The sequence below is a fragment of the Ursus maritimus genome, unplaced genomic scaffold (genome assembly GCF_017311325.1).
Source record: "Ursus maritimus isolate PB19 unplaced genomic scaffold, ASM1731132v1 scaffold_13, whole genome shotgun sequence".
Lineage (NCBI taxonomy): Eukaryota > Metazoa > Chordata > Mammalia > Carnivora > Ursidae > Ursus > Ursus maritimus.
The window spans coordinates 62383737-62444684 of NW_024423675.1; the positions used below are offsets into that span (position 1 = coordinate 62383737).

The 60948-nt window shown below is 44.3% G+C and overlaps 1 protein-coding gene and 1 long non-coding RNA gene across 3 annotated transcripts; both read right to left on the reverse strand.

Moving 5' to 3' along the window:
- Nucleotides 1–4498: 4498 nt before the first annotated feature.
- LOC121102296 lies at nucleotides 4499–5337 on the reverse strand. Its single transcript, XR_005834424.1, has 2 exons — nucleotides 5276–5337; nucleotides 4499–5031 (listed from the first exon to the last, which is right to left on the reverse strand). It is a non-coding gene; the product is annotated as an uncharacterized LOC121102296 (long non-coding RNA).
- Nucleotides 5338–31342: 26005 nt separating this feature from the next.
- SOD2 (superoxide dismutase 2) lies at nucleotides 31343–51885 on the reverse strand. 2 transcript variants are annotated; one of them, XM_040628018.1, is made up of 5 exons: nucleotides 51723–51885; nucleotides 51194–51396; nucleotides 47248–47364; nucleotides 45565–45744; nucleotides 31343–31714 (listed from the first exon to the last, which is right to left on the reverse strand). In XM_040628018.1, exons 1-5 carry the CDS (start codon nucleotides 51854–51856, stop codon nucleotides 31707–31709), a joined length of 642 nt encoding a protein of 213 aa, XP_040483952.1. In that variant the 5' UTR covers nucleotides 51857–51885; the 3' UTR covers nucleotides 31343–31706. The 2 variants fall into 2 exon arrangements, with proteins under 2 accessions (XP_040483952.1, XP_040483951.1); XM_040628017.1 differs by lacking the exon at nucleotides 31343–31714 and adding an exon at nucleotides 43162–43964 and having other exon boundaries at nucleotides 51723–51884.
- Nucleotides 51886–60948: the final 9063 nt, after the last annotated feature.

The following is a 60948-nucleotide window of genomic DNA, read 5'->3' on the forward strand; positions in this document are numbered from 1 at the left end:
AATCATCCCAACACCCACCACTGGGACTGCAGGGTAGACGTCTGCATTTAACTAGAGCGTAGTCATGCAGCGTGACTTTCTGAAGTCATTACACAGAATTATCAAAACTTTGGCACTAAGGAAACTAAGATTGGGGAAAGTCCAAAGGAGAAAAAGTATCAAAACGCAAAAATTCCATTTCTTCCTTTATTCTCCCATTTTATGAAATGACTTATTTCTTTCTTCTTGTCTTTCACTTAGTGATCATTTATTTAACCACCATGTCCCCCCGTGGGGAGGCCAGAAAACTTTAGACTCTAGCATGAGGGTGGGAGTTGACATATAATTTCCAGACGTCCATGCTAGACCCAAAAGAGCTGCCAAGCTGTCTAATTGCCCCATAAGTCACATTTATGAAGCCCTGAATCCTTATTTCCCATATCCAGAAAATGAGTTTTGTCAAGAAAGTCTTTCCAATACCATCATTAAGTTCCTTCTCCAGTTTAGCCAAACGCTAGCCTCACAACAGGAAGGGCTGAGTCTCGGGGTTGGCGGTGACTGAAGAAATGAAGCCGAAAATTGGTCGAGAGCAAGCGGGTCCCCTTCTTATCGGCCCCAGGCTCTCAGGCACGCAGCCATTGGGTCACAAAGGGACACAGCTGAGTGTTATTTACGGTCAAAGGGAAAACAGAGCTGAGGACATGAAATTAAAGAAACCAAAGTATTATTGCTTTATTTTATCACATCAGACTTAGGGAAGTACGCTCTCTTTCCTGATTTTGTTAAATGAAGTGTTTCTGTAGCTAATGGTGCACTTGCTTTCTTCATTTCCTTTTTCCTATCGGTATTCTCTGGATTAATGTAGTGTAGACCTGTGCCGTGGAGCCAAGTAAGGGTGTATACTGGATGCCAGAAAACGTTAAATATTAGTCCATGTCCTCATAAATATTAGCACCCTAATTTTTTAAATATGAAAGGTAGAGAAAGAGAAAAGCACATCAGAGGTTTCCCCTAGTTCCAGAAGAAAAATCGGGGAAATAAGGATGAGGAAGAGGATGTGGACAGCTGGGGACAGGGACAAGCTCTGGGGTGTGTTGTTCTCTGTCCATCACCCACCCGGCGACCAGCAGCCAACTCCTCCCTCAGTGGGAGCCTCGAGCTGCCCAGGCAGGGCCAGTGCGTTTCATCCAGAATAGCTCTTCCTGCAGGAAGTGCAAACGAACGAACAATGACTGCTCCTCCTTGGAGAAGCATGGAGTGCGGACGAAGAAAGTGGACAAAGTACGGACGAAGAAAAATACACAGCAGAGATGGAGACTTTGCAAATGAAAGCCAGATTTCTGCATCTTCTGCTGAAACTTTTTGAAAGATGATATGATCTCCGTGTTATACATTAATGAGCACTTGGCGCTCAGTGTTATTTACATTCTTATCATCTAACACGAGCTCCAGGCCTGTGAGCCTCCGATCGCGGTGGGCTGTGGGGTTATTACCTTCAGGCAGGAAACCCGCTCACCTATAGACTAAATAATAAATAAATAGCTGATGTATGCACCACTTCTTCAAGTGTGGGTAAATGCTTTATAAATAATAAAATGCAAGTTTATGGAAGCATTACTAAACTCAGGTCGCCTTTTATATTTATATATTTGTCGATGGTTTGACATAAAAAACATAACTATCAGATAGCAGGTTCACTAGGAGTCTTGTCATTACTTTCTTTCAACTTCATTCCGATTCTGAGTTTCTATCCCTCTGGATAAGCCAGAAATTCAAGCTGGTTTTCTCCAGGTTCCCTCACCCACATGTGAACCTAGTGTTATAGTATCAATTCTCATTCATTCTGCCCAGTCATTTTTGTCAAGTATGGAAGTCTTCAGTGAGTCTGGGTGTCACCAACTTGGGACCCAGTTCCACTGAATGCAACTCTCAGCTTCCAAGGGTTGGCACCTGTCAAGACTCTAGGCTTCAAATGAGAAGGAGGTGATATATATAAGGGAACAAACCCAGTATTTCTAGCAATTATCCTGCTATCATCCTGTATCAATCAGGGTCTAGTTAAGAGAGAGAAACCACACAACAATTTTAACAGGGAGACCTTAATATAATTATTAACCATAACAGGGGGTTGACTATCAAGGGATAAAGAGAACTCTAAAGAATACCCAAGAAATGAGGGAGAATGTCCAATGAAAGAACAAGCTTGAAATGGAGAATACTCCCCCTTCCAAGGCTGGGATTCAGCTCTCACTGAAAAAGTGTGATTGACGCCCACCTGGTGGTGGGGAAATTCTCTGAGCTGACCTGAGCCAGAGCTGGTCCACAGTGGCTGGGCAAATGTTGGAAGGCAGGGTAACGGGCTGGGACTGGCCAGCAGGAAACACCCCACCGGGTAGTGTGGGAAGCTCAAGGTGTAGGAAGCTCAAGGCTAGAAGCCAAGCTCTGGGGTGCGTATGAGACTCAGAATCTACCAGCACAGATGCCACTGAAACTCAGTACCACTAGATGCCCACCACTTGTGCCACTGACTACCACAGTAGGACTTAAAAAAAGAACAAAACAAAAACCAGAATCACGCCAGTATAGGAAGCGATGACCATCCTGCTTTACTTGCTGCAGTGCCCCGCCCCAGACACATGTGGGCTCTCACGGTGCCCAAATTGTCGAGGCAAAATGAAGCAGGATGCCTCATCACCCGCTGGAGTTCACGTGGGCAAGATTACTTGAGAGATTCCATGGTTCTCCATTCCTTAAGAGATTGCTAGTAGAACAGCTTCTAGGACCCAGACATTTAAGGAGAGAAATCACAGCACGCATGACGAAACTTGGAAATGCTTCTCCCTCCCGTGATGCAAAAAGTCCCCAGGCGTGCCTGCTCCTTCTGCAGACTCAGGCAAATGCACTTACCCCAGCCTCTCTCATCGTCAGTTTGCCAACATGCCAACCTCCAGCAGGTCATAGCTCTATCCCAGGAGGCTCCTCATCAGTAGGGACTCCATGAAGGGGCTGAAAGGAGTGGCCTTCCTTCCCCCACCCCACTGTTGTCACCAGGAGTCCTCTTCCACACTCTTTGATGAATAAAGGAAAGATCATCTCCATCTCGTATAAAGTATTGTGCCAATGCCGCTCAGTCACATCCCCAGCCCTCTCCCCTTCTGGCTTGATAGGCAACCTATAGACGAGTTCTATAGGCTCGTCCTATAGAAAATTCTGGCATCTCTGCCTCCAAGAATTCCCACCATCACCACCCCCCAGAGACGCTTCAGTGGGGGTCCATCCAACCTGGGTGATAGTTTCAACTTCATTCTGATTTGGATGGATACATGTCGGTCCTTACAGATTCGAACTAGAACCCTCCAGCACCCACAACCAGATGTCCTGCTGTGCCGGTACTGGCCACTTTCTGAGCAGGAAAGCTGCAGCCTCCCAAACTCACTCCTCCCCTCGCTCTTTCCAAGCTGAGCTTTCTAATAAGAAGAATTTTATGATAATAAAGAATTGGAAAACAGTAAATATTTAAAGGACTTAAGAATTTTGAAAGAGCTGCTCATATCCGAATTTCCGTTTAACATGTTCAGAGATGTACCTTCTCCATAGAGCAAGAGGAATTTGGGGAGGGGGGAGTTGTCTGGCTTTGATCCCAAATGAGGACCTGATTTTTTTGGAGAGGTTTTTGGTTCAATCTGAATGGTTTTTGGTTGGTTTGTTCATTTTTTTAGGGAGTGGATTTTTTGGTTCATTGGTTGGTTGGCATTTTAAATCATGGACACTAGTTTAGTTTTGAAAGACAACTTCACCACAGGTGCTAACTTAAAAATACAAACTCAATGACTCAGAATTCAGAGACCAGAAAGGAATAGGAAACATCCAGCCATCTCTCAGTGTTCTTGCATACATGTTAAGGGATTATTTTCCCTTGAAGTGGTCTAAGAAAGAAAGAAAGAGAAAGAAGAAAGAAAGAAAGAAAGAAAGAAAGAAAGAAAGAAAGAAAGAAAGAAAGAAAGAAAGAAAGAAAGAAAGAGAGGGAGGGAGGGAGGGAGGGAGGGAGGAAGGAAGGAAGGAAGGAAGGAAGGAAGGAAGGAAGGAAGGAAGGAAGGAAGAAGGAAGGAAATAAAGAAAAAAATTGGTTCTTGGAATTTCTTTTTGAACAAGGATAGAAAGACTTCCTAAAACACTACTAAAATATATATATTTTATATATATTGGAATATATATATTGGAATATATATATTCCAAAAGCATAAACAGATGTTAAAGGAAGATTAAGAGCTTAGCAATTTGCTCTTTTAAAATTTTAGCCCTATAGAGATCACTCCTTAAGAAGAAAGAAATATATAAAGAAGGAAATAGGGAAATGGGTGTACATTTGGAATACACAGTTGGGTGGTATGGCCAGAACATTAAGAGGAAGGTAGAGCTTTTTCTAAACACAGAGAAAAAAGCTTAGCATTGTAGAATTATAGTCAGCAAAGAAATAAGAGCACAGCTGTTAACATTCAGATTTGAAATATATGAGTACTTTGGGATTTATTTTTTATTGGACTTTGCAAATTGCTAAAACCAGAACCAATAACCATTCTCCTTGGCAGTGATTTTCTTCTGTTCTTAGAATGACCCCCTGTGAGAATGGTGCTGAACAGCCACTTCTGACCCTAGAGAAGCCTCAACAAAGCAGTCAACTTCTGGAAGTGGGAAACAGCTTCACTGGCCCCAAGGACAATACAGTGGATCAAGCATCTAACTAGAAAATCAAGTTTCTTTGTCCAAATTCTTCTACGGATGCTGAGTTAAACAGGGGGAAATAACGGTACCTACCTCCTAGGGTCGTCATGAGAATTAAATGGGTTGGCAGTCGTATAGCACACAGCTCTGTGCCTGGCACACACTAGGCGCTTACTCAGTGTTCGCTCTGCCCTTACTTCATGTGCCTGGGCACGCTACTTTAAAACTCTGCAAAATCATTCTCAGCATCTTCCAGTGCTTCTGCAAATGTGTACAATTCCAGCAACCGGAGGCTATAAAATCCCATCATTCTGCAATGTTACATATCCCCTGTGAAAGTGAGACATGTCATAAGCACCTGTAAGCAGCTTAGATGTACACATATCTCTAAACAAATCACCCCGGAAAAACATAAGCAACTGTCAAATAAGTTTTTCTTAATCTTCATCACATCAATCTCAAGCATGCAGAGGGGAAGCCCTTTTTTTCTTAAAGAAAATAGCTTTTTTAAAACAAGACCTCATCAAAAGTCTCCTATTTTAATTCCTAATAATGAAGAGAAAGACAGGGGCACCTGGGTGGCTCAGTCGTTAAGCGTCTGCCTTCAGCTCACGGTGTGATCCCGGGGTTCTGGGATCAAGCCCCGCATTGGGCTCCTCCACTGGGAGCCTGCTTCTTCCTTTCCCACTCCCCCTGCTTGTGTTCCCTCTCTCGCTGGCTGTCTCTCTGTCAAATAAATAAATAAAATCTTAAAAAAAAAAAAAAAGACAGTAAACTCTTCTTTAAGGCCATTCAATAAAACAAGGGAAAGCATCTGAAAGACCCACAGGGACGTGTTCTTTGCCCCTTGTGCCAATGTCTTCCACCTCTTTGCCCAGGGAAATCATTTCTCCCGTGGGCCGTTAACCTGCCTTGAGGGAAAGCAAAGGAAAGAAAACAATCCACGTATAGGTTGAAACAAGAAGCGTAACATAGGGATGTACGTATTTTTCACGTTGTTGCACAAAAAGCAACGTTGTGTGTGGATGGGAGGTTTTTCCTCCCTTCGCTTCCTCCCCAAACAGATTAGGGGGACAGTGTTTCCGTTCAAGGTCCACAAAGTCATTGATCATCAAATTGTCAAGTCCTTCACCAGCCTGCTGTGGGAGTTACTACTACACACTGGGGACGTCCTGTAGACAGACGACAGAGGGCCACGAGGAGGCTCGTACGGACAAGGAAATGCCTTCGCCAAGTCACTGCTCCTCAGACCCTGTGCCTGCTGCTGCTGTTCGAACAGGCCTCAGTCTTTCTCCCCTTTGTGAATCCTCATCTTAATTAACTAACCTAAAATATGGGGAAATGCGCATGCCTACTTTCAGCTTTCACAGTATTTTACGATAGAAAAAAAGAAACAACCTAAATACACAAAAGTTGAAGAATGTTTGTTATGGTAGCCAACCCAATAGACTACTATGAAAACATTTTAAATGGTGGTGGTAAAGACTATGGGCGGTCTGGATACACAGGCAAATTCACATAGGAAATAATTTATTGATATTGCATTACAATACACCACATGTGAAATGACATCACATATTATATGCAACGTTGCTTCTCTTAAAGTAACGCACAGGTAAATTGCAATGGCCACAGTGCATTAGGGCGGCATTTCCTCCTGCCCCTGTGCCTACATCACTGATGTATTGCCCCAGATGATCTGTGTCTCTGATTTTCCCTGATTTTCACGGACTAAACCTGTAATTCAGATCTAGCAAGCATGTGGCCCTCTCCTGTTGGTCACATCATCCACTCTGGTTTGGGAAATTTATCGTCTAACCACTTTGGTATAATGGGGTGACATGTTCTTCTGCTGGAACCACTCAGTGACCTTCCCCAACCTTCAAGTGCATGCATTCATTATGGGCCACTGAAAAGTGAACAAATGTGTCAGACAGTTGCTGTGTCAGCAGACTTTATGGGTCCCCTGTCTATGGATCCAAGTATTCTGACATATCTGGGCATGGCCTGAGCACCCTTTTAGCTGTCTCTTTGCTTTAAGGATCAAAAGCCTTCTGCAAAAAGACTCATCTTCAAGAAGAAAGAAATAGGTGTTTGGAAGCTTGAACCAAGAAAAAGTCTTTTAGGTTAAATTGAGGCATAATTATGAGTATGTATCTCTCTGTTCCCCAAAGAGCTCCCCAAGAGCAGCCTTTGCTGAGCCCTAGAGAGACCAGATCTAGGAATAAAATTGACCAAGTTTTTCTCCTGGGAAGACACTGCGACCCAGCCATGCTGTCTTAAGATCATGTAGCAAGATCCATCGCCCTCCTAGCTATGGCCCCAAATATTCTGAAGTCATGAAAACTTAAAAACTCAAAGACCATTTGACTGACAGAAACTTAGGAGAATCATATTAGGAGTGTCGAGAAATATTTGAGATTCTCCTGCACAATCTATGAACTTCAAAATTACAACTTCCTATCCTTTCCTACTTTTCCATCCTCAGCTCCTTGTACACCGTGGCCCCGGGTGCTGAAAGGGAGTGGAGTGAATCTTACAGACCACATGACCATATAATTGATCACTAAAGTCAGGAACTTCTGAGGCTGCAAAGGAGAATTATCAGAACTATGCCAGGACAGCAGGTGTCAGCCAGGACTGTCCCAGGCAAACCAGCCTTGATCACCCTATGAGTCTGCGAGTTGTAGGGGAGAACATGTGTGTCTCTAATGTTACCCTTTTGTTCTGATCAACTTGTCATCCCATTAGATGTTCTTCATCTTTAAAGATAAATCTTTGGCCACTCAAAGCAAAAATCCAGGCTTTTCCAGACATTTTGATGAACGCTGCCAAAACTAGAAAATTCTAAATAATAATCTATATACGTTTATCCTCGACCTTTTCTACCTGCACCTTTATTTCACAGAGATTCAGAGAGACATGTTTCTTAACAAAAAAGATACAAAATAATTCTACCTTAGAGAGCTGCCTCTTGTTCATCCAAACACAAACACACACACACACACACACACACACGCGCACGCACACACACGCACACGCACACACACACTTCTAGGTATTGGGTGACACAGCTTGTAAAAAGACAACACCCAGCTGAAGAGATCTTACATGCAGGGAGGGAAGCAGCCGATGAATAAGTAAGCAAATAGATCATTGTGGGATTACCTGACGGTGTCACCCCGGGGGTGGGTGGAGGGAGAGTCTGCTGCAGTAAGAGAGGTCCAGGAAGACATCTCTGAGAAGTAACATTTGATCTGACTTCAGGAGAGACGCTGGCCAGTGTGACAAAACCCTTTTACAGATCACATCAATTTCATTTCCAGCCCTACACCGACTTTTCCTGTTTCCTCCCGGTTTGTGAAGATCGGGGACCCCTCTACGGTTTTCTCACAAAATGGAATGAATACAGATGAAAAGCAAAAGGGGTTTCCACGGCACACTCGAGAAATCATGGGAAATGGAATTATCACCACTAGTCAGCATCAGGCGGCCATGGGTGCCTGAATGACCCGCTCCTGAGTGTGGTTTTACTCATCGACAAGGTTCTGTGCTCCTCTGGCAGTCCTGGATATGGGGATCAGAGAAGCCTGCACCCAGAGGCCTGAGGACAGGCAGCTCTCACTGGGCTTCGCTGACCACAGTATTTTCTCAGGGAAACTTTGAGCTCATGTTTATGCCAAAGTCAGCCTGAAAGGCAGTTGTCTGAACCCCTCATGTTCCCGGCATCATTCCTAGCCCCTGGTGGCCACTGGTCCCACTGACCGATCCATTCTCGTGGTTAGATTACTCCTGTGTTCAGTGTCTATTCCCCCTGCTGGCATGTCACACTGGGATTTCTGATCCCGCTGTCCTTGACTGATCAGAATAATCGAAGCCTCTCTCTTCCAAACATGAGCCACAGGTCACTGTCAGCATCAAGCTAGTCTGGGTGCTTCCTGTATCCCTCTTGCTTTCCAAACTCCGGGTCAGGATCCCTGCACTCTTCTCCACGTTCTGCAACATGTGATTTTTGGAAGTGTAACCCCAAAAAAGCCTGAACAGAGCCCAGCAAGAGCCAAAGGAAATGGAATAATGAAGTATGTGCCGCTGTTCAGCCTGGGTCTGTTACCATGCCCAAATGTGGTTTCGCCTTCTACGGTATTTAGATCATACTGTTGACTCATGTTCCATGAGAACAGACTCGATTTATCCCTGTAGCCTCTTCTACTGCCCACTGAACTTCATACTCACCCTTCCTCCCTTTCCCTCCGGGAACCTTCAGCCCAAAGCCAGTTTTTATAATGGCACATATGATTGGACTGTTGTTCACAGTTAATTCACCCAATTGTTCTTTATTAACTCTCCTTTGATTGCTTTCAGATGTTTTCTTCTACTTGTCAAGATAGGTAATACGGTTTTTGTTCCTCTGTTATATGTTAAAATGTTATTCACCATATCATTTGAATTCTCAATAGATCTTTTTTCAGGTGTTCTTACCACCGGACATCCAGGGAATGTCAGTAATGCTAACAAACTTGTAAATAGCACTTACTATATTCCAGACCCCGTTCTAAGAACTTTACATTCATTAACTCATCAAATCCCCTAAACTCTAACAAGTAGGTATTATTATACACTTTACAGGGCCGCCTGGGTGGCTCAGTCAGTTAAGTGTCTGCATTCGGCTCACATCACAATCTTGGGGTCCTGCGATCGAGCCCCGCATCAGGCTCCCTGCTCAGTAGGGAGTCTGCTTCTCCTTCTGGCTCTGGCTCTCTCTCAAGTAAATAAATAAAATCTTTTTTAAAATAAAATAAAATAACACTTTGCAGATGAAGAAACTGAATCAGAGAAGTTAAGGAACTCAAGGTCACACAACTAATAATGCTGAGCCCATAGCATTTGTACCTTGGCACTCAAACTTAATAGTAAATTTTCACATTGTTTTTGTTCATATTTAATTATCATCAAATTCCTATCTATCTCTTTTCTAAAACGGGAGGAAAAGATCAGACCAAAATAATCATGAACATCAACAAACTGGGACCGTCATCCCCTTTGGATTGAGTGATTAAATTGAATCATTTGTACCTCTCGCCTCCCAAGAGAACAAGTAGTTCCCTCCTAGAGAAATGACTCAGATACATTATCTTTTCCAGGCCACTGGGCTATGATTGAACTCATCAACATTTAGGAGATTTTTTTTTTGGTCCAAGTTCTATAGTTTGGCACACCCAACTTTCCACAATCTGTCTCCAGCTTCTCTCTTCCTGTTCTCATCTCTTTCTCCTCCCCCACAATCACCCCCTCTGGTGGGCTCCTGCTCACACCTGTGTCCATGCCATTAGCCCAGAATGCGCTACCCATTCCCCCACCAATTTTTCTCTCACTTTTGGTTAATTTGTATTTTTCTCAAAATTATAGCTGTATTTTTTAAAAAACAGTTCCACAAATCTTATAATAAAAAAGACAGTCGTCCCCTGCCCCATTTTTCTCCACCCCCAAGTCTTAACTACTTTCAACTCTTTTTTTTCCTCATTTTTTAAAAATTTATTCATTTGTCAGAGAGAGAGAGCACAAACAGGGGGAAAAGCAGGCAGAAGAAGAAGCAGGGTCCCCACCGAGCAAGGAGCCCGATGCAGGACTCCATCCCAGGACCCTGGGATCATGACCTGAGCCGAAGGCAGATGCTTAACCCAGGCGTCCCTACTTTCAACTCTTTTAACTGTGTCTTCTCTATATTTCTAACAACGTTGGTTAAATGGATTAGGATTATGTTCATTTGTAACAGAAAACCTTTCTAGAGTGATTTAAACAAAGCAAGGAGTTTATTTAATTCACATGAAAAGAAGCCCACACATCGACACTCCAAGGCAGGCGTGAGTCCTAACAGGCTCTTCAGAAACCGGGCTCTTTCCACCTTTCTCCTCCACCGTCCTTGGCTTGTGACATCCATCCACATCGTCCCAAGATGGCGGCTCTTACCGCCTGGCATTGCGTCTACATTCCCGGAAAAAAAGAATAGGGAAGGACAAAAGATGTCTTTCCTAGTATGACTTTGCCTTTTATTTGAAAAAGAACACCCTTTGCAAGAACTTCTGCCTGTTTTCTCTCTTCTTTTCAAAATTACCTGTTGGGGACAGGGTGGGGGGAGGGGGCAGGTTTTACTGCTTCTTGAAGTGTTTATTTCCTCCAAATTCCTTTTTTTATTTGTTTGTCGTTAATGTTGAAAACTTTCCCCTAAGTCTCATGATCTTTGTCTGCTCATTCGTATCTAAGAGTAAATCTCAGATACAGAGGTTGGAATTTCTGTGAGCACGGCAGGGCTTGTGCACAAGGGGCTTCGAGGCAAGGAAACTGGGATGTAGTTTTCACTGGACGCACACAGTTGTTAGTATCTGAAGGCCTTTTTCTTGGGCTGCTCAGTTTCCCCAGAAGAGAACTCCAATATTCAGCCTGGGGTATGTGAGCATGGCTGCCAGCACCCTGAACGGGATGGGGGAAGGTTCTAGGGTGTCTCGCTATCCAGCATGTAGCCTTCAGCCTTAACTGTGCCTGGCGCGCCTGAGTCCAGAGCGCGGGTAGTCAGGATATCTTCGCGGAGTAACCATCCAGCCTTCTGCCAGGGCAGAGGAGGGGTAGCTGCTTCATGGTATGGGCCGGGGAGGAACCCTAACCACTTCTCCCGCAGACTTTCAACCTGTCCTCCCGTCCCAGCTGCACCTGCATCTTCAGAGATTCCTGCAGCTCCAGATCCTGAGCCGTTCTGGGGGCTTCTGCACAGAGCAGCGGCGCCCTGGCCCTTCCTTCTCCACCTGCGTGTGTTCCCCGTGACCTGCTCTGCTTGGTCAGCTCTCACTCATTTCAATGTTGTTTGGCCCCCAGAATAGATCCCATTCATCTCTACTCCTGATTTCTCATTCATAATTTAAAAACAAATTTTAAATCACTATATGGTTGTTTGAATGGGGATTCCGGAGGAAGCAGAGGTCAATCCACCAAATCTATCCGGAAGTCAGTTATTGGGTATCAGAATTCAGAGTCATGGGATAGGCTGGTGATGGGTAGTAAGGAGGGCACGTATTGCATGGTGCACTGGGTGTTATAGGCAAGTAATGAATCATCGAACTTTACATCAAAAACTAGGGATGTACTGTATGGTGACTAACACAATATAATAAAAAAAATTATTATTAAAAAAAAAGAATTCAGAGTCATCCCTCATGGCCAAGTACGAATGTCTGCTCCTCTGCAAAGCTGTCCCCACTTCCTCTCCACTTTCTCTACCCTATAAATTAATGTCTTCCTTCCACAGCGCTCAGTACACACTTCCATCACCACTCGTATCACGCCACGGCATGATGAGGGCTGCCCACGGCTTTCCTCCGGCTAGACAGTGAGCCCTCCAAAGGCAGTAATGGTTTAATGTTCATCTTCGTAGTCCTACTTCCTGGCTCTCTGCTCACCCAAGTATTTACATTTTTTGATGGATTTAATGAAGCCTGATATTAAAAATAATGGACTAAGAGACAGGCCTTCAGTGTTCCAATCTGAGCTATCGTGCTGAAATAGTTATCACCTTAAATGTCTTAGCTGGGGCTGCTACAACAAAATACCGTGGACTGGGTAGACATAAACATTCATTTCTCACAGTTCTTGAAGCCTGAGATCAAAGGGCCAGCAGACTCAGCTTCTGGCAAGAGCCCTCTTCCTGGTTTGCAGACAGCCACCTTCCCACCGTGTGCTCACATGGGGTGGGGAACTAGAGCAAGCTCTGGTCTCATGGTCTCATGGTCTCATCTCCGTATAAGGGCCCTAATCCCATCACTGGGGACCCCACTCTCATGACCTCATCTAAACCTAACTACCCCCCTAAGTCTTCACCTCCAAATACCACTACATTGCAGGTTAGGGCTTCAACATATGAATTTGGAGGGGGGCAAGCACGTGGAAGAGGGTGCAAACATTCAGTGCATAATAGTGTATTTTGCTGATTGAAAAACAGTGCTCAATAATTGGTGGTTATTTTTATTGTCAGTATCTCTAAATCTTGAGAATATTCACATCTCTCTTTAGAAGGCAAACAATATGCTTACCAGGAAAGGGAAGTCCAAGATTAGGAGGACTTGGTAGACAGCTGTGAGCCAGACTGCCTCACGTACAGGGAAATATTCTGGCATTAAAGGCAGTGCAGCCACTGAGATGGCCAGTTGTTTTTATTTTTCAATAGCTTTCTGTGCCGCAAAGCAAAAACAGTGTTCACTCTTAATCAGTAAGTTTGCATTTTGCCTAAAGTACACTCTTCATTAAAAATGTTAGCAAGCCTTCCTTAAAATGCTTACCAGTTAGTGACTTTGATCATGAGAAATCTTTACATAACTATGCTGTGGGTGTTTACAGAAGAAGAAATAAATGTAAAGGCAAAAATGATATGTAGGTGGTTAAGATGGACATAAATACACACAGCTTGTCTCTCAATTCAAATTCCTGCCTCTTACTGGGTGCTGGGATATAAGTGTACTCCAGGATCTACAGCTCCTGTATTTAATAATAGTATTCAGAAGTACTGTTAAAGACAACAGGTCCAAAATGGAGTCACATATGCTAACACCCACATCACCAACATGGGACTTAATGACAGTTTCTGTTCTTATAGAAATGGACCTTAGACCAGTCATCAGAAATCGCTGGATCAGCATTCGTTGGGCAACCTGCCTGATTACACTTCTATCCCCTAAAAGAAAGTAACGTCACAACCACCAATCTGCTTTTCTGCCTAGTTGGTACACCTCCTTACTCCTACTCCCTTCTGCCCATAAAATCTCTTGCCTTGTACAGCTTTTCAGAGTTCCTATCTGCTACATTAGATGCTCCCTGATTCATGAATTGCTGAAAACTCCAATAAGATCTTTAAGTTTTACTCAGTTGAATTTTGTTTTCTGACAGCACTTACTAATAAACTGAATTACATTTCATCTGTGGGTGTTGAGGACCAGAACTAATATCCTCTGCTTAAATATTGTGCTTAACCAATCCAGAAAAATGGTATGAATTGATGTGAGAACCACTGATTCCAGTCTTAAATCCCACAATACTCTCACTTGTTTCCATTATAATTGAGCTCACATATTCAAATAAGGAAGGAACAACTAAGTCACAAAGACTGCAGCCCTTCCACGGAACTTTCCCTGCACACAACAAAGCCAGCCATGTCTGATTGCTTCCCCATTCCATGGAACTTTCCCTGCACACAACAAAGCCAGCCATATCTGATTGCTTAGCCAAAGTTCTCTCTGAGAATAATGGTTGGGTTTCTGCTGGAGATCCCTCCCCTTCACCCTTCCTGCTTTGAACACACAGAAACCTAGACACTAGAAGAAAGACAAGGAAGGAACCTGCACAGAAAGACAGAGCTCAGGTTGTAAATGGGGAAATAGAGGTACAGGTCGATGCCCTTCCACGAGCACCTGTGATCACAATGCAATACAATTGGAAATAATAAATGCTTTTAGTTGAAAAATAAAAATATCCTTGGAAATTAGAAAGGTTTCTTTAAAAATTCTTGATAAAGGAAAAATTCACATGAAGTTTCCCAAGCACTTAGAATGAACAACAAAAGAACTACCTATCAACATTTATTGGATGCAGCTAAAACAGGAAGCATATTTTAAAAAAAACCCAAAATGCACAAATTAATGAGATAAATATTCGGGTCAAGAAGATAGAATCTATTAATACAGAGAACAAACCAGTGATCGCCAGAGGAGAGGACAGTGAGGGGATGGTCAAAATGGGTGAAAGGGAGTGGAAGATACCGGCTCCCAGTTATGGAATGAAAAAGCACAGGAATAAAAGGCACAGCGTGTGGGATATAGTTAATGACACAGTAACACCGATGGGTGGTGACTGACAGATGCGACACTTGTGATGAGCACGACATAACGTATAAACTTGTTGAGTCACTGTGTCATACACTTGGAACTAATGTAACATTTCGTGTTCACTATACTCAAATAAAAATAAATAAATAAACAAATAAATACCAAATCAATGCAAAAAAACTGGAATCTATAAATACAGAGAGCTCATGAAATTAAGAACTAAATACATTCAATAAAACTGTTTTATTTTTTTTTAAAGATTTTATTTATTTATTCGACAGAGATAGAGACAGCCAGAAAGAGAGGGAACACAAGCAGGGGGAGCGGGAGAGGAAGAAGCAGGCTCATAGCGGAGGAGCCTGATGTGGGGCTCGATCCCATAACGCCGGGATCACGCCCTGAGCCGAAGGCAGACAGACGCTTAACCGCTGTGCCACCCAGGCGCCCCAATAAAACTGTTTTAAAAAGTTTAGGCAAGAATTGATAAAAAAAAAAAAAATCGATGAATCATAAAGAGAGCCCAGAAATTGACCTGTATATATGTGGTAACTTGGGATATGATAGGATGGCAGTACCAACCAGTGGAGAACTGATGAGCCACCCAATAAATAGTATTAGGTAGTTGACTTTCCCTATTGAAAAGTTTAATTGGTACACTCATCGTGATGAGCACTGAGTCATGCATAGAATTGTTAGATCTCTATACTGTTCACCTGACACTAAGATAAGACTCTATGTTAATTATACGTCAATAAAAAAAAACTTCAATTAGGTGCATACCCCCAAAATAAAAATCAGATTGATCAAAGACCCAAATGGGAAAAAAGAAAAATATCTTAAAATTATTAGGAAAAAGTATAAGAATATATTTGTGACTTCAGGGTAGTAAGACTATCTCAACCGTGACACCAAGAGCATGAATGATAAGGGAGAATGTTTGACTCTGTCAAACGCAAAACTTCCAATTTTTCAAAAGATGCCGCAGACAGAATTAAGAGAGAAGTCACGGACTAGAGAAAGTCTTTGCCCTACATAGAACAAACTAAGGATCTGTATCCAAATATATACTTTTTTTACAACTTACCAATCACCAAGAAAAAGCAAACACCCAATAAAAACATGCAAAGGTGATGAATGTACAGTTCTCAGAGGAAGGAAATCTAACAGCAATTGGAGAAAAGTTCAATGGAAAAAAAAGCTCAACTCCTCCGATAATTAGAAAAGTCCAAATCAGGGCGCCCGGGTGGCTCAGTGGGTCCAGCATCTGCCTCTGGTTCAGGTCATGATCCCCAAGTCCTGGGATGGAGCCCTGGATCAGCTTCCTGCTCAGCGGAGAGCCTGTTTTTCCCTCTGCCTGCCATCCCCCCCGTTGTGCTCTCACTCTCTCAAATAAGTAAATAAAATCTTAAAAAAAAAAAAATCCAAATCAAGACGGAGATAGCACTTTTCACCCATATAAGACTAGCAAAAAATTCAGACGTAAAAGTATCAAGAGTAGGCAAAGACAGCTTTGGAGAGCAAGATGGTACACTCTATCTCATAAAATTGAAAATTTTTTATCTCACGACCCAGCAGTTTTATTGGGGAGGGGGCAGGGATGACAGTCCGGGAAGTCTGCACCATCTGTGTTCCCTGAAAGATCTAGACTGTCTGCACACGCTCCAAATTACAGGCACCTTGTCCTGCTACCGTGCTAAGGAAGATGGGGCCAGCGCGGGCTCAGGCGGGAGAGGATGAAAGCACAAACCCCCTTCGTCATCGTTCCAGCGGCTGCTGCTTGCTCCTCCACATTGCCTCTCTGGGAGCTGGACACCACGTGTTCCTCTCTTCCTGCCGCGCTCTGCCCCTCTGCCTGACCGGGCCTGCTCGCTCGGCCTCCCTCACTGTGGCCACCGCGCTGCCCAGCCCGTCAGACGAGAGGGAGACTGAGCACAAGGTGTTCACAACAGGGGGCACCGGGGTGGCTCAGTCGGTTGACCGTCCAACGCTTGGTTTCGGCTCAGGTCATGATCTCAGGGTCACGGGATCAAGCCCCACATGGGGCTCCACGCTCAGCAGGAGTCTGCCTGAAGATTCTCCCCCACTGCCCTTACCCCCACTCGCGCTCTTTCTCTCTCTCTCTCTTTCTCTCTCTCTCAAATAAATCTTAAAAAAAAAAGGAAAAAAAAAGGATGTCAACAACAGGCCTGGTAGCATGTCTGATCTGGTGAAACTAAGGGAGACAGTCTTCGTCCTCACCCGCGGAACTAAACAGCCTCCCCACAGAAAAATAAACAACCTAACTTTTCCATTTGTAGAAAATAGCAAAGAAGCTCTACCAGTCTGTGGTGTGGAGCTTGCCGGTCTCATGTGAAAATTCCTCACTGACCCACCCGCATCACAGCCGGGGGCTGGAGACCTTCCCGAGTCAGCGAGGTGGGCCGGTGCCAGCCTACCCACACGTGTCACCAGATAGCCGTCGGTGTGGCTTGATGTGGGTGTGGGATGGCGCGGAGCCCTCAGCCCTGACCTCACCCATGCCCTGCCACGGCCCCCGGGGCCCACCAGCCCCAGGCAGCCCCCTGTGTCAAGGACAGGGGTGCCGAAGCTTGCACCATCCCGTAATTCATGACGAAGAATGACAAGCATCCGTGTGCACCCAGCACTGCCTCGCAGATTGTCTTTCAAGCTTTGACTTATTTACTGATATTCTATCAATAAAAGTGTATATACAAACAGACTCAATCCAATGTATTACCACAGGCCAACCCAGAGCCCGGGTTTTGGAAGAAAAATAAACTGGCAATTTTCCCACTCTTCTGACGTTCTTTTCTCGATTTGGTTTTCCTTTGGGACTTTCGGGATGAGAGGATTCCAAAAGGCAAACCAAAGGGTTTTGATTTAGGATAGTATAACCGGTTCCCAGTAGTAGAAGGGTTCACGCACCAGCACTCCCGCTGGCCTTGACTTTCCGGCTAGAGCTGCCCCACATCACAGAAGCCCAGGGATGGCTGGTGTTTCCGGGGGTGTTGCCCCCTCCCACACCCCCACCTTGCTCCAGGGCACTTTCCACCTGGGAGCAGAACCAACGTGTCTCCAGCTATAGAAGGACTCACTGGTCCTTAAAATGACCCGCATTCCTGCTTCACTCAAGCGATGGCGCTGTGCTCTCTGTCAGTCAAATCCCCGCTCGGCTGACCTGCCCCTAATTCAATTCTTATTTTAGTCTGAACCTTCCCGCACCGCCAGCTCAGGCTGAAGCACGAGCAGGCAGCACCGCCAGGTCGAGGGCCTCCAGGAGTATCCAGGTTGCCAGGTGCAAATACAAGAGTCCCTTGTGGGGGGACAAGGCTCAAGGGCCACCCCACAAAGTAGCAGAGCTCGGCCGCGCTCACCCCTCAGCTGGGTGGCTTTGGGCTGTGCAGAAACGTCACCATTGTTCAGGGTATCTCTGGCCAGAATCCCTTCCTTGGCTGGAAGACCGTCTATCAGCCCCTCTTTTCCCAACCTTCTTATCATTACTATGCTTCTCCCCAGAAGCCATATTAGGCATTTCTTTCCTAATCACCCCCTTGCATAAAATTGTAACGCCACAGATATACTGATATACTGTGGATTGAGCTGCTCAGAAGGCCACAGACTACTGCAATATCTAAGATGTTTTTTGCCTCCCGAGAACAGTATTTGTGATATCCTTCCCCCCCCCCCCCCGAGAATGCATGCATCAGCTGTGACTGCAGTAGGGCCTACCCTCTGTCACCAGAGGGATCACCTGCCCAGGGAGGGGAGAACCAACTCGTGACCAGCACTAAAATGGATGGTTCCTCACACTAGTCCCAGGCACCCCTCCTCCAGGCCGCCCTGGATGGGGCACGGATCATCATCCCCTGCCCTGTGTCCCTGTTCCCTGTGCCCTCCCTAACCTCCGCTCTTTACCTGGTTTCCTTTTCTTTCCATGTGCTGCTTCCTGGTGTGTCAGAGAGAGATCGGCCCACAGGGGAACTTCGTAATCCTTGAATACTCGGTAAAGCAAAAACTCCCAAGTCTCTAAGTTGGCAAATTGATAAAGTAGCAAATGTATTTATTTATTTATATATTGGTTCAGTTAATCAAGTAACCAAAGGAGAGGGCTCTGGGAGGTGGATGAACACGGAGCACCGGGAAGCACAGGACGTAAAGGGTAGGGTGAGGGGTGCAGAAGGACTTCCAGAAGAGCTAATGCTCGCCCGGTCCTTGAACAGCAAACACAACCCGGTTTGGAGAGTTGAAGGGACATCTGTGCAAAGACCAGGAGGACAGATGGAGCATGATGGACAGGCCTGGGAAACTGTGCCAGAGTTGAGTGTACTGGAGGGCAAGCAAAGAACATGGAACCCCAGATGAGCGAGCAAGGCAGAGAAGGAGCTGAGAAAGGTGGTGTCAAGTCCGTGTGGGCCAAGTTAGCGTGTGCTCTTGAGTGAATATAGAGAAGACAGGTGTGGCTCCTGGGGAGAAGTGCCGACACGGGGGGCTGTGGGAGTCGAGGAGGTTCTACTCGAGGGTGGAGAGAGGTGGGGGTAGAGAAAGAGAGGAAGGGAGGGAAAGAGATGGCTCCATCAGGTTCTGATGCAGCAGGATGGGCTGGACAGGACAGAACTAGAATCAGAATCCACACAGACCCACGGGAAGGATGAAGGCTGGGGTTCTAGGCATAAGCACAAATTGTAATTACTTCTGGAAGTCACAAAGGCATATGCAGGTTTCAGACTAAAAGATGAAGCCAGCAAGAATTAAGAAGGGAAGACATGACTACTCTAGCCAAAGGTCTAAGTTGAATCTAAAACATCTAGGATCTAAGCAGCAACGATGCAGGAAATTGTCAGAATTCAGGCGGACAATCCAGCCTCAAGACTGGAAGACAACCAGCAGCAAGAATAACTAGATAGTGAGCTCATGGGCTTCTGACCCACAGCTTTCTGCATCTTCCTCATTAGACACGGGACTGTCCCAGAGCCTGTGACAGGGTCAGCCTCCAGCCAGGGGCCAGGTGGATGCAGACTCCCAGGTTAAGAAGGGAGCTGGGCACTTCTAATAGAAACACATCAGCAATTACCTAATTTACACAAGGTGTCACTGAGGCTAATGCTTAGCTGCTTCCTGACGAGTGAGGAGTTGGCGAAAGTCCCCGCATTTTCCTTTATTTGTATCACTTGTTTATAATATTCAATTGCTTGCTTCCTTTGGAATCTAGAAGAGAGAAATTTAATTAAAGTTTTGCATCAAAAAAAAAAAAAAAAAAAAAAAAAAATATCCTTTGGAATCTAGAAGAGAGAAATTTAATTAAAGTTTTGCATCAAAAAAAAAAAAAAAAGAAAAGAAAAATCTATTTTAAACATCTTTCGAATTAACTTGTTTACAAATTAAGATTTCTATTTAATGTGGTTTTTAGAAAGTATCCTTTTTATTTTTTAAAATAGATTCCACACAAATATATACAATAATTTTGGGTTATTAATTTATATGGAAATGATGAATGCAGGCAGTTTGAAAGCATTCTAAAATTAGGGTATCCTCCACATAGGTAATTAAATTGTATAATGATCTACACTTCAGGATAAGTAATATTTAACTGTCACTAAAATGACTAATCTCCAAAATGTAATAGTTCTTATTTAATTTTTATAAAACAGTTTTTATAATAAAAGTATTAAATGTACTTCATGAATGTGTAAATTGTTAATAATTAATCTTTTCTATTGATATTAAAATTATTAATGGCCTAAAAAAAAAAAAAAAGAAGGGAGCTGGGCAGAGCACTGTATCAGGAGCGAAAAGTATCAGTGCAGACAAAATAACTTACTTCTGACCTAAACACGTTAGTTTCATGTTCGTGACCGGAACGTGTCTATTTCAAAGCACATAAACCCTCTGAACAATTCTCTAATTCTAGAGTTATCACTAAAGGAACCCAACTAATGAGATATTGACTAAGGGAATTGATTTTAATTTAAGAAGTGCAACTGTGCTGAGAGAACGTCCACCCCGGGGGAGGGAGTGAGAAAGAACACAGTTTGCAGTAGATCAAAAAGGAAAATGCAAGGGCTTTAGAGTGAACGCTGATAGTAACAAAGCCCACGCCCGTGGTAAACTCTTGAGTGGAGGAAAAGGTCACAGATTAACCCAGTTTAGTCACACTTTAGTACAAATACAGATCAATTTAACAAGGGATTATTTAAAATTAAATTCTTAAAAGAATTAATGTGCTTAATTCTTCACAAACATTAAAATTGGTCCTAGACCTAAATGCAAAGTGCAAAACTACAAAACTTATAAAAGAAAACACAGAATAAAATGTATGCGACCTTTATTTGGCAATGACTCTTCAGATACAATTCCAAAAGCACAATCCATGAAATTAAAATTAGTAAGTTAGACTTCATTGAAATTTTAAAACATTTGCTCCAGGAAAAACACTGCTCAAAGAATGAGAAGACCAGCCACAGGCTGGGAGAAAATATTTGCAAAACACATATCTGATAAAGAACTTGACTTGTACCCCCCCCCCAAAAAAAAAACTTTGAAAACTCAACCATAAGAAAGTGAACAATCCAATTGGGAAACGTGCAAAAGATCTGAACAGACACTTCACTAAAGAAGATGTACAGATGGAACATTCCAGATGAGCATGTTCTAGTCAGAGAAGAAGTTATATATTCAGTCCAGAGGTAATTCATTCTGTCTGCACTAATGTGTTTCATTCCCGATGCGGTGATGGCACAGGAAAAGATGCCAACATCACTGGTGATTAGGGAATTGAAAATTAAAACGATACAATAATGAGATATCACTACACACTTAATAAAATGGCCAAAATCTGGGGCACCTGGGTGGCTTAGTCGGTTAAACATCTGACTCCTGATTTGGGTTCAGGTCATGACCTCAGGGTTGTGAGATCAAGCCCTGTGTCAGGCTCCGCGATGGGCATGGAGCCTGCTTAGGATTCTCTCTCTCCCTCTCTCTCTGCCCCTCACTCTCTGCCCACACTCTCTCACTCTCACTCTAGAAAGAAAAAAGAAAAAATGGTCAAAATCCAATACATGGACAACACTGAGTGCTGGTGAGGATGGGGGACAGCAAGGAATTCTCATTCATTTTTGGGGGGCAGGCAAAATGGAGCAGTGACTTTGAAAGACAATATGACAGTTTCTGACAAAGCTAAACATAGTCTTACCACAGGACCCAGTAATCACATTCCCAACTATTTACCTAATTGATTTGAAAACATGTATCCAGACAAAAGCCTGCAAATGAATGCTTATGGAAGTTTTATGCAACCAAGATGTGCTTCAAAAAGCGAATGGGTAAACAAACTTTGGCACATCCATGTGATAGATTATTATTCAGCAGTGAAAAGAAAGGAGCTATCAAGGCACAAAATGACATAAAGGAAATTTAAATGCATTTGGCAACGTGAAAGAAACCAGGCTGGAAAGGCTACATACTGCACGAGTCCAATTTTATGACATTCTGGAAAAGGCGAATAGGTAGAGACAGTTAGATTAATGGTTACCAAGGGTTCGGGTGAAGATGTGGGGTTGGAAAGGTGGAGTACAGGGGATTTCAGGGTGGGGAGACTACTCTGCATGATGCTACCATGGTCGCTACATGACACCGTGCATCTGTCAAAGTCCAAAACACGTTACAGCACCAACATTGAGGCTGAATGCATGTACATTTTTAAAAATCCCTTTTAGGAAGTCAGAGAATCCCGGAAGGAAGGTAGACGATGACAAGGATCTAGCTGTATGACAAAGGTATGACACAATCTCACCCAAGGGTTGTCGGGGAAAGGTACTGAACCAAGTAACCGTGGAAGTGGATAGAGCCTAGAAGATTAAAGGTAGAAAGGAACTGCACACAAGCGCCATTCTCTAGTTGATGAAATTGCTTCCCGTGGGTGCGCAGCTCAACAGCTGCGATGCTGCTGTCCTGTATACTGGAATTAAACAATTAATACGGCTGGCGGAAGGTCCAGCGGGCACTGACGGAGAGGGAATTAACAGGTAAGCAGGAAGGACAGAATGACCCACAGGGTGATATATTGGAATTGAACACATCAGTCAGGAGTCGCGGTTAGTAATGGAGCTATAGATGGGTACGTGTAGAAATACTCCCCTCGCGGGGCCTGGGTCTGGGCAGAGAAGTCCTGGCTGCACTTTCCAGCCCTTTTTGGTGGCCGCTCCTCAATTTGGAGGTCACGGCTCCAGGACCCACCTGGGGAGGGATTCCTTTCAGAAGACCCCAGGGCAGCTTCCTTTTAACACATCCCACTTCTCGTTCCTACAAACCCACATGTTGGCCCCATGGTTGACTTAGAACCACTGACTCAGCCAGCGCCCTCCTCCCGCTCCCCCACCGGCAGGAGCAACAGCCGCGTCCTCTCATCTCTTCCCACCTCTTATAATTAGACACGTACGCCTGTGCCCCAACTCTCCAGGGGACACATACTGAGTTCTCCAAGGGTCCTCTTGGAGCCCCCTCTTGTGGGTTGTATTGTGTGCCCCAAAAAGTTACATTGAAGCCCCACCCGGATGCCCATGAATGTGACCTTGACCAGAAAGGGCGTCTTAATCGAGTTAACACGCGGTCCTCTTGCAGTGGAGCAGGCTCGGAACCCCACGTGTAGGCAGGCACACAGGGAGAGGATGGCACCGGGCGACACAGGCAGACACTGGCGTGGCGCTGCCCCAAGACGAGGAGGCCATGGAGCGCCAGGCGCCACCAGAAGCGGAAGAGACAGAAAAGGATGTTCCCTGAGAGCCTTCAGAGGGAGCCTGGCCCCTCATATCAGCCTGGGAGCCTCCAGGGCTGGGAGACGACACGTACCTGTTGCTTGACACCACCCACTTCGTGCTACTGTGTTAGGGCTCCCCAGGAAACTAGCACACCCCGTTGGGCACCCGGCTGGAGAGGAGGGGCATCCCCCCCAAATCCCCACCCCTGCCCTTTCTGCCGGAGAAGGAGAAACACCACAGCAGGGCCACAGCTCTCTGCAAGACATCCCTCCTCTTCCCCACCTCTTGCCCCTCGTTGCTCTTCTAGGCTGGAGGTAAGTGGTTCACGAACACAGAACTCGCCTGGGGCCGCTCCCTTTGCAAGTCCTACACAACCGAAGTGCTCCCCGCTTCAAAACATGGGCGCACACAGCACTCGGGCTTTGTTTTTGGCTTTGGGGGCCTCGGCTGAAACTGACGTTTTTAAAGTTCCATTTTAACACCCTGCTGCATATCACAGGTGACTCAACGAGTCCTATTAATTGGATTTCTTCTCTGCCTCTTAATTCAATCAGAATATTTGGGCCAGAACGCACCACATATTTCCTGCTGTGTGTCATGCTGCGGCGGGTTCCCTACCTTCTGCAGCTGAAGCCGTATAAGCCCCATCAGTAGCCACAGCCCCAGCTCCAGACCCCACTCCAGGGAAAGGCAGCAAGATCTAAAGAGCTCTGGTGAGATGGCCCATCCACTCCACATTAAGTTGGCTTTCTCGTTCATTCTTGGTACCCTCAGGGTTCTGAAACTGAGATTTAAGACTTCTATGTTCCACTTCCTTCTTTCCCCAGCACCTCAGAGCCAGATCCGGCCCCTCCCAGCACGCAGGCTCTCCCAGCCGCAATGACTGCCTTCTTGCTCTGAACCCCAGCCCCATGAGATTAGGTTTTAACCATCTCTGCTCAGTCCTTGATTCGCCCTTTGAAGACAAAGCCTGGCTATTGGGACAGGTCTGGACCTTCTGCTAAGAAGTAGCATTCAGGCCTCACCTACCTTTCTCCCTTCCCTCCCCATCCATTGAGGGTGACTCAGAGAAGCCCAGGACACCAGACCTCCCTCCCACTGGATGCGAATAGACAAGCATGAACCTCTAACTGAGCTGCTGACCAAACCACACCCACTGAGGACACAAGCCTTTGCCTGAAGCTGATGTTGCAGATGTCAGAGCAGCCAGACAGAAAATACCAGGATCCTTGAAGACCACATGAGCCACTGGATCAACCAGCCCTGAAGTCCGCCATGGCCTCAGGCTTCTGTGACATGAGCCATCCAGTGTTCTCATTAGTTAAGCCAGTGTGAGCTGGGATTCTTTTTCTTTGCAACCAAAACACCCTCTCTGATCTACCTTCAATTTGGACCAATGATCAGGCTCATGACTCCACACGCTTGTCAGCTGATGTTCAACTGAGTGTGCGAGTTTGTCTACACATCTGTATACACACTTTGAAAACCTAAAATGCAACTTGAAACTTCTCACATGATTTTTTTGTATTTGCATACTCTACAGTGTGTCAGTAAATTAAATAGTGGCAGACACAATAAGTATTGCGTAATTGCAAGCACACGCACGCACACAGAAATATAGCTTACTCGGCATAATCTGAACTAGAGAAGGAAAAATCAGTGTTCTATGTCATGAATAATGACACTTTACCAAAATTGCTTTAATGGCATCCCCCTCTGGCAGTAAAACTTAAATGCTTTGGTGTAAAGTTTTAGGATGGGATTTTGAAAGCTATCCTAATAACCGTTAGGATCCTAATAAAAATAATGAGCAAACCTTGTGGTAGGCAGACACAACGCCCAGGCTGTCACAATGGTCAACATTCCACACGAGTAAATATGTCTATTAGCTATGCTATACTAAGGCCCCCTACGTTACACCCAACATCTGATTGCAAACTAAAAATAATCAATTGACCAGGGGTGTCTCCACAGTCACGGATTTAGACTGTGAACTAGAATTTTACATCTTAACATTTTTATTCCAGGGACTGACTGTAACACAGCTTTGCTCTTTATCAAGGTCAGAATTAAATTTTTTTTTAAAGATTTTTATTTATTTATTCGACAGAGATAGAGACAGCCAGCAAGAGAGGGAACACAAGCAGGGGGAGTGGGAGAGGAAGAAGCAGGCTCATAGTGGAGGAGCCTGACGTGGGGCTCGATCCCTTAACGCTGGGATCATGCCCTGAGCTGAAGGCAGACGCTTAACTGCGGTGCCACCCAGGCACCCCCAGAATTAAATTTTAACACTGAATTTTAACATTTGTATATTTCACTAGTTAAAAGCTCAAGTATTTTATTTGTAAGCCATTAGAATTGCTCCCCACATCAACTAGAAAGTAGACCATGAAATTTAATCTGAAGTCGCTACACTTTTCGTTAATCTGGTCATCTCAATATTGCTCTCATGCATTTTCAAGATGGTGATTCCACACTAACGTCGCAATTTGCTTTTTAAACAAGCGTATTTCAAATGGGCACAGACGTTAGAGTTCAAAAACTCAACATTTAAGGCAAATACATTCTTTGGCAGTAGTAAAGTGTATACTGTACTTTTGAAGAATTCACAGAACACTCCAGAAAAAAAAGTAACTTGACATTTTAACTGAAGTCGGCCTCGTGACAATTACAAAAGACTAAAAACAGTTAATTAAGCCATTTATTATAATCTAAATAAACACCAGTAAGTTTTAGGTAAACTATCTAATGAACAGTCTAAAACATAACACAATGGCGAACACCATCTCTAAACAACATTTTAAAATATTTTACTTAAGTGGAAAATAAAAAGCAATAGTCTTGGCATTTGCCCAAGACATGCATTCTCAAATTCTTGTATTTATTTACTAGAACTATACAGTATCTTTCATCTCAAGAATGCCAACTTAATGTTAAGAATCTTGAAAATAACCAGAGGCAAGCATACTGCTTGATTGTCCTCAAAGATCTCAAGAAATTATGTACCCATCCAAATTTAAGGACTAGCCTAAAATAAACAAGTACATTTCAAGAATAACTTCTTTCTCGCTCCTTCCCTAGCTCTCTGTCTCACACACACACAAATACACACACACAGAGAAAGAAAAAAATACCAAATTGATTATTTGGGTCTGAATGAATAGGCAGTAAGTCACTATTTAGCCTGACGTTTTTAAGCCACAGTCCTCTGATCTAGAGTCGGTCACTCTTAATATTTTTTGACACAAATCAGTAAATCGTTGTTTTTCATTTCAGTTGTAATGCATGAAATTTTAATATAAGCACTTTCTGGGCTCTTGGAACATCTGCTTTATGTCTCGGGACAGCAAGGTGACTTCATCGGCAGTTGGGCTGATTGATCAGATAGTCATCGACCAATACCACTTTCAATTTGGTGAACTAAGCAGAAATGAATTTAGTAGATAAACAAGGCATTTTTAACTCAGTGGAGGTAAAAGGTAAATTGCAATGCAGATGCCAGAAGGAATATGTATTTTGCAATATTTTGAGTAAGAGGAACACCGGGAGAAGCGCATTGCCACGGGGAATGTTGTGCAAGCCCGCCAAGGGGAGCGCAGGCGTGGGGGGCAGGCAGGGCAGGGCTCGCGCAGGGGGCACCATTAGGTTCACTGATGCGGTTCCTCTGAATTAGATCACTTTCATAATTGTGTTCACATTAAGTGACATATGTATTTGGTTTTGTAGTTGAATAAGATCCATAAAAGTAGACATTTTTATATCGGTTGGTATTTTTACATATTCATATTAATTTAAGAATCATTTAAGTTAGGGGCTCCTGGGTGTCTCATTCGGTTGAGTGTCGGACTCCTGGTTTTGTTTTGTTTTTTTTTTTTTAAAAGATTTTATTTATTTATTTGACAGAGATAGAGACAGCCAGTGAGAGAGGTAACACAAGCAGGGGGAGTGGGAGAGGAAAAAGCAGGCTCATAGCAGAGGAGCCTGATGTGGGGCTCCATCCCAGAACTCCGGGATCACGCCCTGAGCCGAAGGCAGATGCTTAACCGCTGTGCCACCCAGGCGCCCCTGGACTCCTGGTTTTGGCTCAGGTCATGATCTCAGGGTCGTGGGATCAGCATGGAGTCTGCTTGCCCCTCTCCCTCCGCCTCTGCTCCTCACACTTTACCGCCCCCCCCCCCCGCTTGCACACACTTACATGTGTGCTCTCTCTCTCCTTCTCTCATAAATAAATAAATAATAACATCTTTTTTAAAAAGAACCATTTAAGTTAAACAAAGAACACCAATCTGAGTCTCCTGCATTCTTTCATTCACACACACACACACACACACACACACACACACACGAATGGGTTTTCTTATCACATCTAACCACTCCTCTGAAATCTTCTTGTCTGACTTCCCAACAAACTGGCAGAGAGGGAACATTTCAGACACTTACCAAATCAGGACAAAAGCTGGGCCCCATGGCCCACATCTTGTTGGCAAAAAGCAAGGTATTCTCAAACAGATAGATTTGATCCAGTAATATAATTGCCTGTGGCTCCATGAACACAGGTTCACGCGTGGTTCTAACATTATGGCCGCAAAGGAAATAGGAGTCATCACACTGATCCAATGTAGCTACTCATTCAACCAATATTTATAAGTGTACAGGGCAGCATCGGATGCTGATTTTTGAACCAGCTCCATGCCCTTTGTCTTCATGGAGCTTATGGTCCTAGTGGAGGAAACTACTACTAACCAAACGATCACGCCGAGACAGTGAACACCAATGACAGTATGTGTTCTGAAACCACCTACTCTTGAGAAAGCTGTGCAGATAACCAGGTCAGGTTTCATCAACCTAGCGTTCTGTTGCCAAAGGGGGCCCTTGCTTTGACCTGAAAGTGGGTGTAGACTAGCTCTCTGGCTCTCAGCAAAAGGACACAGCCTGGGAATTCACGCTAGTCACATTTTTCATAATCTTGTCTGAAAACCATGCAGCTACTCAGGGACAGAGCTGACCTGATACTTCAGTTTGAAGAAAAAATTTCCTGTTGATTTACCTGAAGGAGGAAGAGGGACAGAAGAAGAAAAGGAAGGAGAAGAGGAATGAGAAGAAAGAAAAAAAGATAAAGAAAAGAAGAGAAGGGAAGGGAAGGGAAGGGAAGGGAAGGGAAGGGAAGGGAAGGGAAAAGGAAGGGGAGGGACACCCTCCAGTGGCTCCCATCTCATTCAGGGCAAAAACCAACGTCCCTCTGGAGGCCAACAAGCCTAAGTGAATGATGCCCCCACCCCCACCCCAACCTCTATACTTGCTGCTACTTCCTTGCTCTTCAGCCACATTGTTCTCCTGGCCATTCCTGGAACACACCAGAAACTCACTCCCATGCCAAGGCCTTAGTGGGGTGCCCTTCCCCCAGGCATCTGTGCCCCCACCCCTATTTCCTTCAAGTGTTCACTCAAAGGACATCTTCCGAGTGAGGCCCACCATGACTATGTTCTTAAATGCACCCTCTTCTCCCACTTTCTTGTTCTGTTTCCATAGCACTCTCGCCTTCTAACATATTAAATAATTTACTTATTTTTTATGTTTAATGCCTCCCACCACTGACCAGCAACTAGAATATAAGCTTCTTGATGGCAGGAATTATTTAATGTTTTACTCGTCACTCCCTCACCAGCAATAAGAATCATGCCTGGCAATAATAGTCAGTCAACAAATACTTCATAAATAAATGAATGAATGAACGTCTTGGCAAATCCCTACCGCGACATCACAAGGAAACTCTGTCATAATGTTTCTCCCATGAATGCCAATGGTAGTTCACCGATGCGTAATTAGTAATTATGTCAAAAGTTTTAAGTACCTTTAAAATATATACACTGAGCACTTACAATGAGCCAGACATTGTGCCAAATGCTGCAGGCGAATTATTTTAATTGTCGCCACAACCCTGTCGGAAGGTACTCGTACCCTGCGCTACAGATGAGAGAACTGACACATAGGGAGATCAGGTCATTTGCCGGTGGTGACATGGGTGGCAAGAGGAAGAGCCAGGGTTAGAGCAGGATTCAAGTCAGGAACACTGTATTTGGTGCCCAAGCTCCCAACCACTGTTGTACTGCTCACCTGTTCAGCAAAGAAGGTCTACAGAAGAGTAATGCAGTGCACGTGAGCAGCGACCCAATGGTCTGCCGAGTCCAGGAATGATTTTTAGCAGATCTAGCCCAGTCTGGAGAACAGATGGACTCCATCACTTTTGTCATAATTATCAACCTAATAACAGCAAGGAAGAGGAAGCAGGGGATGGTGAGGGATCAGAGACTATCACTCATGAATGATCTCCACGTGATGTACTAAGCATTCATGCTTCATGTAAATGTCGAGAAATATTATTCCTTGATTTTTACAAATATTGGTCAGGTGAGAGTTTGGGGTTTTACTCTGAAAACTAAAGTGCAAATTGCCTACTGCAAAATATGGGCGGGTCCACACCCCTTCACTGTCCGCTGGGTTGAGGTAGGATTTGCAGAATAAACTCCAGTGTGCGTGAACAGAAAGCGGTTCACTCCACAGGAGGCGGCCCAGGGCCATCCTTTTCCCCACAGGACAGTTTCTGGGGCTGCTTTGAACGCACAGAAAAACAGACCCTTGAAGTCCTAGTTGCAGGTCATTAAGGATACCCACGATAATTCTCACCGAGCAAGTATTTTCAAATGAATAGTACCAAAAGCTATTTGTAACCATTGTTTAAAAAAAAAAAAAAAAAAAACGAGTAAAGGGCCAGCAATGTCTTGAAACATGTTAACCTTCCAAAAGAAGCTTAAATAAACTGGATGGACTGCTGTAGAGTGGTTAGCAATGAGCCTTTAAAATGACAATTTGGGTTTCCAAAGAGACTCTTAGCTCTGCTCTCTGACAATAATTGGATGTCTATTAAGACAACTTCTAGTTATTGATAATAAAGCCATGTCATCAACATATGGGACATGCTTCCTATTCCATTTTCCACAACCAAAAACACATGCCAGGTAAACAGAGGAAAATGCCAGACTGAACTCTGAGGAGAAACCAGCTAAAGGAAAAGGCTGTTGAGGGCACTCATTTGTAGATAGGCTGACCATGAGCCAGGGGTCAAGCCCTGTGAGAAGTGTTAGGGATACAAAATGAATAAAGACTAATTCCCACCTGGAGAAACATGAAGCCTCTTGGAGAACACAGGCCTGGAAGCCAATTATCACCATGTGAACCAGTACACACCAGAACAGAGGTGGGAGCAGACAGCATGTAAAGGACAGACCAGTTTGGCCTGGGGCATCAAAAAAGGACACGATCACACCAACTCTTAGAGAATAAGTGGATTTTCCCAGGAAGAAAAAGAGGTGGAAGGAACAAATGGAATATTTAAAGAAATAGGGATTGAGAATCATGACCCAGACAAATGTGATCACCTTCTCGAGGGAAGAAACTCCTTGGCAAAACGTGGGGGAAATAGGACCCGTGGGCAACATCATGGCAGACACCCACACACGGGTTCCCTCATCTGCACTTGGGTCCTCCTTAAAATGTCTGAAAACTAAGGATGGCATCTCTGAACCTAAATAAGTCAGAACAAAAGATTTGGAAAAAAGACATGACACAAGAACTTTTGCCTCAAGGAAATTTTTTTTCAAGGGGTGAGAAAGATGTGAACGGAAGCCAGTGAACTCAAATGGCATCCCACAGAAACTCACCGCAGGCGAAGTCGGAAGCTTCCAGATCTGAGCCTTCACAAGACTGTGCATGTAGGCTAACAACCCTGACCAACAGTATCGAAGTACAAAGCAAAGCAAAGGGTGTTTTTCTCACTATGGCCCTCTGCACAGAGTCCAGGATGTGGGGGCCTTCTAACGACACCTGTGGCAGGCTGTAAGGCACGTTCTCTGGATCGTCAGATGCCAGAGCCAAGGCCAGCCTTCTGATCTCCTGACCGGTGCAGACCGGTGGGGACCCAAGCCCAGAAGAGCCCCCATGCTTTATTTCATACGCTGCATCACCTTCTCAAAATTCTTAACAGTTTTATTTTTGAACTTGTGTTTTGGAAATGAAGTCTAACAAGACAACAGAGTCTAGAATACACACAGAGGAGATACGACAATACATGTCTGTCATTCCCTGATGTCCCCTACACAGGTGGCATCCGCCATGCCCCATGGGCGCAGGTTCCCGTGGACCCACTGGGACTTCAGTGAGACTCAAAGCCAGCGCACGGGAAACTCATTCCATCTGTGACTGACAGCTCTGAGAGTCACACTTTCCATCTGGACTAGAACTTGCTAGAAGACAATGGTGTTCTAAGAAAAACAAAAGATCACATTCTTCTTTGCTCGCGTTCTATTATGTGAGTCAACTAACTTTGCCGAAATTATGGACCTAGAAGGAAAAGGAAAGATATGACAATTGTCAGGGAGAAAGAAATATTCTTGTGGCCAAGATTCTTTTCATTGGACTAAGAATTAAATTGACACAAGACGTTAACAGGAGAAAAACAAAGGTTGATTACAAGGGCACGGAGGCCCAGGAATGAAACGGACACTGAAAGAAGTGACCCGGACAGACAGTTTTGATACTTTTTAGACAGAGACAATAAATCTGTGAGGAATTGACAGGACAAAGAGAATAACTTCCAGAGCTTCAGCTAGTAACAGAATTTGGGCCAGGGTAGTTAATTAGTAGAAAGTCACAAGAGTATATACAGCCTTCTGGGCTCCAAATTCCCCATCTGTGGTGATGGGATGTCCTGGTACAGGAAAGGCACCTGTCACATAGGAGATTTATCTCCTGCTGTCAGGGGGACAGGAGGGTCTGAGTGTCCTCGCACCCACCATCTCTCACGTCATCTGTATTTAAGACAATCTATATGTCACAGTGGCCCCTCTTGGGGAAGCCTGCCCGTGGTCCCCACACAATTCATAGGTCCTTTCCTTACGTCCCTCCTGGCTCATCAGCGAGCCTAAGCTGAGCAGACAGTGTTGATTGGATGTGCGCATAGCAGGAGGGGAAATAAAAGCAGGTAAGTCGGTTTTGCTCAGTGTTACAGCTGTTCTGCTAAGAACAAAATATGTGTGGCTGTGCAAAGTATGTATTATTCTAGGTGATTCCACACACAAAGTAAATGCTTTTATATTTGCACTGAAAACTGGCATTGCACAATACACAGATGAAGAGTAAAATTCATGCTAATAATTTAAATTTTAATTATTCTTTTCTTAGAGTGACATTAAATAGCAAATTAAAGAACATCATGGTAAGTCAAGAGAAGCTGTGGAAAACAGGAAAAAGCTTTATGTTTCAATACCCTAAACAGCACTTTTTTTCTGTTTTCTGGATAAGGGACATCACATTTTCCTTCTGCACTGGGACCCACAAATGACGTAGTCAGCTGTGGTGTGGACTCGTTGTTTCAGGATACACAGATACAGAAGAGTTGTAGATGTAATTGTCTGATATATACGTAGGTATTCTCATATATGTGTGTGCACATGTGCGTATCTATGTGTGTATATATATGTATGTGTGTGCCTATGACTGTGTGTGTCAATGTCTGCGTGTGGGGGGGGTGCATGTACACATACTCACACGCATAGTCATATATTCCTTAGCTCTGTCCAGCAAAAAGACCTGGGAGGAAGGACACTCCAAAAACAATGAGCTCATCTGGCTCCTCGATCTGGTTTCTAAATACCATTCTCCACTAAAGGAACCCAGAACTCTTAGGAGAAATGGCAGATGTGGGGCAAGGAAAGTACGATATGAACTTTGCACATGTTGTGCCAGAAATTAGTGATGGGGTGTGTCAAAAGGACACAGAAGTCACCTCCAAGCGGCTCTCAGTGACTAAATCTGAAACAATAGCCCACTAAATAAAACAGCAATTCATCGGCCCATACTGGTATAAATAAACGAGTGAGTGATTCAAAAATGTGATGATAAACATGCTATTCACATAGTCTCAGATTAGTCCCAAATTACCTCTTCAGCAGTTTTGTTAGTTACAAAGGGAACTAGAATGTCTTCGTGATGGACACGACCGCCAGACACCCCTGTAATCAAGTGGATGGAGGCACAGCAGCTGACCAGCCACGGCTCGGGCTGAGACCCTGTGCCCCCTGATGGGAAGCAGTGAAAAGAACACATATCACTTCTGTGATATTCCTGCCAAAGATGCATAAACTGAATCTCATGTGAGGACACAGATGTATGGAGGGACATTCTACAAAGTGACACCTGTAATCTTAAATGTATCAAGGTTATGGAAAACAAGGGAAGACTGTGGAACATTCCCAGCTTGAAGGATATTAGGAGACACGATAACTAAGTACAGGGGTGATTCTGGACTGGATCCCTGTGCTGTAAAGGGCATAATGGGGACAAGGGGTGAAAACGTGGACGGTACCTGAGAATCACAGGATAGTAACGTACGGTGGCTCATTTCCTGACTTCGAAAGCTCTCTAGCGGCTATGTAAAAGAACGTCCTTGACTGCAGGAAATACAGATACACTCTGTGGTGATGGGACATCACAGTAGCAACTTTCAAAAGATTCTGAGAAAAAACAAGGTTCTTGAACTATAATTACAACTTTTATGTAAATTTGAGATTGTTTCAAAAGAAAAAGAAAAGGGTTAAAATGGAAAAAAAAGTAAAAGATTATCTGTTCCCAAATGAACAAAACAAAAAAAGTCTCGTGCCTTTGGAGGCTTCCTCTAATACTGTCTCAACACTCTGAACCCACCGCTAGCTTTTAGCCGAGTGCATGAGAACGGGAAAGTGTGGGAATACTGCCACCTACTGGCAGAGAGCAAGTATATTTAGGGTAACGGGGGCGCCGCAGGGGGGACCATCCTGAGGTATCCTCTGCACTGGGGAGAACAGAGCTTTCTATGGGGACTGACTTTTAAAAACTGTCGGAGAGCAAGGGAAACAGGTCATTTAACCTTTAGGTCTGCCCAAGACTTCGATCTGACACGTGGAGCTGGTGACAGATGGCTCTTCAGGTTTCAGATGAGCCCAGGGCACGCTCTAGAATGAAGAGTTCAAGAGGAAGGGATACATTTACAGGGTAATTTTTCCATTCCCCACCATAGCCCCAGCAGCCTTGGAGAAGATGAATTCTCTGGGAAAGAGAAGAAATGATTATGCCCCAGGATAAGGTGCCAGGCCAGGTCCCAAGAAGAGAGAAGACCGCTCGCAGGATCTAAGCTCGCTCGCAGGGCAGTTTTGTGGGAGTGGAGCAGGTGACGCTTCACAGGAGAAGGCTGGATTCCAGCCCACACTCACCCTCCTGGTTCGATCTTTGTGGGGCACAGCCTGACAATCATTTGCAGAGGCCCTGGCTATTGGTAAGATTCTCCGCACAGTGGGGTGAACATTTAACCATCTAAGTTATTGGTTAATTTTGTGAAATTCCACTTCTACAAAATTAAACAAAGTCTCACTATAGGATCTAGCAATCACTCTCCTTGGTACTTACCCAAGTGAGTTGAAAACCGACATTCACACAAAAGCCTATGCAAAGATGTATATAGTGGCTTTATTCGTGACTGCCAAAACTTACAAGCAACCAAGATAAACTGTGGTTCATCCACACAGTGGAACGTCATTCAGCACTTAGAGAGAAGTGATCTATCAAGATATGAAAAGACATGGAGAGACCTTAAATGCATATTACTAAATGAAAGAAGCCAATGGGAAAAGGCTACATTCTGTATGATGCCAAGTGCGATATTCTAGAAAAGGCAAAACTATGGAGACAGTAAAAAAAATTAAAAATCAGCGGTTGCCAGAGGCTTGTGGGGATGGGAATGACGGGTGGAGCATGGAGGACTTTCAGGGCAATGAATCTATCTTGTATGATACTATAACGGTGGGAGCTTGTCATCGTATATTTCCCAAAATCAATAGAATACCCAACACTGAAGGCAAACTTAAACAACTGAGGACTTTGGGTGATTATGATTTGTCAACATAAGTTCATTGAATACAGTGCCTGTACTTCTCTGGTGAGGAATGTTGATAGCGGGAGAGGCTATGGGAGGTCCAGGGGATAAATGGGAAATCTCTGTACTTTCTGCTCAGTGTTGCTGTTAACATAAACGGCTCTAAAACATAAAGCCTAGGGGAGCCTGGGTGGCTCAGTCGGTCAAGCATCTGACTCTTGATCTCAGCTCAGATCTTGATGTCAGGGTCGTGAGGTCAAGCTCCGGGTTGGGCTTCATGCTGAGCATGGAGGCTACTTAAAAAATAAAATAAAATATAAAGTCTATTTTTTTTTAATTCTATCTCTATTTCACCGAAACCATAACGACACCCGAATATAGTCAAAGTGAAGAGAATAACAGATACAATCGCCCACTGTCCTTCCAGCCCTGAAAGTGCCACGAATTCTTGTGTTTGGGTTCAACTTTAACCTTTGAGGGGTTAAAAGGAACCCCTTACAAGTATTCGATTAAAACAAAATGTAAGTATGGATTTTGTCTATTTCCTACCTCTGTAATCAGGAAATAAGCAAGAAATCTTATATGGACAGATGGTAACTACACTATCGTGGTGAGCACTTCGTAACGCATATAATTGTCAAATCATGATGTTGTACAGCTGAAACTAATATAATGTTATATGTCAACTATACTTCAATTAAAATAAATAAAAGCACATATAAATAAGATAAAATATCACTCCAACCCAAGTGAATATTAATCAAGATATTATATTTCATTTGCACTTAGTTCAGGAGGAAGACAAACCAACAGGAACCATAGAGAATTTCTAGTCTGAGGGGTTTCAAACTGCCTTATGAGGACCCCCTGAGGGCCTGTCACATGAAGAGAAGAGCACCAACTACATGCTGGACACAGGGTCCAGAGATTCAGCTATGATTAGCACACAAGACCCTGCCTCCTTCAAGCTTTGGTCTAAAGCAGAGACGCAAGTAACAAACAGGTAAGAGAATAAATAGACAACCAAAGACTCTCCTGAGAAGGAAATACGTTAAATAGGACGGTTGGAGGCCTCTCTGAAGAAGTATAGCCATGTTGGAAAAGAGAGGAATCACTTCCCTGTGGTGGGAACAGCAGGTGCAAAGGCCCAAAGGCTGAGAAGAACTGAGAGGGGTCTGGGAAATGGTGAGGACAGGACCCAAGTGCAGGGAGTGGCAGGAGAGGGATAAGAGGTGAGGTTGAAAACTAGGGAAGAGCCAGACCATGCAAAGCCTTGAAGGTCTCGGGAAGAATTTTGGACTTTATCCTAACAGTAAAGGAATGACATTGCAGTTTTCAGCGGAAAAATGTGCACTTCTGGGATTATTCCAGTCGCTACACGAGAATAAGTTACAGGGATGCAAGTACGGAAGCGGAGAAGTGGGAGGCTCTTGGAGAAAATGCAGGTGGGAAAGTAGAGAAGTGAGAAGAAGAAAGACAAGACTTGCTGATAAACTGGACAATGAGAGACAGAAGACTGAGGGCAACTGAGGTTCTGCATTCAAGCCATCAGGACTCAGAAATGAGTGGACTGGGGAGTGGGCAGAACCCTGAGCTCTTCTTTGGTGGCCCTCATGGAGCAGTGAGGAAGTGAGCGGGGACTGTGTCCCACGAGCCTGGAGAGCAGAGCGGAGCCAGAACTGACAGCAGGCAGTGCGTTGGCTCCCAACAATGGTCCTGCTCAACTTGCCTAGGCAGAAGAAGTAATGAAACGAAGTTACATACAATAATTTCAATGAATTTTCTGCTCACGGAAGCAGTGAACCCAGGCACTGTCTTCAGACCACCAAGTTCAAAGACCTGACAGTGATAGTGGATCTCTGTCTCCGTCTCCATGGTTCAGCTCTTTCTGCCTCACTCACTGTCCTAATTCTGTTCCACCGTAGAGGACAAGATGCCACCATCTTGCAGGTTCTCCCAAACAGAAGTCCAAAGAAGGAAAACTACTTTTCCCACAACCCAGATGCTGAGGCTTAGAAAGATTCTCATTGACCCAGTTTGAGTCATGAGATTATCCCTAAACTGATTATGCGCCCAGACATGGAGAACTTGACCAGCCTGGTTCATACACCCACCCAGTGGGCCAAACTGGGGAGGGACGGGGGCAGAGCACAGGAGTAGACAGCCTTACCAAGCCATGATGGAACGAAAAGAAGTTGTTCCCCAAAGAATACCAGGATACTGTATCAGGCAGAAGGGGGAGACCCCTGCGTTATTAGAGTTAGTTGCTGTACTGAATCACAACATTTCTGCATCTTTCCACATTAAGACACTAGTTCTTGCTCCCATCATCTGGGTATTCTTCATCACGCAGCTCTCTTTGAAGCAACAATTCAAGGACACAGATTTTTTTCTCTTCTGCGTCTGTGCCATCTTCAACAAGTGGCTTCCAAGATAGTAGCATTCATGTCCAGCAAGCCAGCAGAAGGGACACAAGATTAGGAAGGCTTACCCAGTTCTTGACCACCTGCAGAAGCAGCCATGTGGCCCCATCATCACATAAGGAAGGCTTTGGAAAGTAGCTTCGGCCGAGGGGCCACTCCCCAGGAACGACCGTACACGACGGGGGGAAAGCCTAGACCTTAGGTGGTCAGAGGCCGTGTCTGCACAGGTGCTGAGGGGCAGAGGCAGCAGAGTCCCACCTCACGCAGCCCTGCAGCGGTCCTGCACAGGGGCGACAGGGTAAGTGTGTACTCCAGTCCACATTTCACAGTCACAAAGGGGCTCTGTTCATGGCTCTCCAGTCTAGGTGCACACTCAAGTCACCTGAGAAACTTGAAAAACTAAACCCTTGCCCGGACCGTTGGAATCAGAGTCTTCCATGGGTGAAGCCTGGGCATCATTGCTTTTGTAATTGAATGTGCGCTCAGGATTGAGAACCACTTCACGGAAATAAAGGAAAGACATGCAATAATTTTAAGAAATAAAGAGAGGAAACAACTTTGTCTTTTTTTTAAAAAAAATCCAGTCTTAAAAATTTGAGAGAAGAACTCTGATTAGCCCATCTTGAGACAAGTGGCCATCACTAGACCATGGACCATCACCAGAGGGGTGAGGTCATGAAGAACATGTCAAGCAAACCCACAGATGTTCCCCACAGTGTTCAGCACCCATCGGGCATGGTGTTGGATCATCAGAGGGGTGGGGCAGAACCCCGAATATGGCAGTGTGATCGGCAGAGGGGAAGTGGGAAAACACTGCCAGTACTTCCTGTTCAAGGAGTTTGCCTGGGAAGGGAAGATGTGACATAAGAGACCATTCCCAGCAGACCTAAGATGATGCATAAAGGAAAGGGGGTACAACTGAGGGAGAAAGCCCTGGAAAAGAGAGTCACTGTGTGAGAGGAGGTTGGGAATGCCTTGAGTGAGAAAATGGATCAAAGTACATGCTATGCCAGTAACAGTAAGAAGATGGTAGAGTAGAAGGATTCTAAGCTCACTTTGTCCCACAAATACAGCTAGATAACACCCACATCAGTGTAAATAATCCAGAGAATGACCCAAAGACTACCAGAACAGACTCCGCAGCTAAATGTAGAGAAGACGACACATCCAAGAAGGTAGGAAGGGCAGAGACACGACTGGGAACTACATGGACCTGCAGGACTGTGTGCAGGAGGGCAGCACGGGCAGGTGTGGAGGGGACAGCACCAGACCCTCGCACCAGTGCCCCAGGCAGGGGGGACCTGCACAGGGAAGACAGACCCCCGCAATATTTGGCTTTGAAAACCAGAGGGGTTGAATCTCATGAGTTCTTACAATCAGTGGAACTTCACACCTAGAACTTTAAAAATCGGTAGGCTCAGCTTTGGGAGAGCTGGGGGGGGCAAGAGGAAGCCAAGTCCCCACCCTTAATGGGACAGCACAACAAACAGCCGCAAGGAGATACAGCATAAAAGCAGCAGGTTGGAAAATGCCTGGCATATATGGGAAGGATAGTTGTGTGCTGGAGGGGCAGAGATCTTTAAGAGACTTCTCCAGGAACAAAGGAGCTGGCCTGCACTGTTTCCTTCCCCCAGCCCCCAACCCAGATACACAGACACCTGCAGGAACCAGCACACAACGAGAACACTCTTCCCCTAACTTGTTAACAGCATGCCCTGCCCCACGTGCTTCTTCAGATCCACTCCCTGCAACCCGCCAGCCAGGGCAGGAGTTTTGGGCGGCTGTAGGTCCCCTCCCACAGCAGACCCGCGCAAACCTTGCTAATACTGCGCCCTCCACCTCCGCATTCTGCAGACCTGCCTCCTCTAATATGCCCTTGACCAGAGCCCACCCAAACAGTGCCACAGCCTGGCAGTGTGCTGGAGTCAGCACCACTCTAAGTGATTCCTGCCAGCGGGAGAGGGGAAGAGAGCACATCAGTCTGACTTTGGCTCCAGCAATGGACTGGGGGCAGACATCTGATCTGACTGCAAGCTCTGCCCACCAATGAAAGCTTCTCAGGGGACAACGCGGGGAAAGCACCCTGCAGTTTGGTGCTACTGCATCTGTGGTAAATGCCCAGTCCGACTCAATCCAAGCCCAAGTCAGCCCCTGACCAGTCAACTGACACCACAGGGACCAAACACTGCCCGCAACAGGCAGACAGCCATTGCAGATGCCAGACTGAAGGCAAAAGTGGGTCAGCCACAACATCACATATGGGAGACACCCCTGAAGTGCCAGGTTCTCTGATGAAGAGGGGACACTACACTGCAGGGCACTACAGGACCCCTTCTTCGTAAGGCCACTACTTTCCAGAGCAAGAGATGAAGCTAACTTTCCTAACACATAGAAACAGACACAGAATTAGATGAAATGAGACAGAGGAATTTGTCCTAAATGAAAGAACAGGACAAAATCCCAGCAAGAGATAAGAAATGTGCCTGATAGAGAATTTAAATTAATGGTCATAAAGATACTCCCTGGACTTGAGAAAACAGTGGAGGACTTCAGTGAAACCCTTAACAAAGAGATAGAAAACATAAAAAAGAATGAATCAGAGATGAAGAACTCAATAATTGAAATTGAAAATACACTAAGTGGAATAAACAGTAGACTAGAGGAAGCCTCTGGAGGACAGATAATGGAAAGAAATCAAGCTGAAGAGGAAGGAGAAATAATAATAATAATAATAAATAAAAATAGACTTAAGGAACTCAGTGACATCATCAAGTGTAATAACATCTGCATTACACAGTCCAGGGAAAGATGCACCAGGTGAGCTCATACTTCCCAGTACAAATGGATAAAATACCACCTGCCCAGAACTTTATGGAAAAAAAGAAGTAAACAGCCTTTTATCACAAGATGTGCTGTATATAGTTAAGGCAATTTTTTTTTTTAAGATTTTATTTATTTGAAAGAGAGAGAGAATCTCAAGCAGACTCCCTGCTGAGCACAGAGCCTGACATGGGGCTCAACCTCATGACCCAAAGATCATGACCTGAGCTGAAACCAAGGGCCAGATGCCCAAACGACTGAACAGCCCAAGTGCCCCAAGACAATCTTCTATGTCTGGTTAGTATTGAAAGATGTTCTAACTTTATAATTTAGTATATAAAATACTATGTTATTACATTATCAGATGTTACTACAAATATGAATGAAGACTCCATATGCCTTCTGAGTTTTAAGAGTAAAAGTTCAACTACCTATCATTTGTTATCCCTGTCCCACAGAAAAGCAGTAAAAATGATAAAGCATTACAAGATTATTGTTTTGACACACAGGCATAATGCAGACCTCTTTTGAAAGTTGACAGATTCTTTTATTAACAATCAAAAAACTTCACACTTACAATAGGAAAATAAATGCTTCTCTAATGAATAATTAAATGAGAACTACCCAGGACCTTATAGGATGTTTAATGCATCCCAGGTTTGATATGTACCTTAGAACACAGGACATCAGCTTGCCCAGTCATTAGGTGTAACTGAAAATGAGAAACAGTGATTTATAAAACATTTACCTAAGCAGCTTTCCAAAGCAGTTGCTCCCCTGCAATTAAAACAGGAAATAAAATTTCTATTTAGACCTAGTCTGAGATGACTCATGATACACATCAATCTTAATTTTATCATCTTGATGTTACTTTTTAAAAGGTGTCCACCAGAAACTCAAATCTCATTTTCAGATCATGAATTTGAGGTGTGCAATAAGACTGTAATTTCTCAACATCGAAGTTTAATTATTACACAACAGTTCAAGCAGCAGATTCCACTGCAGACAGTATTTGTCTCGTGCCCTGTTTTCTTACAGCACTAACCACGTCGTGGTGTTTGAAGCACATTTAAGACTAGAGCAGGCACTGCTGGTTCAGTCACAAAAATCCCTCCTGGATGAACAATGAATGCTTGGTTCATCTCAGAAGAAATGGCTTTCACCTTTTCTATTTCTTTTCTATTATGAAAAAGCAGGGCTAAACAAAATCTTGACGTCTCATTTTCTGCTGGATGATTAAAATCTTTATCTGTAAATTATCTTAGTCTCTTAAGATCTGATGGGGAGGAAAAAAACAAAACCTTAGGGAAGAACAGCATGCTTTCCCTTGTTCCCTCAACACAAAATCAGAGCAAAAATAGAGCCCCATAGAAATTTCAACATTGAATTTTTTTGAAATCTTAAAGCTTAATAAAAGTCAAAGAGATTTATATGAGTCGGTAATCTCTGCATATCTGCTAGTTCAGTACAAACCAGGATCTGGCAGACTACTTGTATTCAAAAGCCCATCTTCCAGAAAGGTTCTATTTTTCTAAATGGTCTGTTTAAACAGAGTTCCCTGCCTTGCTTATACATATATGTGTGTATATATACGTACATACGTGCCTCTGTGTGCGTGTAGGTATGCGTGCATAGGTATGTATACATGGAGGCGGTAAGCACATGACTCTCATTTGCACTCCGTGGAAGTCACTTCACTGTGGTAGATGACGGATGGCAATCCTAGTCTCCCGTGTCTTCAATCCACAAGCACATACACAGTTATCACTAGTCTCATCAACACTGCTGACAATTCAGAAAGCCTAAAGACTTTCTAATTGAATTCTAAAGAATTCTAAAAGAAAAGTGCCTTAAATTTTTTTTAAACTTCAGTCTTCAATAATGAAACTGCTAAGTTACTCCATTTTTCCATGCAAAACATAGAATAAACTTAGGGAAAAAATAATATACTAATTTGGGAAAACATCTAGTTACTAAATAGGTTTAAGAAAAAAACCTATATAGAAAGAACATTCCCACAGAAGGTAAAACTATGTGGGTTGCTCATCACAGCATTATTTCAATAAATGATTAAAAAGCAATGAAATATTCAGTAACAGAACTGTAAATTAGGAAGTGTCCAATTGATAAATTATACTGCCACCAAAAATGAGGGAAATGATGGAACATGGAACATATGACAATGTTAAGCCAAATTACAAAAGGCTCCCTGCTCCATTTAAAGTCCCACCTGCAGGCACGAAACAGGAACACAATTTGACAGGCTGTCGCTGGATTATGGGTATTGTTTCCTTTATTTAAAGGACTATACAATATAAAGCTTCTATAGTGACCGTGCGTTTTTTAAAAGAAAAGATCAAAAATGATGGAATAACTCAAAACAAGTCTTTGAGAAGCAGTGTTTCTGGGCAGGGACAGGCCGCTGCCCACATCCAGAAACCAAGCACTCTGGGAAGGCGGCACCCGGCTCAGGCTGCCGCTCTGCAGAGGGGCACGCGTGAACAGGGAGGAAACGGGGGCCAAGGGCCTGGCCAGACGGTCTGTGGCCTCATTCCCAACATGCATTTTATCAACAAGGCCCGGATTTGTCCGTTTTGAGCAGGTACCTAACACATACTTCTATGTTGGATGACAAAATGTCACACACAAGTCTTTTTATTTCTCCCAACAGAAAAATTCAAACGCACGACGATTTCCTTTTTATAAATTAGAGCAATTCTCAATTTAGCAATCAAGTGACACGTTTTAAAAGACAAAATGGTGTTAACCCTGTGGAACATGTGACCAAAAATAATTAAAGGCCCATGGGTGATATCTACCACTAGGACTACGAGACAGAAGATTACTTACAAAAAGAGCCATTTTCAATAGAAAAACTGAACATTTCCCTTGGGAAACAAATTTAATCTTTTATCATTAAACGTGGGCAAAGGACCAGGTTTTCTACAAGTACAACAGAACAGGGGCAAAAGGCTTCCCCGGAGGCCCTAAGAGGATAGGGATGAGATCTTTCTGACGGCTTTATGGTGGCAATTACAACCTGCTGGCTGTTTCGGCTCTTGGAAGAAGATGTTCGATCAAAAGACTAAATCACACAAAGCACTTACTATTTTCATTGCCCAATAACAAAATTGGAAACCAAGAAGTTCATAGCATTAAATCGTGTTCATCAAACGCCTGAACAAGCCACGTTAAGAAATGCTACAGAAGAGCAGCGACCTGGCATACTACGGTACTCTGCACTACTACAAAAATAGTCGTGAAAAGCTTCTTTTGCTCAGTGTAATGATCATGTTTTACTTTTTGCAAGCCATGTATCTCTCCGTTACATTCTCCCAGTTGATTACATTCCAAATAGCTTTTAGGTAATCTGGTCTGACATTTTTATACTGAAGGTAATAAGCGTGCTCCCACACATCGATCCCCAGTAGTGGAATAAGACCTATTGGAGAGAAGGGGGGGAAAAAGCAAAAAGTATAAATTTTTCAATCTAAAACGTGACTGCATCTTCTCGACTTAAACTTTATCCCATGCACACAAAATTACCCTTCACAACATTCCCATCCATTTTTCAGTTTCTTTTACAAATAGGAAATTTGCTGAAGAATAAATATCCTATAAATTTTTTTTTAAACTTTACTCTTTGGAGGAAAATGTGATAAATAGTAAAAAATTTAAAACAGTTTGGAAAATTAAGTACGGTATTTTAAGGGCTGTTCTTAAAACACCACCAAATCTATCCATGAGCCAATTTTGGGGGGATCGATAAGGGTACCATGTTTGTGGGGGTGGTTGAGGACCTTCTGAAGCAGTCAGGGGAGTTTAAGGAGAACCCGCTCTGCTCCGAAGGCTACGAATGTTAGCCTCAGAGAATACAGAGCATTTATGAAACTCTAGCAGAAAGATTAAGTTAACAAAGAGAACTGAACAGGAGCAAAATAAAAGGGACACTCTTCTCAGAAATTAAATAGCATAAAGAAAGAAATACTTACGCAACACTCATTTTCAACAACTCTCAAACTAAAGGACAGCCCTCCTCTAGAAAAACAAGTACCAACCAGCAGGGCTTGAGCAGTGCGGGGGGGGGGGTCACTAATCATGTGGTACGAATATCAAGGTAACGAAGTTCATAAATGATTCTTTCCCTCTGTAAACTGCCATGACTTTCACGGATTTTCATTCCAATGGGCTTTCCTCAAGTGGAAGAGAAGCAGGTGTGGCCAGGGTTTACCTGGAAATCACAGCCTTGTCTGTCAGGCACCTTCAAAGATAGACCCGACTCTCTACAGCATTCTCCAGCATCTCAAGTTCCCAAAAGAACCGTTTAGATTCTGGCTAAATCTGACTACACCCAGGGAAGTGAGGTGCGTAAGCAAGTCTGCGGACATGTGCAGAGGCAGAAAATGTGGCCGAGAACTACTGGTGATTGACGCTGAGACGTCACTGCAGGTCTGTTACGTTGCAGATCAAAGTCCCAACGAACTGCTGGATGCCTTGTGACTACCTCCTAAAGACATTCTGCTCAATCCGGCTCAATGTGAGAAAGGATTTGGTGAGCCCAGCCTGGAGCTTCTAAACCAAATATTTTCCTATACCAAAACCAAAACCCCCAAAAGGCAGAAGTGTGGACATCTGAGCTCTAGCGCCACTCTGACTACAAGTGCTTGGCAGATGGAGAGTCCAAGGTCTGAGGTCAGACTCTGCTTCCAGGTCTTTTCCTCCTTTGTGGTGTTTATCTAATTTCAGTGTGTGTAATTATGTAAGCTGATACGCATTCTCTGTCAAATGAAGCAGTTTATGTTCAAAAACGTGTTTTGTTAATGTATCTGTAAAATTACATATGCTAATTTTAAAAAACATCAAGGGCTTGTAAAGCATTTTTGCTTACCTAAGACTCAGGGTATTATTAGCTGTTGAGATTTACTCACATTAGGACACACTCACAATAGGTTTAACCACTGTTCGTGTTCCTTATTTCAAGGTAAATACTTTACTGCGAACCATCCCCCACTAATGAATGTCCAACAATTTTCAAACCTAACCTGTTGTTCCTTGCAGCGGATCCTGGTTAGAACAAGCAGCAATCTGCAAGCGTCCCTGTTCCTTATTGAAACCAAGCCAACCCCAACCTGAGCCTTGGACGCCAACAGATACAGTGGTCAACTTCTCCTTAAATTTTTCGAAGGAACCAAAATCACGTTTGATGGCCTCCAGCAATTCCCCTATTTAAAAAAAAATCCAAAAACACCCACAAGTGAACAGATGGCAACAATAAACAATTTTACTACACGTATTAATATGTGCTTGTCATATTGCACAAGATACAACTAGACAACATGCAGAAGACATAACACAACCCAGTGAGCCTAGATGGCACCGCATTACTCCTTCCCCGACACTAGCATCACAAGGTCTCACAATTTTAATTCAGGTGTTTGTTACCGAACCATGTTAGAGGGATTTCTTCCCTCACTGTACTTTTTCCATTAACCTTCTTGTTTCCCTTCAACAGAAAATTTTACTTTGACTTCTACCCTACCTATTCTGTCTCAATTTGGGAATAAAATTTTATGGCTGTTATTTGGTTCTTCCCCAAGGCAGCCTAGATCTTTCCTATCACAATTATGTAATTTTAAAAAGAGTGATTTTTGTCTTTTATTACTGAACAAAGGGTACACTGTAAAAGCTACAGTCCTTTTATTCTGTAGCAATGTGAATATAATTCTAGATTGAGCACATCAACCAAATCAAGTAGGCCAAAAATATCACTGCTTTGATTCCACTGGTTTAAAAGTAGTTATCGATTATAAGCACAAATAATAAAGTGGTACAGATAACCCCAAGTGTCAGAGAACCAAGACGTGCTGGCTGAATACGGGCGTATCTGACGTTCTACTAAATCCCAAAGCCTCAGCTGCAGATCTAACGCAGAAATGCCCAGCTTCTCACATTTACTCTCCCATTTATCTTCCAAATGCAACCGCTTAGTACAAGTACCTAAGATGCCTTTTACAAAACAATTAAAAACAAACAAATAAATAAACCCACAGAAACTTAAGGTACATGCCCAAAGCCCAGAGACAAGAAGAGCTCTACTTATGCCCCAGAGCTTCCCTGGGATGAGGAGGGTAAGTAATTCAAGTCATCTGGGCCTCCACAGGAGACACAGGGAGTCAAGTAAACCAGCCAGAATGAACAACACCATTGGCTCTGTAGTCCCCTCATTTACCCTCCAGGGGTCCTGGAAAACCTAATTTTCTGGGACAACTGACTTTTTTTGTTAGGAAGAGTAGAAAATAATAGCAAAGGCACTATTCTAAGCATTTTACTTCCGGTAACTTATTTAATTTTCAAAACAGCTCTATTATGGTCCCTGTATCATACAGATGAAGAAAGTAGGTACAGAATAATTCAGTATCTTACCCAGCCCCAGATTGCTCAACTTTTCTAAAAACAGTTTACCAGTCTTATTCTAATGTAAAGTACAGTGCATTTCAACCAGAAGCTGACACCATATCTGACACTGTGTGTATATGTTTAAAAGCTGATGACATAACTTCCTGAATGTACTCTTCATTCCTTTGTCCCTTTCAAAATTACAACTTTGTTGTACTCCTTGCTATGAAAAATATACCACTATGATACCTCAGAATTAACATAAGAAAAGCAACTGTCATTCCCAACATGCACGAAAGGTAGCTAAGACTACACCAGTGTCTACCAACCTTTGGGTTCTCCACCACCCTTAGGGCTCAGGTTTGTCCAGAAGATGGAATGATTGATATGGCCTCCGCCATTGAACTTGAGCCCAGGCTGAAGAGCTACCTGAGCTGTAATGTCACCTGTAATAGAAAGAGGCAAACACACTTTTCAAAATTCTTACTTTTCAAACATTCTTTTTTTTTTTTTTTTTTTTACTTTTCAAACATTCTATACACCATTTTCTTTGTAAAACATCGGATAATTGGACTAGCTTATCTGTAACATCCCTATCGGTCCTAAAATTCCACAATTGCCACACACACACACACACACACACACAAAGATTTTCTTAAAAAATTATTTGTCCCAGTAGATTTTCAGTTCAATTAATAACATGCTGAACAACTCAGGAGAGGCCCAGCAGGGGGTGCAAAGCATGCAGAAAATTCTTCTCTGAGCTTCAAAGAACTCTAAGTTTTCTTGGATATTAAAGATTTCAGGGGCGCCTGGGTGGCTCAGTCATTATGCATCTGCCTTCGGCTCAGGTCATGATCCCAGGATCCTGGGATCGAGCCCCACATCGGGTTCCTTGCTCAGCGGGGAGTCTGCTTCTCACTCTGCCTGCTGCTCCCTGGTCATGCTTAGGAGAACGTACACATGCGCACGGGCTCTCTCTCCGTCAAATAATAAAACCTTTATAAATAAATAAATAAATAAATAAATAAATAAATAAATAAATAAATATTTCAGCAATAATGAGGAGAACAATGATAGAAAACTGAAATGCTGATACGTGTGGTTCCACATACAGACTAAATGGTAAATTTTCAGGGGCACCTGGCTGGCTCAGTCAGTACAGCATATGACTCTTGGTTTCAAGGTGGTGAGTCTGAGCCTCACAATGTGGGTAGAGATTACTAAAATTAAATAAATAAAAGTTTTTTAAAAATGGCAGATTTTCAGCTCTCATTTTCTAGATAGACAACTATTCATTGGGAAATAGTTCAATGTTACATCAACAAAGAATTCAGCATATTCAAAACTCAACTCCAGATTTTAAATCCCAAACTTACCCTCCAACGGCCTTCCCCATCCCAGCAAGTGTCAGCTGTTTTCTCAGGACATTTTTGATAACTTGGTCATTTCTTACTCCTTTCCCCACACACCACGTTCAACCCACCAACCTACCCACCAGCTCTACCTTTAAAAAAGACCCAGAACCCAATCCCCTCTTCCTACCTCTGGTGCAGACCAGCAGCGTAACCTACCTGCATCTGTGCCACCAGGCCGCACTGGTCCCCTGCTTCCACATGTGCCCCTTACACTCTGTTCTCAACACTGGCCACAGGGCTCCTCTGGACCCCACACTGACTGTGGCACTCCCATAGTCAAACCCTTCCAAAGGCTGCTCCCCTCTCATTCACAGTGAACCCCGAGTCTCTACAATCGGCTTCAGAGATGCATGTCGTCTGACCCTGTGCATTTCCTCGCTGGCCCAGCTCCAACCTTGCACTTACAAGAGCTCAGCCTGCTCCCAGTTTAGGGTTTCCACCGACTGCCGTTGCCTAGACTGGAATAGTCTTCCTGAAGATAACCTCGTGGCTCATTCCCACATTTCTCCTTCATGTCTCCACGGGCATGTCAACCTCATCAGTGAAGTCTTCTCAAGCCACAATATAAAATGGGCAATTCCCCACCACTTCCCCAACTTGTTTTTCTCGATAGGACTTACAGCCCTGGCATTCTACTACATATTTACTTGTCCGTCTCCCCAGTAGAACAAAAGCTCCAATAATAACAAGGACTTCTGTGCACTGCTGTGTCCCAGGGGCCAATATATTGCCTCCTACATACTAGGCACTCAGTGAATGTTGGATTGACTAGGTAACTAAACATATTAAATGGAGTTTTTATGGAAAAAAAATTAATTCTCTGATATCTATACTTAAAAAAGTCACATTTGAAACTTTTCTTCTACCTTGCTAAATAAGTAGGCAAAATAAAATACTCTTTTCCATGCCTTTAAGAAGCTAAGATTAACTATTAGGAAAAATGGCAATTCCCTTGTTCAATTAAGTCCCAAGTGCTTATTATTCACAAGACACTAAAAGACAAAATGGAAGACACAAAGAACCACTGAGAGCTCTGTGCTTAGGGAGTTTACATAATAGAAAAAGTTCTCTAATCTGCTCTCAGGGCATACCTCAGAGAGTAGGCACCGGCCAAGTGATCTCAAAATACACAGATCATACTGGAGAGTTGTTTTAAGATGCCAACTTCTTGTTCTTATTGTGTTCACAAAATAATTTTGTTATAGATCAGGGTCCCTCTTAGAAATTATTCTAGGAAAATCAACCTAAAAATAAATGTAGGTTTTGTATTGTTTTTATAAATCAACAGTAACTAAATTTTTCTAATGTGAAAGAAACATGCTTATTGAAAACCAGTTTAATAATCTCAATCTCTTAAAGTTTACTTCATCATTTTTAAATTTTAATATAGGGGTGCCTGGGTGGCTCAGTCAGTTAAGCACCTGCCTTTGGCTCAGATTGTGATCCCGGGGTCCTGGGATCAAGCTGCTCGGCAAGAGGTCTGCTTCTCCCTTTCCCTCTCCTCCCTGCTTGTGTTCTCTCTCTCTCAAATAAATAAATAAAACCTTTAAAATTAATGAATTAATTTTAATAAATCTGGGGGGGTGCCTGGCTGGCTCAGTCAGTAGAGCATGCGACTTGATCTCAGGGTTGTGAGTTCAAGCCCCACAATGGGCATAGAGTTTACATTAAAAATAAATAAATAAAATAAAAAATAAAATAAAATATTAATAATAACAGAAATGTGGAGGCTTTACTATCTGCTTTTAAAAATACTACTCTTAAGTTCAACATATTCTTTGGCTCCAATTCAATTTTTTTCCTGTTAAATACAATAAAAGTTAAATACTTCTGTTTGAAAAGTATTTATTTACCTACTTGTAATGAGACTGATGTTATTTCACTTAATACTTTTGCCCCAAATTTTCAAACATGAAAATTTGATTCTTCAATAGTCTTTAAAATATATAATTTTCTAAATAAAACTGCAGGTACTTGTTAATTTATAGTCAACATAACACAACATCATGTACGGCTTCTTTTTTTTCAGTAACTTTCATGAAAACAAGTAAAGGTGTGATTGCACAAGAAAAGGACTGAGATTAAGTTGTTTTTAAAATATTGAAAAGAAAGGTTCAAGTTGTCAGTTGTTGTCATGCAGGAAATAATTTCACAACTGGGATATTCCCCACCTTGTCATCATTACCACATCTTTCCCGAATCTGTTATTTTTCTGAAACCCTTTTCCCGTACAAATCACCAAACTTTCTCCCCGTACTCAAAGTTCCTGTCACAAACCTTCCAGAATGTGGCAACTTCCTCTGTTTTTGTTTAGCCAATTACCTCATGCAACCAGGCTGAAATACTACATTTTCCCACTAGATGCCCCCAGTCAACAAGATGTCACCGTCTGAAAATTACTCAACAAATTTCAGAGGACCTAAAGTCAATAAAAAGAAAATACATCTTTTAACTGGGCAGCTTATTAAGCAATACATGCCGTCAATTATTTTTCTCGCGCAAGCCACCGATTAATAGGCTGAAAAGTGTAATACGATTTTGTATAGATTCTCGTACACACACGCCCCCAGACACACACAAGTCCACACATTACTGGTTTTGTCAACTGGGCTCTTTAGGGAAAAAAAGTGTAAGTCCATATTATATCCTAATACTGAATTCTAAATATTAGTAGATACACACAAGCCTGTTTCAGTTTCCCATAAAATGATTGCTTTCCTTGTGAATTTTGACCCCATGTCAATTCCAGGACAAGCGCAGCCGCTCTCCTGAACCGAAGGGCACTGGTTCCCGAGGCCACGCCTCGCTGTCCCCTTTCCCCGTCCAGTCTCTCACGGGCAGGCTGCCCGGCACCTACCTTTCTCCAGCGCCTCCAGATACTTCTCCTCGATGGCATTCAGGTTGTTCACGTAGGTCGCGTGGTGCTTGCTGTGGTGCAGCTGCATGATCTGGGCGTTGATGTGAGGCTCCAGGGCGCCATAATCGTACGGCAAGTCGGGGAGGCTGTGCTTCTGCCTGGAACCCAGCGACCCCAGCGCCGGCACCAGCGTCCTGCTCGTGCTGGAAAAAGAGCAGACACAGACCGATTGGCTCACGTGTCTACGCAGACCCAGCGCCATCTGGGCCTTTCTACCGCTTGCTCGCCCGCCCTCCACATTCCCTGAAGCATTAACTAACGCAGCAGCCAGGACGCGCTCAGCCGACACCTGCCCTGAGGCAGGGCCGCCCGCCGCGTCCCCGCGACGCCGGGGCCCCGAAGGTGCCCTGGACCCGCCGCGCCGGCGCAGGCATGCAGGGAGCGGGGCCGGTGGAAGCGGCCGCCCGCGCCCCTTCGCCCTCAGGGCCGTGACCCGTCTCCGCTGCCCCACGCGGCCCGGGCGGCTCACCTGCGCGCTGCCCGGGACAACATGGTGAGCACTGCCGCCAGTCCGCGTCTCAAAGCCGCAGGCTCCGCGCCGACCGCCCGGCGTACACAAATACGCACCCCGCGCCGCGCCGCAAGGACACCGCCGTCCTCCATGGACTCCGCCCCCTGCGCCCGCCGCTCCCACGCCGGGGGGCGTGCGGCCCCAGGTCTGCCCTGCCAGAGCCAGTCCGCCCCTGAGCCCGGCGACGCGAGAAGGAGGGACATGAGGGAGCTGCCCCAGGGGGCTGGGGGAAAGCGGCGCCCACCCGCCCGCCTCTGGGCGTGGGACCAAAGGGAAGGCCGCGCTCTACCTCCCCCATGGTGGAAGATGGTACGGCCCGCAGCCCCGCCCCTTGGGGGCCCGCGGGGGGGCCTCAGCCTAAGGCCGGCGCAGCCCCGCCCCTTTGCTCCCGGCCGTCAGGGCCGCCGCGGGGTTCGGCGACCTCGCGGGTGGGAGGGCTGCGGTTTCCCTGAGTCACCCTGGCGCACCTAGCGGGCTAGGGAGGTTACTCAGGAAGGAGGGTCCTGGGCGCTAGTAAGGTGTAGAGCCAGTGCCCCTCCAACCGCTGCCCGGAGTGACTTTTCTTTCCGAGTGAATTTGACCTTGGGACCGGAGCCAGGACCAGGGCGGCCTGATAATAGTGTTCCTGAACGCCTGCAATGTGCCAGGGACTATGCTGCAGGGTTTATATGCATTTATCTTTATTTCACTCCTAGGGTAGGTATCGTTGACTCCAGACGACATTAATGAGCTCACTGAAGTTAATTAAGCAGGTTGCCCTGATCACATAGTAAGTAAAAGAGTGGATTAGAACCGAAAGTTAGTACTTCTTTATTACCAAGCCTTACCAGCCGGGTCCTGAGTGTTCAGAGTGACTTCCATGAACCAAAAGCTCAGGAGAATATTTTAAAAAGTACAACAGAAGATTCTTTCCTACTGTGTCTAACAGCCTAACGAGCTGTATCTAATGCTTTCTCAACAATTAAAAAACGATCCTGAATTGTGTGAATCCTCCCTGTGTAGAAGTTAGGAAAGACTTACACTATTATTAGCATAAGTTGGGTCCTTATTGAATAGAATAATTTAAAAGGAAGCAGAGAGTAGGTGCTGAATAGTTTCAGCTACTCTCTTCCACCCCCACCCCCACCCCGCCCCCCTTCCCAAGGATGACTAGGATTTGGGTTGGAGAATGGCTAACCGGAACCACTGAGCTGGCTTCTCAGCAAGACGGCTGGGTTTGTGTTGTTGTTTTTTTTTTTTTTTTAAGATTTTATTTATTTATTCGACAGAGATAGAGACAGCCAGCGAGAGAGGGAACACAAGCAGGAGGAGTGGGAGAGGAAGAAGCAGGCTCATAGCAGAGGAGCCTGATGTGGGGCTCGATCCCACAACGCCGGGATCCCGCCCTGAGCCCAAGGCAGACGCTTAACCGCTGTGCCACCCAGGCACCCCAAGAGGGCTGGGTTTTGCTGACAGTTGGGAAACTAACCAAGAATATGTGACTGGGTAACGGAGGAAAATCAGGTTGGGGGCAGGTTACGCATGTGCTTAAAACTCAAACATATGGTTAGTTATGGAAATTAAGAAGCATTTTAGCTGAGCTGAGATATAAAGTAGTTTTTCAGTCAAGGTAGTCTAGCATTGATAACATGAAGGGCAAGCTAGTTAGTAGGTTCTGTGAATCCTAGCTGAGGTCCTAAAAGCCAGTTTAAGGGTACTGGCTCTGAGAACTGGAAGAAAAGGACATTTTGAAGGGTGAAATAACAGAATTCAGTGACAGATCAGTCACTAATAAGAAGGCTTGTTCTAATGAGAACAAAATATCACTGTAAGGTGACTGAGCCCAGTTAGGCTACATGGATGTAATCCTAGTTTGTACAGATGATGATACTTTGATACTTAAATTGACCCCCTCAGGAGATGCCCTTTTGAACAAGTAACAATTGGGGGGTGGGCTAGTGACAGTAACAGTCTGGTTGAAGTGTTTCTAACGTCATATCTATATCAGCTACATCCTTCCAGAAGACAGCCACAACTGTGAGAGTATCTGGATTGAGACCAAGGATTTGGGGGATACTAGAGATTAGGAGAAGTCTTTTTACCTTCTTTGTCTGCCACACCCAATAAACAGGCCTCTTTTTCTTTTTGTTGGCCACTATATGAAGTACTCATTCAGTATTGGCCCGGAGTTAGATTACAGTTGCCTGGGGTCTGTCCCAAATTCCTCCAGACAGGTCAGGATGTCATCTGCCACATCTGGCATCATCATTGTGCACTTCCCTTGCATAAACTCCCCAAGGCTACTCAGACCCACCACATTAGACCAACATATTGGCTGGAGGAGGCAAAATATGGGTTGAGATTAAATCATTTTGAGCCTGTTCCTAATCACATTCGTGTTCTAGTGACTGAGGGTCTCAAACACAGAAGAGCATATCCATTCCCTCATGTAAAAGCAATCTGAAGTAGGCAGTCCAGGGCTGGGATGACAGTGCCATGAAATTATCAAGGACCCAGGCTCCTCCGTCCTCAGAGTTGCTTCATGATCCATTATAGTTTCTAGAGCACCAGCCATCTCACCTCCTTCCCATGAAGAGAGAAGGACAAAAGTTTGGGCCGCAGCTATCTCCCTCTTAAGGATCCTTTGTAGTAGGTTCACCCAACAGATTCCACTCAGAATTTAGGCACAAGGCTACACTTAGCTACAGAGAAGGCTGGGAGATATAGTCATTTAGATGTGCACACTTCCAGCCCGGAAAAAAAAAGGGAAATCGAATCTCCAGACTCATCTCTTGCATATGACCCAGGTCATAATTCTTGGACCTGAACTTGACTGCTCCTCTGTTCTCATGTTGGATTATGCTTTCAATCACATTCGATTCTTAGCCTCAGTGAAACCCCAGCTTCCTAGAACTGCCTTTGGCGCTGGGTCACCTGACTCTTCCCACCCTTGCAGGCCATAAACCTGGGAAGCCAGAATGGAGGAGGGTAAAAAGAAAGGGTGTCCCATAGTTAGAGTCCAGCAGATCCCTCCATAAAGACCATGCAACGTCTGCCCCTTTAGGGGAATGAATAACCCACCATCATAACTACTTCAGGTGTATTACTCAGAGTTCCCCAGGGAAACAGAATTGATATGATTTGTATATATAGAGAGAAAGAGATGTATTAAGAAACAGAATTGAGGAGCACCTGGGTGGCTCAGTTGGTTAAGCACCGGACTCTTGATTTCTGCTGAGGTCACGATCTCAGAGTCATGAGATTGAGCAGGGCGTTGGGCTCCATGCTCAGCACAGAGCCTGCTTTTGGTTCTCTCTCTCCCTCTCCCCCTCCCCCTGGCATGCTCTCTCTCTCCAAAATAAATGAATAAATCTTGTTTAAAAAAGAAACAGAACTGATATGATTTTTATATAGAGAGAAAAAGAGCTGCATTATAAGGAATCGACTCATGGATTATGGAGGCTGAAAAGTCCAAAATTGACAGTGTGAACAGACAGGCTGGAGACCCAGGACAGCCAATGGTGTGGGTCCAGTGCAAAGGCAATCTGAGGGAGAATTCCTCTTGCTTGGGGAGGTCAGTTTTTGTTCTATTCAGGCTTTCAGCTGATTGCATGAGGCCCACCCACATTATGGAAGGCAATCCTCTTTACCCCAAATTCACCCAGTTAAATGTCACTTTCATCCAAAAACACCCTCCAAATTGATAAGTAAAATTAACCATCACACCTGATTAAAAAAAAAAAAAAACATGTCCAATGTATTCTTTGTGCGGAGTGGGTTGATCTATTAATATCCCAGGATTATCATGGAATAAAATTGAATTCATGGGCACAGTTCTAAGAATAATTCCCGTGAGCTACCCAAGATGAATGGACTCACATCCCTGAGGGCAATGACCAAGCATAAGGATTTCAGGCTGGCTACACCTCCTGGCCAGCACATACCAGAGGCTACACCCCACACCGAGGAACCCAAGTAGGTGTGGAGGAAGGAGGCTTAGCCTCATATTTATGACAGAGGTCATGCCAGAACTTGGTCCACTGGGAATAATATGAACTTTGGGTCCCATCTCAGGCATGTCCCAGAACACTAGCCATCCTGGCCTACACCCCCACTCTGGTGCTGGCTTATATCTTCACTGGCCCTTTTGTGGGGAAATAGCATAAAATTGTGTGAAATAAGCCTAGAAGTGTTTTCACCCTAAGAGTATTAATTTAGTTTAAGGAACTAGTCAGCGATATATTGGGACAAGATATTCTGGTTGATTATGAAAGAAGGCTGATCAACTGCTCTTGTACAGGTTTGAAGAATCCTCTCAGAGATGTACAAACTAGAAGCTCTCTTAATCTCAACACTGACCCTGAACATTCAACTCTCCTCTGAGCAGACATCTTAGTTTTGTCCCAGACCAGTTTAGTACTTGATCCAGGTGTTATGGACTGCATTGTGTCCCCTCAAATTTATATGTACCCCCCAAATGTTATATGTTATACGTTATATCCCCCAGTACCTGAGAATGTGACTTTTGGAGACAGGGCCTTTAAGAAAGTATCTAAATTAAAATGAGAGTTTCAAGGTGGGCCCTAAGCCAGTGTGACAGGTGTCCTTATAGGGGGAGATAACGTCACACACAGGCTGAGAGGTGACCATCTGCAAGCCAAGGAGAGAGACCTAAGGAGAAATCAATCCTGCTGACAGCGTGATCTCAGATTTGCCTCTAGGACCGTGAGAAAATAGATTTCTGTTGTTTCAGCCACCCCGTCTATGGTATTTTGCTTTACAACCCAAGCAAACTAATAGGGCAGTTCACAGCTTTCTGTAATCCAATCTGGTTATCAAACTGTCAACCACTGTTGAGTTTATAATCACAGTCACTGAGTCCCCTCCCCACCAGGGACTCCCTCCACAGCACTCCCCTCCCCTCTCCTCCCTGCCCTGCTCCTTCAGAGGGCTTACTGGCACTCACCTGCAGGGAGGGGAAGGGGAGTCTGTATCCAGGAGGGATGGCCTTTCTTAGCTGGCTCCTGCTTTGGTGATATCTGACCCCAGTACCAGTTCCAGCCACAGTCAGGGGCTGAGAGAGAAGAGGTACATTCTACCTCTGTCTGGTTCAACTTCATTTTAATGGCCCCACATATATACAAGCATTTTTGTACAGGTGGCATATCTGGCTCAGCTCCACCCCAGCTGGCTCTCTGGCAGGTAGACCCCCTACCTCTCCTGCAGCTCAGTCTCTGGAAAGTCAGGAGCAAGGTTAGCACACTAAGAGAGGAAGAGCAGGAGAACAAGGCCTGAGATGGGAAGAGCCCACGGGCTTCCCCCTCTTCCTCCCATGTGGGCTGCGAGCTTGCTAGGGGCCTGCACTAAAGGACAAGTTCAACTTTCAGTCCGTGTCAGAGGTTTGTACATAGGACTGGGCATTTAAGACTGAGCCTGTGCTCCAACTTAAAGTGATTATATGATTTTTTTTTATCACCTACAATTAAAAAAAGAAAGGTCCTGGGACCAGCATTTTGGTCCAGGGGCAAAGAAAAAACCAAGATCAGCAGGCCAATGTAATGACACAGTGAAGTCACTGTACGATCACATCCCACAAGTCATTGCTACCCAGTGTGACAGTGACACATCAAGACTATGTTTACCAGAGGGGCGCCTGGGTGGCTCAGTCGGTTAAGCCTCCAACTCTTGGTTTCCACCCAGATCATGATCTCAGAGTTGTGGGATCAAGCCCCGTGTGGGGCTCCCCGCTCAGCAGGGAGTCTGCTTGAGGATTCTCTCTCTCTCCTTCAGCCCCTACCCTACTCTCAATTAAAAAAAAAAAAAAAAGACTATGTCTACCAGAAATTCTCCCATATTTCTGGTCTTTGAGTGGCACTTCAGATTTCCAGCAGTAAGGCGATTCTTTCCCCCATGAGTTTGTCTTATGGGTCATTTCGGTGGGGATTTTAGAGGTAAGCCTGCATCCACACCACCACCTTGCCCAAGGGCACCCACCTCTAATCAGCCCAAATGTGACTTTAAATCCAAGAAAGTAGTGTGAAAAGTTACAGTTTAGGATCTTCAAGGTATGTTATGGCATCCTGAGTTGTTTTCAAACGTTTCTTGAAATTCCTTTAAAAAAAGTTGGGGTGGCTGGGTTGCTCAGTCAGTTAAGTGCCTGAATCTTGATTTTGCCTCAGGTCATGATCTCAAGGTCGTGAGATCGATCCTTATGTTGAGGCAGGGAGGTGGGAGACTCTGTGCCCAATGGGAAGTCTGCTTGAGATTCTCTCCCTCTGCCCCTCCCTTTGCCCCTCCTGCCTCCCTCTCTAAAAAAAATTAAAAATAAAAAATAAAATAAAACATTTAGTAGTAGTTTGAATTTAACTTGATTTTTTTATTTTTATTTTTTTTAAGATTTTATTTATTTATTTGAGAGAGAGCATGAGCAGGGGCGGGGGGAGGAGGCAGAGGGAGAGGGAGAAGAAGACTCTCCACTGAGTGTGGAGTCCTACATGGGGCTTGATCCCAGGACCCTGAGATCATGATCAAAGATCATAAGCCATAGTCAGACACTTAACCGACTGAGCCACCCACACACCCCTGTACAAAAGGAGTTATTAAGAACACTTAAAAAGCTAAATACATTTGAAGATAGGTTGAAGTTAATGAGAATGTTAAATATTAGGTAGATAACTTTAGGAAGACCATTATATTCTTTTGAGCCAATAAATGTTTTTAAGAATTTAAATGATATCAAACAGAAGAGAGATGTGTTTAGCTCTTCTAAAGTTTTTGTGTAATGAATATATGTTTATACCACTAATAGAACTTCAGTGAACACAGAACCCAAGAAGATGTTCACCCCATGCTACATCTATCTATTGAAAATAATCTGGACAGCATGCCTTGATCCTATGAGTAACGTTGTTACCCCAGTTGAATATGAAGCTGTTACACAATCTCTCGTCTAGCACAAGGCCAGGGATGGTCCAAATGACAACGAAGTGAGCACCTGATTCCAGCTTTCCAAAGGCCAAGGCTGAAGCCACATATATAGTGGGTTTTAGAAAAACACCTAGGTCAAAGGCACACCATGGTTTATCCTTTAAAAACTTATTAAATAGGGGCCCCTGGGGGGCTCAGTCGGTTAAGTGTCTGACTTCAGTTCAGGTCATGATCTCAGGGTCCTGGGATTGAGCCCCACATTGGGCTCCCTGCTCAGCGGAGAGTCTGCTTGTCCCTCTCCCCCTGTTCTCTCTGTCTCAAGTAATTAAATAAAATTCTTAAAAAACTTATCAAATATTTATTACCTTTGCAATGCCTTCTAGATAGATTCGTATACAAAACAAACCCATTTATCTGCTGTGATTTACCCTGTGTATCTTACTCATTCCCTGTTTTCAATGTCTGAGGCACACGAACAATTCTTGGCCCCTGCCAGTCCCTTTCCTAGGGGCTGCCCTTTCTCTGCATCTGGGCCCCCGCTTGGATTATAATTAGCATGGCTGCCACAACTCTGTTCAGCGTCACCTTCCACCCGCAGGACTCCCTCACTGCTGAGCCCTGCTCAGAGAATGGAGCTCTGGAAACATTTGTTTTCCTAAACACACCTCAATTTTCCATGCCTTCTGGACATGGCCTTGGACAGCCTGGTTTCACTTATTAAGTGACCCTGGGGTCACTGCTGCCGCTTTTAGATTGCCTCCTACCCAAATCTGCCCTCGTTATCATTTGTCTATTCCTTTCTTGGGGCAGAAGCACTACTCAAACTTACTGGGTGGTTTGGCTATATTTAGCACTTATTTTCTATGGAACAAGAACAAAATCCCTCTCCACTGTGCCTAAATTTTCTCCTACTGAGAGGGGGACTTGTTCTTCAGCACAGGGGTCTATAGGCATAAAATAAGGACATCTCAAAGAGCAACCCTTACTTTTATCATAGTATCAGGCTGAGGAGATTAAACATACTTTAAGTGACGTTCTCTGCAATAGTTGCACCTTTATTTTGCTGAAGTTTTCTATTTTTGCATATGTTCCCGAGGGAAGCCTGTTGTGTACGTTTAGGGGAGGAGACCCTGAAATCAGCTTAACTGTGTCCAATTTGAGGCTTTACCTCTTCTTATCTGTGCTGTTATTGAACCTCTCTGTGCCTCAGCTGTCCCACCTCACTGCCCTAGAAGTCCGCTTGTGAGAACTAATGAAACAATGTATGTAAAGCATTCAGCAAAGCGTTAAGCATCATTTTCCTTCTCTTTCTTTCTATAACTTTCCCCATCTTCTTTTTCGTCTCCAGAAACCCAGGACCTCAGATATCCACGAGTCCCCCACTGTGTGACACGTCTCATACAGAATGTTCCCTCCTCAGCCCAGCTTTGATCCGGAACGTTGGGCTTCATCAGCCCCTTCTCCTGACAGTACACCACCCCCCGGGGAATCATCCTCTAAGAGTCCACATTGACTTGGCTTTAACCAAAGGCTTAGAAGCACAGCATTTAGAGTGTTTCCTTTTCTTTCATCACCAGGTGGTGCTCTTTCCCAGAGTACTGTAAAGCACTTCCTGTGTTGCCAAAGATCTAACAACTGATTTGGAGCGCTGGGGTTGTGAGATACTCCTGCCCCAGTGTCTCTGGGATTAACCACATCCTGGCTCACCGATCTTTAGCCTGTGCCAGCATGGAAAGAAGTGTTGGCTGGAGAGAGTCGTTGCTGTCTAGAGATTTTCTGTCTTGGGATGACTGGGTGGCTCAGTCGGTTAGGAGTCTGCCTTTGGTTCAGGTCATGATCTCAGGGTTCTGGGATCAAGTCCCACAGCGGGCTCCTTGATCAGTGGGGAGCCTGCTTCTCCCCCTGCTTGTGCTCTCTCTTTCTAACAAATAAATAAAATCTTAAAAAAAAAAAAAAAGATTTTCTGTCTTGCTGGGCTGCCTCTTCCCTGGTCCTTTCGTTATAGGGAGCAGGCTTTTTGGGGTGGTGGGGGGAGGATGTTTTGTCTGTGCCTGTTGGTATTTCCAGATTGTCTGCTTCTGAGGTTTATGAAGCAAAAAGAAAGCCCAGGGAACATGGAACAAGCTTTCTGTTGCCCTCCAGTCCTGATGTCCCTAGTCCGTGTGCTTTCTTATGGTCATTTCATAGGTAACATGCAGGACTTTTCATTGTGTTTAGTGAGAGGAACATGGAATAGTATGTCTGTCCATAACCCCCAAAGTGGAAATCTCCCAGAATT

Bases quoted from the DNA above. Each gene is read 5' to 3' on its own strand.
- SOD2 (XM_040628017.1), bottom strand. From the start codon at position 51,856: ATGGAGGACGGCGGTGTCCTTGCGGCGCGGCGCGGGGTGCGTATTTGT. The intron at 45,745-47,247 runs GTTGGTAGACAC...TTTTTTAAATAG, and splicing joins GGGTGGTGGAGAACCCAAAG to GGGAATTGCTGGAGGCCATC. The intron at 43,965-45,564 runs GTTAGGTTTGAA...TCTCTCCAATAG, and splicing joins TCCGCTGCAAGGAACAACAG to GTCTTATTCCACTACTGGGG.